At 35.3% G+C, this 72089-nt stretch overlaps 2 protein-coding genes and 1 pseudogene across 2 annotated transcripts; 2 read left to right on the plus strand and 1 right to left on the minus strand.

The window, feature by feature from the left end:
* The first annotated feature begins 17389 nt into the window (after window positions 1-17389).
* On the plus strand, window positions 17390-30069 carry LOC120171747 (annotated as a pseudogene).
* A 229-nt stretch (window positions 30070-30298) lies between these two features.
* LOC120171683 (tobamovirus multiplication protein 1-like) lies at window positions 30299-52875 on the minus strand. The gene is made up of 11 exons (XM_039179354.1): window positions 52549-52875; window positions 51833-51915; window positions 48512-48519; window positions 46097-46149; window positions 45310-45402; window positions 45141-45212; window positions 44957-45029; window positions 44679-44788; window positions 30790-30843; window positions 30620-30697; window positions 30299-30406 (listed from the first exon to the last, which is right to left on the minus strand). The coding sequence occupies exons 1-11, from the start codon at window positions 52708-52710 to the stop codon at window positions 30314-30316; spliced, it is 879 nt and encodes a 292-aa protein (XP_039035285.1). The 5' UTR covers window positions 52711-52875; the 3' UTR covers window positions 30299-30313.
* Window positions 52876-56469: 3594 nt separating this feature from the next.
* Window positions 56470-59513, plus strand: LOC120171730 (probable protein phosphatase 2C 9). The gene is made up of 6 exons (XM_039179382.1): window positions 56470-56706; window positions 56834-56964; window positions 58020-58259; window positions 58459-58708; window positions 58862-59043; window positions 59131-59513. Exons 2-6 carry the CDS (start codon window positions 56926-56928, stop codon window positions 59269-59271), a joined length of 852 nt encoding a protein of 283 aa, XP_039035313.1. The 5' UTR covers window positions 56470-56706; window positions 56834-56925; the 3' UTR covers window positions 59272-59513.
* Window positions 59514-72089: the final 12576 nt, after the last annotated feature.

Genomic DNA, 72089 nt, shown 5'->3' on the forward strand with positions numbered 1-72089 from the left:
CTCTCTTCCGATAGAGTTTTGAAAAAAAGGCGAAATCGATTAATAAAGATCAAAAGAAAAATAAAAAAAATAAAATATAAGAATTACCTTTAGAAAAGGGTTATCTTTTATTAGGTAATTTCTAATTACAATGATTGGATGACTTTCTTCTTCTCCAAAAAATAATGTCTCATTTACATAAGATGAGTTCCCTATTTATAGGCTCCCAAAAACCCTAATGGAGAAAACCCAAACTTCTTTTCATTAACAAAAAAATATAAATTACCTTAAATATATTATGGAAAATATAAATATGAAATTAATTACAAATATTCAATAAAATATTTAAAATTTGTAATAAATTAAAATTCTAGTATTGCGCCCGTATCCAATTTTCTACACGCTTTGTCTTCACTAAAATAAGCATATATTGAATTGTTCATGTCTGATTGAGGTGTTTCAAAATGCATTGGAAAGATAACTGAAAGAATGTTGTATCTCAAGAAGACATCATTCCCTAAAAACACTTGGATCTTTCTTGAAAATTTGTTTCAAGTCAACTGATGTCCTAGACTTCAAAATCAACTTCAATAAAATGTTTGGGCTTTAGAAAAAAACTGGGCTGATGAAAATTGGGTATTACAATTTACAAAAATGATCTAACACATATCTCCGATAATCAAGATTGGCACTTTAATCAACATCTGCAAAAGCTATTACCTTCAACATCGAGGAACTAATGTCATCACCAGACCATGATCCAATGTACCTACCGAATACCTGAGTATCATCTTTATAACAATCATTTGACATGCCCGAGGATAGTGCATATAATGGGATACTTTGTTCACACTAATGGTGATGTCTGGGCAAGTATGACAAGCATACAAAAAGGCCCCTACTATACTTCGATAGCCCTTAGGATCAACAAGCACATCACTAGCCTTCTTTGACAATTTAGCTAACATCATAGCTCTTGCAGCTGTACGAGCACCATCCATCTTGGTCTTCATAAATAATTCAAGTATAAACTTGCATTGACTTAAAACAAGAGCACCATCAGACCATTGAACCTCAATACCCAAGAAGTATCAAAGCTCTCCTAGATCCTTCAAAGGGAACTCTTACTCAACATCTTTACCACTTCTTCAATCCCATTGTTCGAACCTCGTATCACAATAATATAATCCACATAGACTATCATATACTTCATCTTTGCAATGCACAAACAATGGCATCTTAACCTTAGCCTCCTTAAACCCTAGATGTAACAAGCATTGCTTTAGCTTGTCATGTCAGTTACATGGAGCCTAGCAAAGTTCATACAAAGCCTTCTCTAATTTACAAACAAGTTGTTTGTCATCTTCAGAACAACGTTTAAAGCCTATCATTTATTGCATAAAGGCATCCTTATGAAGATCGTCATTAAGAAATGTGTTGTTTACATCTATCTGCCTCAACTGCCATTTCATCACAATTGCCAGAGAAATCACAACATTCAGGGTAGAAAAACTTGACTACTTGGCTAAAAATTTCTTTAAAATCATATCCTGGTACATGGGAATACGCTTTAGCAACCAAACACGCTTGAACTAAACCATCTGGATTTGTCTTTAGCTTGAAAATCCGTTTACAAACTACTACAGATGACCCTTAGGTATGGGAACCAAAGACTACGTGTCATTCCTTTTTAACACATCAAATTCTTCATGAACAATAACTTTCTAGTTTGGTGAACGAAAAACTTCATAGACACTAGATAGCTCTATAGTATCTTGGCTTACAAGATACACTTTGGGTTTGAACACCTTACACTTACTTCTTGTCATCATCTGATGTTTATTGACACCAAGCCCCTTCTACTTATCCACACGACTCCCTTCAATAACAGACAAATGATAACTACCTCACTTAGTCTCATTACCTTAGTCTCCTATGGAGGAATTTTTAATGCCTCAACAGTAAGTGGTGATAGATCATGTTGTTCACTATAGAACCCATCATTTCCCAAGGTTATTTTTCACGAACACTACCTAGACAACCAAGTTGTAAAATATTATCCACTAATGATGTCAACTGATCTTCATGAACAACATCTAACACAAGTACTGATTGTGTGTAAATATACAGTGTTGTGGTACACAAACATGTGCAAGTATACACAATCGATGCAAGTAATATAATAGTGAGTGAGTATCGTCTCCAGAGGGATTGTAGGGGCTTTTAAAATATTTTTACAGCTAGAAATAGGTGTCACTAACTAATCCTGAGTATCTAAGTCTAATGATATAAACAAGGAAAATATGCAGTGGCAAATGGTATAAACAGATGGAAAAAGTTTGTCGAGTCAAGAAAAGTATAAAGTGAAGTAAGTAGATAAATTTTGTTGTGACAAGAAAAAAATATGCAATTGTAAATAAACAAAAAGTGCTAAGACTAAAATTGTCACAACTCTGGAAATAGACGGACAACCTCACACAATCAGACTTCTAACACGGCACTTTGGGTTGGATTTTCTATTGCAAGAAATTTTTCTATAGCTAGGATGATCTAGTATGCTAAGCCTATGTGGCCCGACAGGATTTACTAAAGTGTTCCTAGAGTATCTCTAACACGGAACCTGATAAACTATTGCTACGATAATACTACTCAGAGTGAACTCCAACCCTTGGTTTGTCAAATTGTTTCTACGACAATACTCATTAGCGTAAACAGTAGCACTAGCCTATCTACTTAAGCATTTATCTTTCTTAGTCGCATGAATTCCTCTCCTTATTTCTAAGGTAGATTAGAACCTCACCATCCCAGATTAGTTCCCTTGCTCACGTATATCTAACCTAAATTTCTCTATATTAGGTATCAACTCCTAGACATATGGCTATATTTCAAAAGCTCTCACAAAGACTAGGAATATTTCGCCAAGGCACCAGACAATCTTTCAAAAGTTTTTACAGTGCTAAGGCAAAAAATTAAAACAATAAACTAAATAACATTTAACAAAAATATACTTAATCATTCATTAACCGTAAAATGAAATATCATCGAAGAATTTCCATCACCAAATAAAACAGTTTATAGTATGGCTAACATCATCCCAAAAATATTTGTTAAGTACACGCCTTAAAAAAATAAGAAATTAAGAACAAGGGGAAGAAAAACTCCTAGATCAGAGCTCTATCGTGATGTTAGATCGCCAACAAGATTGCTCTAGTCTGCTAGCCTCTCTTGAGGGCCTAAATCTACTCCAGCGAAGCCTGGCTATCGAGGGCACCAAGGACGGATGAGAGGGGAACAGTGGAAAAGAGGATGTTGTGACTATATTTATCCAAGTTTTTTGGGTAGGTGTTATAGATTGTCTCAAATGGTGGGCATCATATGATTAATGGCAGCTGGCAGTGGTCCCAAATCCTTAGCAGGGGCAAGGTTCACATGAGGTTCATTGGACAGCTGGCCACGTGACATCAGTAATTTTGTCTCCTACTGCATCAGACTTGCAAGATAAAAATTGCCACAACAAAAGATATTCCTCATGGTTATTGTCTTCAGTTCCTTTGTCCCAGGCACATAATTTGTCTCGAAAAACAAATTCCTCTTTGGTCATTTTTTATCACCTGCATCATCACATCCAACACATAACTCTTCTCATCAGCAACATTAGTTTAATCAAATAAACTTTACGAGGCAAAACTTATCCACCACATGCAAAAATGTCCTAAATACAACTATATGCAACTAAAATTCTATGTCAATATCTTTTAGGCAATCAATAACTTGAGTAAAAAGACCTAAAATATAGTCTTTTTAGGAAGTTATCACACCCCCCAAACTTAAGCTATTATTTGTCCTCAAACAATGGATAATGAGCAATAGAAAAATGAAATGTTATGGAAAAGTCTAAATTAGGACAGTCAAGTGGTTTAAAATTTCAGCCCTCAATAACAAGTTTGGCCTCAATATGATAAACTAATTGAGAAGTCAAGTACCATTCCCTAGGCCAGGATCCTTTGTCAGCGTGTGTGCGTGATTCTATCTAGTCTATGCTTAACAAATTTAGAAAGCTCCTAAGCAAGTTCTTTTGTTTTGCCAAGGCATAAAATTATTCATTAAGCATAGTGTCACTCCTATTTATTCAACACTTAATGTTAGAGATTTTTTTCTTTTCTCTTTTACACTGCTACGAGGGGAGTCAACTCATCACACCTATCATCCCACACTCTAGGTGAAAGGGATTATACCTTCCAGCCTCGAGCTAGTCAAGTAGAGTCATCTCTTGACTAATTTCATTCACTCATGTGCTAAGGCTACCATTTATTCAATGGTGTTTCCATGTAATGTCGTCACATAGAGGAGTGTCCCTCTACAGTTATGTCGAGGCATTTATTCACAAGTCACCACAATTCAAAACATTAAGGAGTTTAACTTAGCCTTTCAAACATTGATATAACAATTTAGTTCATTACCAGAATTTTATGCTAAGTGCGCAAAAGTTATTTCATAAAAATTTTCTAAGTTCCTTAAGCATAGAAAACATACAATCGTGTTCAAAGAGTCATAAAGAATAAAGTCATAGAGTTGGTTTTATCCTCCTAAACAGTTATGTACAATAATTTCTAGCCATGACAAAAAAATTATCATCATCGGGAATCATCAACTTATTCCCAGTAACTAACCTGATCCTAAATAATGCCATAACAAAATAGAATCTACTGAACATTATCAATGCAAATGGCTAAGTATGAATAATACCTCCCCCAAACTTGAGGATTGCACTGTCCTCAATGCATGAAAACTGAACTAAAGATGAAATGCAATGCAAGGTACCTTGACTAACATCCATTTTCATGGTGGTGGGGTTTCTTTGCTCAGATTCCTCAGGTGGAGAAGTCTAAACATGTTTGGTTATCCTTTTCAAGCGATGCTTGACCAAAAATGTTGCAATTTGTCATGCCATTTATGTAGATGGGTGGACATCATCAGCAATGCAATCATTTGTGCCAATACCAATTGAGACTTCTTTCTAAGTGGGTGTATCTACCATAGGGCTTTACCCTTGTCTACATGTTTGGAAGTCTATTCTTCTAAAAATATTAATATTAAAAGTAAATAAAGAAGTAAAGCAAAGAAAAACAAACACACAATAATAAAAAAATAATAATAATTTTTACCATGATAAAAAATTAAAGAGGGTTGAAGGGATGCAAACTCCAAAACATCCTGAATTGATATTGTAGTTTTGTCGTGTTCGATCGGAGTACCAGTATAGACCAAAATGCCCCACACATATAACAGTTCCACCTTCAAAATATTTTTCCCTAACATTTTGTGTCTTGCACATCTTAATTGTAGGACCAAAACAGTAGTCCTCTCTCTTTTAAAGTGCTCTCCGTAAGAAGTTGAATCGTAGTGGAATAGGATCTCTTCGTTATGCTTCTTTAACCTTTGAGGGAAATATGGTGGGGGCTGACTTCATCAGCTGCAGGTGGGGGTGAAACTTTTTTCTTGGCAAAAAATTTTCCTCTATCAGTAGTGAGACTGGTTGAACCTTCGTCATAGTCCTTCTCCATAGGTAATTCTTCTTGTACAACAAGTTTAACTTGACCTTCGGATTCTTCTAGTATAGTGCCACGGCAAAATAATTCTTGTTTCTTTCCCCCAAACTTGTTTTCTTGATTCAGATGGGTACCACTCCTCAGTGTAAGCGCACTGCATTGTTCATTTTCGTGAGGCTTAGTGACCTTGGCATCACTAGGGAGGCTTGTTTAAGGGCGAGCACGTAATGCTATGCCGATTTGGCCCACTTGGTTCTCCAATGCTCTCAAAGATGAGTTATGACTTTGCAATAAGGCTGCCTGACTTTGCAACAGTGTGCCTTGGCTTTTAATTATTGAAGAATGTTCGTGCAGCAAGGCTTTAGTTAAAGTCATGAAATCTTTTGTCGAGGCCATAAATTCTTGCAGAGAAGCTTCAAGGGAGTTAGCATTTGAAGAAGATGCTAAACCTTCATAAATATTTTGCCACGACACATTTTTTGAAATCCTGGTGGTTCAACTAAAATTTGTTACCGTTTGAGCTGCTGGCATTGTTGGCTCCTTAATTCCCCAAAGAAAAATTTGTATGTTAACGTCATCCAAGGTTATAGGTATTAGAGTAGGGGGTTGTTGTTGCTTCTATTAAAATTGCCCACGAAATTGATAGATTCCTGATTTTCTGGTATTCATTTTCATGATGGTTGATGTGGAAAAAAATGCATGCTGAGCTATTTACCTTAACTTCCTTCACCTCGTTGGAACACTACAAATTTTTCAACATATTTGTTATGGCAGAAAGTTGGGTAGACACTGAATCCTTGGCATCAAGTTCAAATGCCCAGAGATTTTCCTTCCGATTCCAAGCCTTGTAGATGGGTATTGATAATCGTTTTGGCTATCCTATCAAGGATATCAAAGGCTTCCTCGGGTGATTTGTCAAGCAGAATATCATTTGTCGAGGCATCCAACATCATGCGAGTGGGTGCGTTGACTCCATTACAGAACATCACAACTTGATTCCATTCGTGGAATCCATGATTAGTGCATCTGCGAAGTAAACTTTTGTATCAGTCCCAACACTCATACATAGACTCTTCATTGCATTGGCAAAAGGATCATATGTCATTCCTAAGATAGTTGTTCATATTGGGTGGATTATGCCATAGCAAAATTTTTTTGCACAAGTCTACCCATTACCTTATCGAGCTGGAAGGTACACCACTAAGCCATGCCCTAGCGTGATCTTTCAAAGAATATGGAAATAACCTCAACTTTAGCACATCTTCATGCACACCTTATTGTTGAAAGTAGTCACTGGCCTCAAAAAATGCTCGAACATGTTGCCTTGTAACCTCATGAGGAGCACCACCAAGCTATCCAATCAAGTCCCATATGTCGAACATAACTGGTTTGAGCTCGAAGTGTGCTACTTGAATCTTGGGAGCTACAATAACAGGTTTTAGGTCGTCCAAGGTGGGAGTTAAATGATCTCTAATAGTTTATGGTCTTGTAGCATTCTTTTCATTTTATTTGTCGCGACATTTAAATCGGCAAGTTCCTCCACTTCATTTTGAATTTCATATATAATTATTTGAGCTCTTTGAACACCTCTTTCTTGATAGAAGAGTTGCTCGATTTTAGGTTCAAAATGAGATAATGGTTCATTAGGTCTTTTTCAGGACAAGCAATAACACAACACCTGAAAAGGGTAAACAAAAATAGTAAAAAAAATGCATAAAAATAAAAAATAAATAAAATAATGCTATAACAAAACTTTTAAAAACACCAATTTCCAATCCCTAGCAAAGGTACCAAAAACTTGATCACATGTAAATATATAGTGATGTGGCACATAAACCTATGGAAGTATACAAAATCGATGCAAGTAATATAGTAGTGAGTGAGTATCATCTCCAAAGGGATTGGAAGGGCTTTTAAAAGATTATTACAGCTAGGAATAGGTGTCACTAACTAATCCTAAGTATCTAAGTCTAATGATATAAAGAAGGAAAATATGCAATGGCAAATGGTATGAATAGATGGAAAAAGTTTGCCGATACAAGAAAAATGTGAAGTGAAGTAGGCAGATAAATTTTGTTGTGGCAAGAAAAAATATGCAATAGTAAACAAACAAAAATTGCTAAGGCTAAAATTGTCAAACTCTAGAAATAGATTGGCAACCTCACACAATCAGACTTCTAACAAGATACTTGGGTTGGATTTTCTATGGAAAGAAATTATTTTATGGCTAGGATAATCTAGTATGCTAAACATATGTTGCCCGACAGGATTTACTAAAGTATTCCAAGAGTATCTCTAACACGGAACCTGATAAACTATTGCTACGACAATACTACTCAGAGTGAACTCCAGCCCTTGGTTTGTCAAATTGTTGCTATGACAATACCCCTCAGTGTAAATAGTAGTTCTAGCCTATCTACATAAGCATTTATCTTTCTTAATCATATGAAATCCTCTCCTTATTTCTAAGGCGGATTAGAACCTCACCATCTCAGAGTAGTTCCCTTATTCACATAGATATAACCTAACTCTCTCGATATTAGGTATCAACTCTTAGAAAAAAAACTATCTTTCAAAAGCTCTTACAAATACTAGGAATATTTCGCCAAGGCACCAAACAATCTTTCAAAAGCTCTTACAGTGATAAGGCAAAAAATTAAAACTATGAGCAAAACAACATTTAACAAAACCATACTTAATCATCCATTAATCGTAAAATAAAATATCATCCAAGCATTTCCAACACCAAATAAAACAGTTTATGGCATGACTAACATCATCCCAAAAATATTCGTTAAGTACAAGCCCTAAAAATAAGAAATAAAGAACAATTAGAAGAAAAACTCCCAGATTAGAGCTCTGTCGTGACATCAGACCACCACCAAGACTGCTCTAGCGTGTTAGCCTCTCTCGAGGGCCTAGCCACTGCTCCGGTGAAGCCTGGCTATGAGAGCACCAAAGATGGATGAGAGAGGGAATGGTAGAAAGAGGACACCACGATCGCCTTTATTCAAGCTTTTTGGGTAGGTGGTATAGAGTGTCTCAAATGGTGGGTATCATGTCATATTTATAGTGGGGAATTTTTAGGGCTTAGCGCCCTTGAAATTTACCTAACTACCCATGAATTCATACCCATTGTGTGAATAAAATGGCAGCTGGCAGTGGTCCCAAATCCTTAGCAGGGGCAAGGTTCACGTGAGGTGCATTGGACAGGTGGCCATACAATGTCAGCAATTTTGTATAATATTGCGTCAGGCTTGCAAGATAAAAATTGCCACGACAAAAGTTATTCCTCACGATCATCGTCTTCAGTTCCTTTGGCCCTGGCACAAATTGTCTCGGCAAATAAAGTCTTCCTCGGTCATTTCCTATCACCTGCATTATCACAACTAATACACAACCCTTCTCATCAGCAGCATCAATTTAATCAAATAAACTTTGTTGAGGAAAAACTTATCCACCACATGAAGAAATGTCCTAAATGCAACTATATACAGCTAAAATGCTATGTCAGTAGATTTTAGACAATCAATAACTTGAGTAAAAAGACCTAAAATATAGTATTTTTACCTAGTTATCAAGTACCAAGGTAGCATGTAAAGCACATACATCATTTAATCCACATACATCAATCACCACACGTAAAGCTAGTGACTGACACACACCTAGATGCGGCACAGGCCTCACAACAACACTCTTAACTCTTTCTGCAAAAGGGAATGACATCTTGTTAAATACTACATGTCTATGTATATATATATATGACCATTCTCAACAAGGCACCAATACCCCTTGTGTTGTGGGCTATACCCTAAGAATTTGCATGCATGTGACCTAAACTCAATCTTATAACTATTAAACATATGTTAAGTGTGGAAAATAGTTGTAGCCAAACACCCTCAATTCACCAAAATTTGATTTCTTGCTGAATATGTTCTTAAATAGAGATAACTTCCCTAGTAGTTTTTTTGATGATTGATTGATAACAAACACCCTAGCACCTTTTTTTGTGATTGATTGATAACAAACACAACTGTCACAACAACATAATACTAATACTTCAAGGGCATGGAGGCTTGGGCTAACATAACTAGAGAAAGTTCCATTATATGTCTATGCTTCCTCTTAACCACTCTGTTCTGCACTGAAGTGTGAGGGCATGTGAGACGGTGATCAATGCCATCCTTGACAAGCATCGGAGCTAAACTTCTAAACTCATCTCCTCAGTTGATTTGCATAGCCTTAATGGTTGCCCAAACTATGTACTCACCATCTGCTAAGAAAGTTTAAAGACAGATACTCTTGCGACTTATACTTCAAGAAATAGATCCAAGTATGCCTTGAATACGCATCTAAAAAGTTAAGTAATATCAAAATACATTCGATACAATGGGAGCAAGTCTCCACAAGTTTGTGAACAAAAATTGAAAATGGGTTTGAGAACTAGCAAACGACATTTCATGACTTTTTCCTATGAAACAAGCTTTTATGCTATAAACTATATAAACTAGAAGAAGTGGTATCCAAAGTATTGACTTGGGCATTACTATAAACACTTGGTGACTTAACATCTGAAAAAACATACAAGTCATCTTTGATTTGCCCTAGGATCAAGGTTTCTCCAGTAAGCTCATCACGAACATATCAGTCTTGAGCACGAAACTTAAAGAAAACATTATTATCCCTAGAAAACTTAGAGACAAAGAGAAGATTCTATGTTATTTTGGGAACATGTAACAAATCATTTAACATAAATGAACGCGTAGAGGATGTTATAACAGCGTTACCAACCATACTAACGTTCAAAGATACACCATTCCCAACAATAAACTTACATGGTCCATTATGACCATCACTACAACCAATATTGCAAGTGTCTGGTGTCATATGATACGTGGCATGTGAGTTAACAACCTGTTAACCACGACTGGAAGCAGAAGCCACATGAACCTGTGAGATTGACTAATGCCTTTTCGAATTGTTCATACAACATGCACAACTGGTACTGTCATAAGTAGCACAATTACCATTAGCTAATCTCTCCTTAGACAGAAAATGGTGATCATCATCAGTAATCCCAAGGAATTCTTGATCAAATATATGCCAACATTGATTGACCAGATGACCAGTCTTTCCACACAATTGACATTGAACACAAACCTACCACGACCTTGAGTACCAGATTTACCAGTACCATACTACTTCGGACAATAGTCTATAAAGTTTCGCATATTACTTGTGGACAATTTGCCATTGTGACCAATATGAGCACCCACCACCAGATTTTCTTATTGAGTAGTAAACTCAGCAAGTTGATTTTATGCATACACATGCATGTATACACTTTCTTTAAGGGTGAAGACTTACCATTGGATGCTATAATAACCATAAACAGGTGATATTCCCTTATCAATCCCTTCAAGATGCTTGTGATATGCTCAACTGTGGGAACATGACTGCCACATGAGTCCAATTCATCATACACTATTTTGAACCATATAATATATTTATACATTCTATCTTCTCCCTTTTCAACAACTGAGAGTTTGCAATGTAAATTCAACACCGCTATATCTAACTTATTTGCAAAGAATCTCAAAATAGTACTCCATACTGTAACTGACATTTTTGTACCCATGAACTGTGGCAAAAAAATATGGACTAATCGTGGCAAGAAGAAAAGAGGCCAATGCACTATCTTGTGTGGAAAAGTCTTTATAAGATTCATTACAACCAGATCACCACTATCATCAGCAACTTCACAAGGCGATGGTTGCATTTCTCCCTTCAACAGAAGCTCTAGGCAATGACTTCGCATCGTGAGAAGAACTTTCTTTTTACACAATAAAAAGTTTAGCTCATCAAGAACTACATTCACCTTTTTGTTAGTGAATATCTTCTTATTTCTTGACAGAGAACCTTAACGACCTTCTTCAACGATAGAACCACACTGATTGAACTGAGCACAAGCAATACTATGCTAAACAGTCAGACGAGAACAAAAAATAAAGAACCTTCAGGATCTTCTGCGACTGATGCCATATTGAAATATTAGGTTTTCAAGAGTAAAGAAAGAACATGTTTCTCTTTCTATTGATTTCATTCAGAATACTTGGATTTAAGAATAAATGATTCATTGGAAGAATATGATAAAACTTACGGTTTGAAGTGAAGATAACACTTACATGGAGACTACGACAAAGGGGGACAACTCTATGCTTTATGGTAAGCTTCTTTTGAGTTTGAGAGAAAATGTCAAAACCTAGATTTTGACTGAAAATTGATTGGGTTTTTTGAATTCATGTTTTTTATTTTTTTCTCAATTTTTATTTCACTTTTATGGTTTATAATTTTACTTTTTTTATTAACATTTTTAATGTTCTTCTATTTGTTGATTCAACATATGACAGTTAAGTTTTCTTATGGGTTTTCATTTTTAAACATTGATTCAACATTCATCTATGGGTTTTCATTTTTCTTTCATTTTGTTATGTATGTTTTCTGTTTAAGGTCACTCATGTATACTTTATGTATGTTCACTGATTTATGTTGTCTTCAATGAGTTATTGATTTTTTTTAAATATGAACCTTATATTATGATCATTCATGCATGCTTTATTAACAAAATGTATGGTCTCATGCATGTTGTTAAGTTATAATAAGTATATGTGATATGGTAGAGTGAATTTGTGATATATTGTGAAGATTAGTTACTTTTTTATTAACATATGTATATGTGTGATATGTTGACTTTATGAGTGTTTATATGCGTATATGTGTGATATGCTTGTATCTAAAAATATTTTGAAGATGACATGTAGAGGAGAAATAAGTGGTAACATGAGACTAAACCCACATGAAGATGGGTCCAACCAACGACATGTAACTCACCAACAACAAGCTCGACATGCACCTAACCAACCATCCCAACAGCCAACTCTAAGGCAATTACAAGTAGGGCACAAATTACCTACAATGTGGTCACTTAATCCATCTACAAGTAGTTCGTTGGATGATACCATCACCTAGAACATTTCCTGATGTTTGTCAATCAAGAATCTTGTGTTTCTAGCCCTCTAACTCAAAATTTTCACACTACATCAAAGGATTGAAGTATGTCCAAGTGATGATGGAATTTTTTGTGTAATTTACTTAGGAACTTGACTTATTTTATCATATACATGCTACTTATTGGATATCTTTTATTTTAATTATAATGATTTTGATGTAAAGCAATTCTTATGTCTTTATTTTGACTCTAATTAAGCTTAGGCGTAATGTGATATTGAACTAGAACATGTTTGACAAATTATTATTTTTGAATTATATTTTGACTTGCATCAGTTTATTAATATTGAATTAGACCATGTTTAACTTTTATTTTTCTATTGAAGTTGAGCAAAATTACATTCAAATCAATTTTTCTATAATTGAAGTAAAGTTAATATGAATTTATTTTGATTATTTTTGTAGTTCAATACAAAAGAAAAATTCTCGTGTGATAACTTATTAATGCAAAAGGAAAATTTCATTACATAATTCTACCATTATAACATAGAATAGAATTTTTCTGACCCTATTGGTGCCTTTCCAATGAAATATCGACACTTGGATTATATTATTTAATTTATTTAATATTTTCTACCGTTTAGTAAAGCCACCATTAATCTACTGTTGAAGTGGAACAAGAATCCTCTCTGACAAATCCTTATCAAAATCTTAAATTCTTTTATAAGCAAATCATAATTTTCTCTCAATCCTCTCATTTTTTTCTACAAATTTTAGGGTTATAGAATGATTCTTTTCTTTGGCTTAATAACAACTTGTTATCAAGCGTTCCTTAACCTTTCCCCTCCACAACTCCTTGCTTTAATGGCTTCCTCGACTTGCCGACAGTGCTCCAGCTTGAAGTTCTCACAATGATTCTCAGGTTTGTTTCTTCAACTTTCATCAATTTTTGATATTTTTTTATTGTTAAATTTTGTTGATTTTTAGATTTTAAATGTCATCTTAAGAAATAATGTACTTTTTTATGAATAAATTTTACTTTTTTAATGGAGGAAATGTATAATTATAACATTTAATTAATGTTGTTTCTACTACTGCATATGGGTATGGTGTTGATCTGTAACAATTTTTGAAGTTTATGAATTTATATCCTTATTCTTGATTAAACATACAAGATGCATCTTTACATTTTCCATGCAACTGTTTTTGGAATTTCGGTCAAGTCGATGCAATGTTGTAATGCTTTTATTGAAGCCCTCTAAATTTTGATTTTTTTAGAACAGTATTTTTATTGATTGCTTTTGTGATTTTCACTTTTTCAAGGATCTGTTTCTGTTAGCATGACACTTTTTTTTTATTCAGACTGTGCTTTGTGTGTTTTCATCTTACATAAGATCATAAGGTCGAAGCTGAATAAAAACGTAACTCTAATGTGTACGAAATTATAAGTCGTTCCCATTTCTTATCTGCCCTTGATACTTAACAACCCCGAACAATTGCATATCATGAGTAGCTTACTAATCATTGCTAAATTTTAGAGTAACTTTGATGGTTGATGATTTAATTAATTTAATTAATTAAATTGATGGTTGATGATTTTTCTTATGATTCTATTCTTGATCAAACATAGACAATTTATAAATGATTGTTTTTCTTAGCAGTCAACTATTTTGGTTTGAGATTTAAATTATCGTCTCAATATGTTGGATTATGAGGTGAGAGAGCTTTTTGCTTTAAAGCGTTAAGATGAACTGATCAAGAATGATGGAGCCATTGGATTGACAACTCTTTTCTCCATTGCATTCATAGGTAGAAGAAGAGGAAGCACCATGGATTTTAGAATTTAACAATGATTAATAAGTTACTTACTCATGATATGGAATTGTTAAGGTTTATTAAGTATCAAGGGCAGATGAAAAATGCGAACCCTTTATAATTTCATACACATTAGAGTTACTTTTTTTATTTAGCTTCGACCTTATGATCTGATGTAAGATGAGAACACACAAAGCACAACCTGAATTGAAATAGTGTCATACTAACAAAATCATATCATTGCAAAAGTGAAAACCACAAAAACAATCAATAAAAATACTTTTATGTAAAATATCAACATTTGGAGGGCATCAATAAAAGCATTACAACATTGCATCAACTTGGCCGAAATTCCGAAAATACTTGCAATGGACAATGTAAAAATGCAACTTGTATGTTTAATCAGGAATAAGGATATAAATTCATAAACTTCAAGAATTGTTACAGATCAACACCATACCCATACGCAGTAATAGAAACATCATTAATCAAATATTATAATTATACATTTCCTTCAATAATTGATAGAGATGTGACAGTGGATGATGAACGTTGCTCTTTGTTGAAGAATCAAACCTAGAAAATTCTAGACTCGATCAAAGAACGAGAGGGAAAGAAAGGGAGGTTTATGGGCGGTAGTAAAGAATGTAGGTATTTGGATTAGGGTTGCTGGAAATTGAGAAAAAGAAACAAAGATTAAGACAATGAAAAATATAGATAATAAAAAAGATAGATAAAATAAAGATAAGGATAGATAAAGATAAAATAGAGGTATGTAATGGAAATATTAAACTTAGCCAATGGAGGTGGCAACAATAATGGAGGAAAAAGGATAATGGATTTATGGAAGATGAAGATAGATGGATACATGTACTATCGAGCTCTCTAGACCCAGTGAAAAGACAAACTCGATAATACGATTCTAACCAGCCCTTCTAATCGGAATGAAAAGGCAAACTAGAGTATGAAGATCTCTCTCAAGAACTTGAAAATAACTCAAAGGAAAAGAAGCTTTAAAGACACAAGGCAATCAGCTCTTGCAAAAACGTACTCACGTTGTATTATTATTCAAAGAAAAGATGTTGATTACAATGGCGAGGGAACCTCCTTTATATAGGTGAGGAGGAATCCTTGTTGTAACATAACTATGTAATAAATTAAATATGTCCTAATAGCAATAAACTAAAGATAATTGTTTTTACTCTATCTTAATTCCTAATAAAATGATAAATATAATCCTAAAAGATAATGCATCATCCTATATTATATTACAAATAATCATTAAAAATATTGAAAATTCATAATATTTATAAAAAAAAATCACATATTAATACCATATAGGATTTTATGCATGTATTGTTTTCACTAAAATGGACATATCCTGAGTTTCCGATATCAAATTGAGGCAAACCGTTGGAAAGATAAGAGACAGTCAGTTGTAACTCCAGAAGACATGTCAACCAAATAACATGAGGACTCCATTCAAAAAGCAGTTGCAAGTCTGTTGCTCTAATGTTCTTCTTTTCTAATCCTTTGTCGTGCGAATCACTTAGAAGCATTAGTCCATCTTCCTTTAATGTGAGTCTTGTGATGCATGTATCATTAATAAAATAAAATTTATTCATAAAAAAGTATATTGTTTTTAATATGACATTCAAAATATAAAAATCAACAATATTTAACAATAAAAATATCAAAAATTGATGAAAGTTGGAGAAGCAAACTTGAGAGTCATTGTGGGAATTTCAGGTTGGAACACAGTCATCAAGTCGAGAAAGTCATTAAGGCAATAGAAAATGAGTCGTGGAGGGGGGTGGAGAGTGAGGAACGCTTGATAACAAGTTATTAAGCTCAAAGAAAGGAATCATTCTAGAACCCTAAAACTTTTAGGGAAAATGAGAGGATTGAGAGAAGATTAAGATTTAGTTATGAAAGACTTTAAGAGTTTGATAAAGATTTATAAGAGATGATTCATTTTTCATGTTAATAATAATTAATGGTGGATTTATTAAACAGAAAAAAATGTTAAATAAATTAAATAATATAAATCATGTGTCAATATTTCACTGGGGACATCAATAGGAGCTCCAAAAGGGGACGTAAGAATTCTGTTCTACAACATAACACCACCATTACAAAATAATACCCTAAGAATTCATCTGAAAATCCATACAAATTGTCATTACAAAAAACTTTCATCAACCATTCAAATAAAAGCATTCTTTAACAAAAATACTCAATCCATCCAAAGCATCATTCCACTCATAAAGACAGAAAATGGAAGTATTCTTTATTTGTTAATGCAAAACTTATAAAGACAAAATCAAAATAAAAAAGCCAAAAAGTTCTCTCATTTTTCTTTTTCTTTCTATTTTTCTCAATTTCTTTAGCAGTCTTAAGCACACAATTTTTGCCCGAAGAACCATTGGAAGAACCATCCAAACAGAAAACGATATTTTTTAGTCATTTTCCCATAATTTTGACAACCAAAGAACCCCTCCCTCAATTCTTATTCGTCCAAGCCGCGACCCCTTAACTGATTGTTTACAATTGCAAAGCGGTAACCATTGCAGTTTAACTATCCACCATGGCAATTCAAGTTAGCAAATAACAATGTAGTTGTGATTTTCATTATATCTGTTAACGGATTGTAACAAACAATATCATTAATAACTGATTTTTGACTTTAGAAAATCAATGATAAAAATAAAAATTTGCTCTGACAATTTACTTAGTTTATCTTTAAAGATATAGGTATAAACAACTAAAAAGCTGTAAAACTTTCAGATCCTCCGCCGAGAATTTGAAGCACTTACCAGTTGGTAAACATTCAACTTACTACAATTGCACGACCTGAACTTTCGAGTTTCGACTTTCACACAGAAAAAAGCAAATCCCGAAAATATTCCGTTTCACGTTTTCAATTTCAGAAGTCTTCTCAGCTCCATGAATATAAAAGGAAAAGAAAAACTAATTAACAATCAAAAAGAAGGAAAAATCATATCATATCAAATCAGCAGCTCATCTCTGAAATCAAACAGAAAATTAAAAACAAAATTCAAATCGATCGTTTCGTCTTATCATGGCGGATCGAGACTCGTTTACTTTGGTTCCCCGATTAGGTCAGTTTTCTGCCTGTCTTTTTCACTAACTTTTCCCTTTTTTTAAAAAAAAATTTGATGTATATTCTTTGTTTAGATCCGCGTACACGTTTAACGCGGTTTTAATCTGAATTTGCGTGCAGTTCTGTTATTGATCATTTTATCTATTTTATATTTATTTTTAGTGAGTTTCCGTTTAGAAAATATAGTTACGTGTAAGTTACATAACTTGATTCTGCAATTGAGGAATTGATAGCATTTAAGAGCTCAATTTATTCGGGAAAATCCTTGAAGATTTGATTGTCCAGTGGCGGAATGAAAGGGGATTTTAGCTTTCTTCTGCTTGCATAGAGGACTGGAAAGTATTTTTCCTAGCTATAAAGTTGTTCTGAAGTAGGATCACTTCATATGTATATACTAACTCTATCAAATAGGCTTAGTAAATACAAGAATGTGCTGGTGGTGGTAATCATTTCTGATACATATATATATATACACACCAATTGGAATTGCAATGGAAGCTCGATAATCTTCTATAAAAGCAGACAGTTAAGTTTTCATCTAGATTATGCAAAGCAGAAGGTTTCTGCAACATGGACAATTTGCAGCTTTATCTCCCTTTAAGGTACTGAGAATTCTGGAAACAGAAAATGAAAATTATGATTAATGTTTTCGTACTAGATGGAATTGGTGCATGATTCAAGTTAGATAACTACTTTCATTTATTATCAGACCTTAAGTTTTTTTGAGCGAAATATGAGTCAAGAATGCTATTTAATGATAGCATGAATAAAAGGTTCTCGCTAAAATAGGCTTCTTTCTCTTCCTCTCTCTCCCGGACATGTCTGAACCCTGAACTAACGAATTGATTTTGCTTTTTATCTTTGCTAGATTCAGGGTCTTATTACCCCATTCTCAAATGTTTGCTTCTGTATACACTCGGTTAATTATACTTTGTTTCCTGATTGCAGATATTGAACAGAAATTATTGGAAGCTCAGCATAGATGGTTGCGACCTGCTGAAATCTGTGAAATTCTTCGTAATTATCATAAGTTTCTTATTTCATCAGAGCCTCCAAACAGACCCTCAAGTATGAATGATAAAGAACGTTTCAGAGCTGGATAAAGTTTATGAAAATATTTATTTATTGCTAATGGACATGTTCATATCATCGTTACCAAGCAACTGATAGAATTACTCTGAATAATTGTTTTGGAAGTATATTAATTTTGTTTTGTTGTTATACTATACGTTTCTGAAAAGTTTCCTTAATTCAATCATTAAGCTGAACGAAAATGCTTTAAGTAAATTATGCAAACTGATGTTATGACTGTGAAAGATTATTTGATTAAATTATGGTTGATTTTAGGGTTAGAAAATCAAGTAGATTGACACGAGTTTTATACCTGCTAGGTGGTTCAGTTTTTCTTTTTGATCGAAAGGTTATAAGGTACTTTAGGAAGGATGGACATGATTGGAGGAAGAAAAAAGATGGAAAAACCGTGAAGGAAGCTCATGAGAAGCTGAAGGTAAGCAATGAATCTATAGAAAATGAAGTTTTCTTGTTTGTATTATAATTTTACAAATTCAGAAGTCTTTATTGCTCGTACTCCTGGATTGGAAAATTTTCCTAAGAGTAACGTCTTGAAAGCAATTTTTAGGTCGGAAGCATTTACGTATTGCACTGCTACTATGCCCACGGGAAGAGAATGACAGTTTTCAAAGGCGCAACTATTGGATGCTTGAACAGTATGGATTGATTTTTATAAATACTTTTTGCTTTTTCAATTAGTTATAGGCATCCCAGAGGTCACACATCCCTAAAGCAGTAAAGTTGTTTGACATTTTGCTCTATTTTTTGTATTTCTTAATTCTGGTTGATTAGTATTATATTTAACTCCGAAAATGTGTAATAATCCCGGAATATTAAGGCACTTTTATGCATCACTGATAAGTGCATAAAGTAGTATCTGTGATAACAATGTTCTAAAATTTGTTTATGGTTCTGCCTCATGGACCATGTAATACTTGTTAGCTTCTTAAGAAACCTCTATTGGTTAGTGATGGTGGGAGTTTGTGCCGTGTAATAGTTATGTCGTGATCCATTTTCTTTAGAATTTCTGCTACAACGAGTACATCATCTTCTCTTACATAGACTTATAGAGCAAGTTGAGCACTTTTAGGACTGAAAATTTTATATCCAGTACTTTTTCTGCAAATAATGTTATATAACTATGAGTTCAGTAAGCCTCCTGGATCTATGAGTTCATAGGGATTTTGGTGAAGTATTTTGGAATTATATTCTCGGTTTCTTGTCTACAGCCTTTGTTAATTTCTTTTTGAATGATTTTTTCAATATTGTTGGGATTTGATGCATATAGTGTTTGTGCACTACTTGGAAGTCAAGGTACTGCCCTCTTCTATTAAAATCCTAAGTTTTTCCTTTTAATTTTGAGAAAGGCTAGATGATTGATTATTTGCAAGATTTATTGTACTGTGACATACAGTTTCTAACAGCCACCGTTCTTACACAACTTTAGATAAAAAAAAAAACAAATGAACAGATAAGGACTCAGGTTGACTAGTTTCTTTGTTCCCCTAAATTCATGTCTGGTTCTTCATTAATAAGAACTACTGCTGAACTGATTTAAGGGGAGGCGGGGGTGGAGGAATATTTTGTGAGGGGAGGGGAGTGGGGGTTGAACTTTAGCTATTTTGTTGTTTCTTGTTGTAGTGTTATCTGGTCTAAAATTCAAACTTACTATTGCCTTTATAAGTATCAACATTAATTGAGTGAATATTCAGAAATGAGTGGTTTAATTCTAATTTTTAAACTATTTTTTCCTGTCGAAGTTATTAATTCCTTGGAAGTTTGACTTTGACTAGACCACTGTTTAGTTTTTTTGAGTAGTTAATTATTCCACGTGTGAATTTTTTCTTACTTCAGACCCATATTGTTTTCTTTTCCTTCAGGGTAGGACGGTTGGAGGCATAAGAGAGACCAGTGATGTATCAAATTCTCAAACAAGCAGTCCTTCAACTTCTAGCTATTCTGTTAGTCATACTAAAACACCTTCAGGACAAGCAGATTGAGCAAGTCCTACCAGCATTTTAACATCCTTATGTGAAGATGCTGATTCTGGTATTTTTTTTTTGTCTCTGTTCAAATTCATATCTTTATGCCATTATTCTGCACTTGTGATCAAGTTACTAGTTTTCCTCCTCATTATGCATACAACTGAATGCAATTTCTATGAGATTCAATGCAGAAGATATTCACCAAGCAAGTTCTAGATTCTGTACATCCCCCAAAGTGGAAATTCTACTGCGATGGACAAGACAGATTCTGGGTTCTTGAGCCATTCTTCTCCCACATCCTTATCCAGGTAAGCATTGTCTTACGATTTTGCATTTGAGCCAGTTGGAAACTTGAAACTCTTTCAATATGATCATGAAGGTTGGTCATCAATTCCTGGAGTGGACGAAGTTTCACATCTTCATAGAGATAGACTTGAGAATAATGGTTATGGTACTTGCTTGACTGAATCTCAAAGAACTCTATATTCTCAATCTGATTCTATGAGCATCAGTTTGCAACAAGAAAACATGATGGATGGAAAGTTTTCAGCTGTTGAGAGTGCAAGTGAGGAGCTTGGAAATCCCCTAGAGTTGCCCAAATGACCTATGGATCCGTTGTCAAATTTTGAATTGTCATATGGTACTAGGTCATTTGAGCAATATACTCATGATTTTCATTTACCGAATGATTTTAAGGAATTTACCAGTCATGATGTTCTAAATGAGATGCCTGCGCGTAAAAACCTTCAAATGGAACTTATAAATGCTGATTCTAATTCTGTCACTAAAACATATCCTGAGAATGATATATATTTGGATGGCAATGTCAACTATGCTTACTCTATGAAAAAAATCATTACTTGATGGAGAAGAAAGCTTAAAGAAAGTTAACAGTTTTTCACGGTGGGTTTCTAAAGAACTTGGAGAAGTAAATGATTTGCAGATGCAGTCCTCGTCTGGTTTTTCCTGGAGCACTGTTGAGTGTGGAAATGTATCTGATGATTCCTCTTTGAGCCCCTCTCTCTCCCAAGAACAACTTTTCAGCATAGTTGATTTTTCACCGAAGTGGGCTTACATAGACCTAGAAACCGAGGTATTGAAGTTTTTGTGAATCTGAACTGAAGTTTCTCAACTAGAAAGTTGAATTTAATTAGTACTTGTTTATTCACTTCGCCTTTTCTATCTCTAGCCTTCTCATTGAAAAGTAGATTGCTGCCATGTTTTATTGTGCACTTTTCATTTTTATCATTTTGATGTAGATATGCTATGTTACTCGGATTTGGGTGTAAGTGTCGGACACGGGTATGGTTATATTTTTCTACGTTTTTCCATATATTTGGAGGATTCTTAGAGGTCATATCCCCGTATCGAAGTGTCAGACACAAGTACTTCATGAAAAATAAAGAGTCCGAGCAACATAGAATATGTGTTGCTGCAAGTATTTTCAAGGTTGAGCAACATAATTTTAAATTTCTTTTGACAGAAAGTTAGAAAAAGTAGGCTTTCCCTTCTCATTTTCTGTGTCATGAAACAGGTGTTGATTATTGGAACATTTTTGAAGAGTCAAGAGGAAGTATCAAAATATAGCTGGTCATGTATGTTTGGGGAAGTGAAGGTTCCAGCTGAGGTTATTGCCGATGGCATTCTTTCTTCTCATGCTCCACCTCATAATATTGGGCCAGTGCCATTTTATATCACATGTTCCAACAGGTTAGCTTGTAGTGAAGTCCGAGAATTTGACTACCGAGCTGGGTTCACTAAAGACAAATGTTTTTGATATCTATGATGTTGCTTCAAGAGAAATGCTGTTGCGATTTGAGATGCTACTTTCTCTGAAATCTTTCAGCCCTCCTAATCATCAGTTTGAAGGTGTTGTGGAGAAACGAGAGTTAATTACTAAACTCATATCAATGAACAAGGAGGAATGCCACCAGATTGTAGACCCCTCATCCGGTCAGGATTTGTCTAAACATAAAGAAAAGGAGTATCTCCTTCAGAAATTGATGAAAAAGTTGTTCTCATGGCTTCTTCACAAAATAATTGAAGATGGTAAAGGGCCTAATATATTAGACGAGAAGGGACAAGGTGTGCTACATTTGGCATCTGCTCTTGGTTATGAATGGGCAATAAAACCTACTGTTACTGCTGGAGTGAGCGTAAATTTTCGTGATGTGAATGGATGGACTGCTCTTCACTGGGATGCTTTTTGCGGCAGGCAAGAACCACCAAATTGTTGGATCATAAACTTGATCCATTATGGGAGCCTAAACCCAAACCCAAACTAAATTGATGTCATTACTTACATCATTTAATTAAAGATGTCATTGCTTACATCATTTAATTAATGATGTCATTGCTTACATCAATTTAGTTAGGTGAGAGTTAGATATTTGTTGAATTTGTAATGGTTTAAATTAATTTATTTGTGTGGTGTAGGATTGTTCTTGAGTAGTATAAATACCCCTTCCCATTTTAGTTTTAAGCATCAAGAAAAATTAAGAGCTTCTAAGTGAGTGAAGAAGCAAAGTCTTATAAGAGTGAGTTGTAGTTCTTGTTTTTGAGTGAGAGTACTCTTGTAATATTTGTTTGAGTTTCAATAAAAGTTATTTGTGTGAGTGTTTTATTTCCAACAGAGTGGCATCAGAGAGAGTTGGAAAGATCGAAGGTCTCGACGAGAGGAATACGACGCCGCCAGAATTTTCTCAATCTGAGTTCTGACGCACCGCCACACACCGCCGGAACACTGCTGCCAGAAAATCGAGTTGACTCACCGAGTTGAGCCGAGTCAGCCGAGTTGGAGCCCTTGACCGAGTTGTCCAAGTCCCTCCAAAGTTTTTTTTCATCGTTCCGGATTCATCCGTGCAATCGGATTTTACAAAATCTCATTATATTGAGAGATATGGCAAATGGTATGGCACCATTCCAAGTTCCGACACTCAACAACAACAACTACGACAATTGGAGTATCAAAATGAAGGCACTTCTTGGATCACAAGATGTGTGGGATATCATAGAGAAAGGCTATAACGAGCCTGCGGATGATGATGCTTTTGCTACTCTTACACCAGATCAAAAGACAACTTTGAAGGATTCAAGAAAGAGAGACAAGAAGGCTCTCTACCTCATCTATCAAGCATTAGATGATGATGGTTTTGAAAAGATTTCAAGTGCAAGCTCTAGCAAGGAAGCGTGGGAGAAGCTGCAAACCTCTTACAAAGGATCCGAGCAAGTGAAGAAGGTTCGTCTCCAAACATTAAGAGGTGAATTCGAATCCTTAAACATGAAAGCATCTGAGTCTATTTCAGATTATTTCTCAAGAGTAGTAGCTGTTTCTAATCAATTAAAAAGAAATGGTGAAAAGTTAGACGATGTGAGGATAATAGAGAAGATACTCCGTTCGTTGGATCCCAAATTTGAGCACATCGTCGTGACGATTGAAGAAACTAAAGACTTGGAAGAAATTAAGATCGAACAGCTCCAAGGATCATTGCAAGCATACGAAGAGAAGCATAAAAGAAGCATGAGTTTACTGAGCAACTCCTCAAGCTGCAACTCAAGGATATGCATGAGAGCCAACGCAATGATAGAAACCAACGTGGCCAAGGCAGAGGTAGAGGCCATGGACGAGGTGGAAGTCGAGGTCGTGGACGAGGCTGGAATTACAACAATAACAATTCCAACAACAACTATGAGAAAGGAGAAAGCTCAACACGAGGCCGTGGAAGAATTAATCCAAACTCAAAGTATGACAAATCTCAAATTCGATGTTATAATTGTCAAAAATTTGGGCATTATGCTTCAGAATGTAGAGCTCCCAACAACAAAATTGAGGAGAAGGCCAATTACGTGGAGGAAAAGACAGATGGCAAAGAAACTCTTCTTCTAGCACGAAAGGAAACTGATGGTGGCCAAGCAAATTCCTGGTATCTTGACAGTGGTGCAAGCAATCACATGTGTGGAAGGAAAGACATGTTTGTGGAGCTAGACGAGTCAGTAAGTGGAAATGTTTCGTTTGGAGATGATTCCACAATAGCAGTGAAAGGGAGAGGTAACATTCTTATCCGTTTGAAAGATGGGAGACATCAATTTATTTCAAATGTCTACTATGTGCCCAATATGAAAAGTAACATTTTAAGTTTAGGGCAACTGGTAGAGAAAGGTTATGATATTCATATGAATAATTATAATCTTTCTATAAAAGATGATAAGAATAACTTCATTGCTAAAGTGTCGATGTCAAAGAATAGAATGTTCTTGATCAACATACAAAATGATGTTGCAAAGTGCCTGAAAGCTTGCTACAAAGATGCATCATGGCTTTGGCATCTTCGATTTGGGCATCTCAATTTTGGAGGTCTAGAGCTATTATCTAAGAAGGAGATGGTGAAAGGACTACCTCACATCAACCATCCTGACCAACTCTGTGAAGGGTGTCTAGTCGGGAAACAATTCAGGAAAAGCTTTCCAAAGGAGTCAGAGACAAGAGCTAAGAAGCCACTTGAGCTCATCCATACCGATGTGTGTGGACCGATCAAGCCAAGCTCTCTCGGTAACAATAACTATTTTCTTCTCTTCATTGATGATTTTTCAAGAAAAACCTGGGTATATTTCTTGAAACAGAAGTCAGAAGTTTTTGAAGTCTTCAAGAAGTTCAAAGCAGCAGTGGAGAGAGAAAGCGGTAGAAAGATCAAAGCCATGAGATCCGATCGAGGTGGAGAATTTACTTCCAGGGAGTTTCAAGAGTTCTGTGAAGCAAATGGAATTCGTCGACCAATGACAGTTCCTAGATCCCCCCAGCAAAATGGTGTGGCAGAAAGAAAGAATAGAACAATCCTCGACATGGCACGAAGCATGCTCAAAAGCAAGAAACTACCCAAAGAATTTTGGGCGGAAGCAGTATCGTGTGCAGTCTACTTGTCAAATCGATCTCCAACAAGAAGTGTATGGGGAAAGACACCGCAAGAGGCATGGAGTGGAAGAAAGCCTGGCATTTCCCACTTGAGAACCTTTGGAAGTATAGCCCATGTTCACGTACCAGACGAGAGAAGAACGAAGCTTGATGATAAAAGCGAGAGTTTTATCTTCATCGGCTATGATGCTAATTCGAAGGTCTACAAGTTGTACAATCCAGACAATAAGAAGTTTGTGATTAGTCGAGATGTGGTCTTCAACGAAGAAGGAGAATGGGATTTTAACTCTCATACAGATGACTTCAATTTCTTTCCTCAGTTTGAAGAAGATGAGCAGACAATGAGGGAGCAACTAGATGAATCTCAACAAGAGCTTGCAACTCCACCCACTTCACCAACATCAACCACTCAAGGAGACTCATCACCTTCATCATCGTCAAGTGGGAGTCAAAGTGAAAGAGTTGTGCAACGCACAAGAAGCCTTAGAGATCTCTATGAGGTAACTGAACGACAAGATAATCTTACATTATTTTGTCTGTTTGCCGATTGTGAACCAGTGAGCTTTCAAGAAGCGGTACAAGAAAAGAAATGGAGAGATGCGATGGACGAAGAAATCAAGGCCATCGAGAAGAATGACACATGGGAACTTACCTCACTTCCCAAGGGACATAAGGCGATAGGTGTCAAATGGGTGTACAAAACAAAGCAAAATGCCAAAGGAGAGATTGAAAGGCACAAGGCGAGGCTAGTTGCTAAAGGCTATAGTCAAAAGGCTGGAATTGACTATGATGAGGTATTTGCTCTTGTTGCTCGATTGGAGACTATCAGACTAATCATTTCTTTGGCAGCTCAAAACAAGTGGAAGATACAACAGATGGATGTAAAGTCCGCCTTCCTAAATGGAGTTCTTGAAGAGGAACTTTACATTCAGCAACCATCAGGCTATGAAGTCAAAGGGCATGAAGACAAGGTGTTGAAGTTGAAGAAGGCTCTTTACGGGCTAAAACAAGCACCAAGGGCATGGAATAGCCGAATCGACAAGTACTTCCAAGAGAATGGTTTCAACAAATGTCCCTACGAGCATGCTCTATATATCAAGATCAAAGATGAAGATATTTTGATCGTGTGCCTCAACGTGGACGATTTGATCTTCACTGGAAGCAACCCAAGCATGTTTAATGAATTCAAGGATGTGATGATGAAAGAATTCGAGATGACAGACATGGGGCTCATGGCGTACTACCTTGGCATTGAAGTTAAGCAACAAAATGATGGAATTTTCATTTCACAGGAAAGCTATGCAAAGGAGATACTGAAGAAGTTCAAGATGGAGAACTGTAAGCCAATAAGCACACCGGCAGAATACGGGATCAAGATGACCAAACATGAAGAAGGCGAAAGTGTAGATCCAACATTCTTCAAAAGTTTGGTAGGAAGTCTACGCTATCTAACTTGCACGAGACCCGATATTCTTCACGCAGTTGGATTGGTTAGTCGCTACATGGAATCCCCAACAACCACCCATTTTAAAGCTGCAAAGAGAATTCTTCGCTATCTGAAAGGTACAATTGACTTTGGCTTGTTCTATTCAGTTTCTAATGATTACAAGCTTGTTGGATATAGCGACAGTGATTGGGGTGGAGACATAGATAATCGAAGGAGCACTACTGGATTCGTATTTTTCATGGGAGATATTGCATTCACATGGATGTCAAAGAAACAACCGATTGTCACATTGTCCACTTGTGAAGCGGAATATGTTGTTGCTACCTCATGTGTTTGTCATGCAATTTGGCTTAGAAATCTATTGAAGGAGATTGGTTTGATACAAGAAGAGCCTACCAAGGTTTGTGTCGACAACAAGTCAGCCATTGCCTTAGCGAAGAATCCAGTATTCCATGATCGAAGCAAGCACATTGATATTCGCTACCACTATATAAGGGAGTGTGTTGCAAGAAAAGATGTGAAAGTTGAATATGTGAAGTCACAAGGTCAAGTTGCTGATATTTTTACCAAGCCACTGACCAGCGAAGACTTCTTAAGATTAAGGAACCTACTAGGGGTCACGAGATCAAGTTTAAGGGAGGGTGTTGGATCATAAACTTGATCCATTATGAGAGCCTAAACCCAAACCCAAACTAAATTGATGTCATTACTTACATCATTTAATTAAAGATGTCATTGCTTACATCATTTAATTAATGATGTCATTGCTTACATCAATTTAGTTAGGTGAGAGTTAGATATTTGTTGAATTTGTAATGGTTTAAATTAATTTATTTGTGTGGTGTAGGATTGTTCTTGAGTAGTATAAATACCCCTTCCCATTTTAGTTTTAAGCATCAAGAAAAATTAAGAGCTTCTAAGTGAGTGAAGAAGCAAAGTCTTATAAGAGTGAGTTGTAGTTCTTGTTTTTGAGTGAGAGTACTCTTGTAATATTTGTTTGAGTTTCAATAAAAGTTGTTTGTGTGAGTGTTTTATTTCCAACACAAACTTACTCTTGTTTGTGTTATATGCTGGCCTAGAGCCTATAATTTATATGCCTGACAATTCCGACTGAATTAGATGTAATCTGATTACGTACTCTTTGGTTATGAAATCATTTGATAACATCTCAGGTTTTGTTGCATTTGTTGAAAGGCTTGTGATAAATTAAATGCCATATTAGAAGCTTAACTTATAATGTTTTTTGTGTACGATTATTTTTATTTTGCAAATCTCAGAGAACAAACTGTTGCGATACTAGTCTCCCTTGGAGCAGCTCCTGGAGCTCTTTCGGATCCATCTCCAGAATTTCCTTTGGGAAGAACTCCTGCTGACTTGGCCTCCGGTAATGAACAAAAAGGAATCTCTGGTTTCCTTGCAGAATATTCCTTGACCAGTTACCTTTCTTTTCTCACAATGAATGATCAAAGGGAAGCTATACAAACAGTTTCAGATCGAATACCAACTTCTCTGAATTATGGCAATGTGCAAGACGTCATTGACGGACTCAATTACTGCTGTATGTAATGCCACACAAGCTGCTGATCGTATACACCAAATGTTCAGGATGCAATCTTTCCAGTGGAAACAGTTGCGCGAGTCTGGTGATTGTGTGCCTGATGAACACGCCATTTCACTTCTAACAACTAAGACTCGCAGGCCATTGCAAAGTGATGTGATGATTAATACTGCTGCAACACAAATCCAGAAAAAGTTCTGAGGTTGGAAGAAAAGAAAAGAATTCTTGTTGATCCGGCAAAGAATTGTCAAAATTCAGGTTCATTGCTACTTGTCTTGTTGGTATCTTAGTTATATTTTCCTTTTTTTTTTCCTTTTCTCTCTCAGGAAAGGGATTAGATCATCCAATGTCTGGAATCCTTCAGTGACGACTTTTTAATATAGTGATGGTTTCATAGACGATTTTCCCACGCCGACACAGACGTAAGAATTTATGTTAAGGGTGTAAATTTAAGAAATTATATTAAAAAAAAATTAGGGACGCGAAGCTATAAAATTTCAAGAATGTGAAATTAGATAATCAATAGAGAATACAAAGAAAAAATTTAAAATATAAGAAATTTTAAAATATTTAGGGTGCAACCACACCCCTTGGTCCATCTCTGTTCCCACGCGACTTCTGTGGGCTCGTGTGCCATAACCTGCTTCATTTGTTGACATTTACTGATAAAAAAAACTGGGGGGACTTCATCATCATAAACGTGAAATTTAACACTTCAGTTTTCGGATCTGTTGATCTTTATTTACCACCTTATCCTTACGAAAATTTGAATTTGAAGGCCCATGTTAGAGGACACCAAGTAAGGAAACAGTATAGAACGATCATCTGGTCAGTGGGAATTCTGGAGAAAGTTATTTTACGGTGAAGGCGTAAAGGGAGTGGTTTGCGAGGATTTCGACGGGATGCAATTACCAAGGAACCTGAGCCACAGTGCACGCCCCCAGGATGATTATGATTTTCTTAAGGAGGGAAGAAAACAAACTGAAGAAAGGCTGCAGAGGGCACTTACTAGGGTAAAGTCCATGGCTCAGAATCCTGAAGGACAAGGTCAATATCGTACGCTGCTGACATTGGTTCAAGGGATTCAAGAAAACAAGGTGTATATCTTTTCAGCTTGACATAGATTTCTATTTCAGTAAAGTTGGCAATTCAGCAGGTGTACATGATGTTCAATAAACGTAACAATAAGCCGATCCGAAGATAGTTCTTTGCACCTTGAACTTGCCCTGCCATTGTTATTTGCTGTTGCTTCAACTAGTGGATTCTGGACAAGCTTTTTGATTATTCAGAAACTTACCTGTTTTGATTGTGAATATGTATATAAATGACTGGAATAGTTTGGTGATACTCTTCTACAGGCTTGCAACATGGTTCTGAACAGTACAGAAGTGGCTAATGGTGATGAAGACCTCAACGTCGATGCTCTTTTGGATGACGACGCTTTCATGCCTTTTGCATTTGAATAGCCACCCGGGATATTCAACCAACTTTTCCGTTGCAGCATTTTGGAAGGTGTCTAACTTCATTCTGTCTGTAAATATAATATCCAACTCTTTTAGGCTCTAATGTATAACTCAATACTCTGCTTGTTTCTAATTAATATAAAAGTGCAGCCCATATTTATTTTTTGGACTACCAATCCATTGAGAAGATAGAGGCAATTTAGGGTTTACAATATGTTTAGGTCCTGTGATAGTAAAATTAGACTATGGATCATAAGCGCTCAAATCGCTCATGAGCAGTTCGATTTCTGTCAACAGACATTTACCGAACTACATAAATGATCATGAACAAGATTCGACCGGGTTGCTCTCGTTTTTCTGGAGCAGTTAATCCTTGGAGTTGCAGGTACAACACATGCATTCAGTTCACCTTATTTGGTGGTATTGTACAGAGATGCGTTTCGGAGGCAATTTTCGAAGAATGAACAGCACCAAAGCTGAAGGAAGAAGTTCTACCAACTGTTACTCCCACAACAAATAAAAAAATGAAAAGTGGGTAAGTTCTCTTCGACAAATTGATGTTGATCAAATGCCCTAGTTATCAAGAAAGGAAGATCATTACGTATCAAAACATATTGAGTCTTTAAGCAAGTAAACCGGTCTAATGTGACCGGAAATCCATCTAATTGTAGCATGAAGAAATGAGTAGAACACTACAGAAATCAGATGTACCATGTAATAGATCAGATTCAGGATGGGATGATCTAAAACATCAAGATCAGCTTTCACGTCATAGGCCGAGAGTGTCAACTGCAAAATAAAACCAAAAGAACCAATTTTTGTTGTGTGCGTATATATATAAGATGAATGTAGTATTTGCTTATAAATCGAATAAAGCTCACCACGGTGCATCTTATCAAGAAACAAGTACAGCAGATTCCCGTTACACAGCCGACCTGACACAAATAAGACATTGTTATGATGCTAACTTTCTTTACATGCAACTAAAAGAAGAAAAAAACACCATTGTAAGAGGAAAACCGGGGCACAAACATTAGAAAGGATCTCAAAATTTAACTTCTTTTAATTCATAAGGCACATTTAATAAAGAGAAAATAACCTCAGTGACCAAAAATCCCATATAATATACGATTTTAACCAACTTTTTCCGGATTTGCCAAAATGACCAACAAAATCGCAATGCGATCGCTAATTCGCAACGCGATCTCCATTATCGCAAATTCGCGTTGCATTTCGTGTTGCGATAGTTGGAAATCGCGTTGCGATGGTATACAATGTCGTTGCGATTTCCCCAATTCGCAATGCGAATAAGTAAATCGCAATGCGAATTGGGAAAATCGCAATGCGATACTGACTATCGCAATGCGATACTTACTATCGCAATGCGATAATACAAAATCGCAACGAGATACTGACTTTCGCAACGCGATTCTGACTTTCGCAACGCGATTTACATAGCGCCATTCGTATTAACGCGTATTTTTTTTTCAAATTCCAAACACGAATTTTTTCTTAATAAATCGGAAACTGAACCGTCCACAGTAATCGCAACTCATAACCTCAAACCCAAAAACACAACACTCAGTCCCATCTCCATCTCTCACTCTCTACGGCGAAATCCGTCCTCATCTCCGAAGATTTCCGTCCCCATCGCCGGCGAAATCCCTCACAACCATTCACAGTCAAAAATCCCTCACAATCATTCAGAAATGGAAAATCAACCTCCGAGGGTTAGTTTTTTTTTATTTTTATTTTGAAATTTTTGCATTATTTTAGGTTTTTCATATTGAGATTGATGATAAGTTTACTGGTAATTTCAATAATAGATTAACCATTTCACTTAGATTTCTTATTAAATTCATTCGATTGCTGCCAATACTGCTAAACTGTTTAGCCTGTGAAGTTAGTATTTGTCTTTGCTTTGTCATTTGGTTGAAGTAATGCAGAAGAAGAATAGTTTCGAGAATGAAAATCGCAACGCGGAAATAACTATCGCAACGCGAAATAAAAATCGCAACGCGAAACCAAAATCGCATTGCGATTTTCATTTCGCGTTGCGATTTTCATTTCGCGTTGCGATTTTTATTTCGCGGTTGCGATTTTCATTTCGCGTTGCGATTGTCTGGTCGCGATAGTCATTTCGCGTTGCGATTCTCTCGTTGCGATAGTCATTTCCGCGTTGCGATTCTCATTATCTCGTTGCGATTTTCATTTCAACCAAAAGACAAAAACAGTGTTGCAAATTTTAGTTTCAAGAATAAACTACTATTTATGTTTATTGTTTTGTTTTTGGTATATCTTGACAGTGTAATTTTTGGTATATCTAACTTGGTATGTTTATTGTTTTTTTGTAGAAATTTTTTTCGGCTTCATTGACATTAAGGAATAAAGTTAGCCTAGCCACTACAATTGCTTCGAAGCTTTCACCTGCACAAAGAAAATTGTTTGAAGAAACCTGCTTCGGGCCATGGCTGAGAGTACAGCATCCGGGTGGAGATGCTAGTTTGACCCATTTGTGGCTTCAGACCATGACTAGCGATCTACCCGACAGTATACAACGTGGTGAGGAAGAGATATGGTTTCATTTTCCACCGGCGTATACTTGTTTTGGGCGGAAGGAGTTCTGCTTAATCACTGGTCTACGATTCGGACACGATGATGTAGGCCGGTACACTCGTCATATCACCCGCCCATCATGGTTATCCAGGGTTTTTCCTGATGAGTCAATAGAGAAGCCGAACTTACACGTCGACGACATGAAGAAATTGTTTAATAAGAAAGATGGTTTTACCCGGATGAATGACGTCGATGTTTTCCGAGTATGCCTTCTACTACTTTTGTATGCCGGCTTTTTAGGCAGAGAGGCCAGACAACCTATTCCTCAGGAGCTAATATTATTGGTAGAGGACCTAAATGCATGGAATCTGTTTCCGTGGGGTTCGTATATATGGAAAGCTACCTGGACTAAGTTGTCGTCTGCCTTTGATGACCGCAAAAGTTTGCGGGGCGATGGGTCGAAATACAATTTGTCAGGCTTTGTTTGGGCCTTTAAGGTAAGAATTTCTATATAATGTTTTCAAAATTATAATTAATTATTTAACAATTACTAATGTTTGTTATTATATTGTTTGTAGATTTGGATATTCGAGGCTTTCCCCAGCATGCGGACATATGCATTAAAATCCTCAGATGATATTCCTAGGGCTATTTCCTGGAAGAGGAAACGTATGTTGGATTGGGAAGACTTAATACCATATGCGACAATAAATAATGTAAGTTAACACAAATACTATCATATATAAACAAGTTATTAATAGTAGACGTTTAACTTTGTTTTAGTTTTTATATTTTTAGGAGGCCAACACTCCATTAATGAGACTGACACCCACGGAGGCTGAGCTTGCCACTGATTGGTGGCAAGCTAGTCAGCGTTTTTTTGATGGCACGAATGATGAGCAGCCTCCACTTCCTCCACTTCGAGAGCCATCACCTCACCCAGAGCCATCACCTGATCGACCCGACTATACACCTCTACAACGAGAGCAATCACCTATCCCGTCACATCATCGAGTCTCTTCTCCACCATCACCTCATGATAGGCGACCGACAAAGATGCCACGACTTCTATCTCCATGTTCTCCACCTCCACGGGATGAGTCAAGGGAGTTACGTGATGAGGTCAATGCCTTGTGTGAGGAGATCGGTACTCTACGCGATAACGATGGTGCATGGCATGTGGAGGTGTCTACTTTACGTGGTGAGGTTGCCGCTCTACGTGAGATGGTAGTATCGTTGCAGAATGAGGTTTATACTCTACGCAACGAGGTAAGTTTAAGATTTTCCATATTTAACTTGATGATAAATTTACTCGTAATTTCACTTAAATTAACCATTTCACTTAGATTGCTTAGTAAATTTATTCGGTTGCTGCCAAAACTGCTAAACTTTTTACTTTAACACTGTGAAGTTAGTATTTGTCTTTGTTTTGTCTTTTGGTTGAAAGTTTGAAATATATTTATCTTTGTTTTCACTGTTTAAATATCATGTCTGCTTATTTACTGATATTTGTATTTTTATTTAGCGGACCGATAAGGTGGATGCTTTACGTCGGGTTTTTCTTGCACGACAGAGTTCACGCATCAGACGGCGTGCACGTGCTATTAAGTCTCCGTATACCCCAATAGTGCGAAGACACCGCAAGAAGAAGCCCGACTCGCCTATCATCCCTCAAGAGTCCACTCCTATCGTTGAAAAGGCCCCTATCATTCCTCGAGAGTCCCCTCCCACCGTTCAAGAGGCCACTGTCATTGTTGAAGAGGTCCCTCCCACCATTCAAGAGCCCGATTCACATGGCGTCATATGTAGGATTCTTGAGAAACCCTCTGACGTGCCGGACATGATGGATTCAAGTTGGCTCTCGTATGAGTTATCGGCCAGTACCATACCGGTATCTGAAGAGGAGAGGAAACAACTACCGGACACAATTCTGGATAACACCCTTTGGGCTAAGACCGCAGTTGATTTTTATCTACATGAGCGAAGCCAGGGGTGTTTCACTGACATATGCAAGCTCAATGATGATATCTATTTGTTGCTTGATCGGTCTTGGTGGGGCGTATTATTAGGGGTCGAAGACAATGGCTATTTCGATGGAGGGGTAAGTCTTATATTTTTCTTATATTTTCATTTGATTATTATTTTTGTAAATTTATGTAAGTTACTAATATATGTCTTTTTTTGTAAAACAGCATATCGATGCGTGGGTGTCACGTCTTCTAATAATTAGGAAACTTAAGGAAAATAAAAGAAATACACGGTATACAATTATGCCGACGTCTTTTAACGCCGTTCACTTGAAGAATCAACGAGATGAATCATTTGCGTTGGGCAATGGACAAGCTAAACTTTATCCTGCATGGTGGGAGGTCGATAAGGTTAGTGTTTATTTTAGATTGAGTTTAAAGGTATTCATAAATAAGTGTGCAAATGAATGAATTATTACTTATGATTGCAGGTGTTTATCCCTGTTTTGGAACGTAACCATTGGCTTCTCGTCGAGCTTCAGATCCCATCCCTTAAGGCAATAGTATATGACAGCATGATAAATTACATATCATTGGCTGATTTAAGAGATATTATTAAGGGATGGAGCTCTTATTTGGCTAAATACTTGGATGCGATAAATTATTGGACTCGTTCTGGAAACAAGAAGCCAAAGAAGCTCAATATTACAGTTAGCAGAGACGAGACCGCACCACAACAAACGAAAGGACCCAGAGGGGATTGTGGTCCTCTCGTATGCTTGGCGTTGGACCGTTTGATCACAGGAAGTATAAAGTATCTACCTCCCACCGATATAGATAGAGCTGCAGTAGGCTTGTGGTTTCGACATTATATGGCTAGATCGATATATACGAGACGCTGTCTACCTGCATCCGCGTTATAAAAATGTCCATAAACAATTGGTATGTTTATAGGCTTGTGGTTTGAAAATGTTTGGTTAAGTACCTAGAATTCAATAATTTGTTGTTTGTAGGTTTTAGATGTGTAGAAAGTGTTGTTTGAGCAAATGTTTGGTTTATGCAGGTTAATCTCAGAAGTGAGCTGCGTGAAAATGATGTATGGCTGCAAAGGTTGATTCAATAGTAGAAGTGTTATTTTCTCTAATAATTATTGCTTATTTTTTGATTGTTTAATTGATTTGTAAAAGGTGATTTGTAAAAGTTGATTTGTTTAATTGATGTTAACATAATTCTTATTTGTGCTTGTTTAATTGATTGAAATGTAATGGTTGATTTTGTTGATTTCAATCTGCATTATGTTGAAGGCAAAAAGTACTATCGCAATGCGAAATTAGCGTTGCGATTTTCATTTCGCATTGCGATTCTCTCGTTGCGATTTTCATTTCGCATTGCGATAGTAATTTCCGCGTTGCGATGGACATTAAGATGATTGCCTATTAAGTGATAACAACTGGAACAGATCATAGCAATTTTCAAACTCAAGTTACTAATACATGCCTAACTGAAAATGTTAAAAGTTCACACATAAAATCTACATAATACAACGTTTGCATTTAAAAATCACCTAAGTTAACAGTCCCAAAAGGTGAAGCCAGTTGTGATTGGGATTTTAAAGATGATTGCAATTTTGATTGCCTTTTTCTTGACACCATATGAGCTTTGGATTTTGATGATGATCCATATTTTGGTAGAGGAAAAGATGATTGTGATGGCACTGGTGATCCACATGTCAACCTTGTATGACCACTTTCCTTGCACCGACTACATGTCGATATCTTCTTCTTTTCACCCTTAGACGGTATACGATCGTGACTTTTTGGTCGGCCAGGTAGCCTTCTGTCCATGGCTGGTGGCAAAACTGTTTGTAAGTCATCTGGTATGTCCCACTCAGAAGGATGTGAAATAGGGTAGACAATCTCGGCATAAGTCTGTCGATATACTTCTGTAGTGTAGCAATCAATAGCGTATGTGCTTGAATCATCTTGATTTAGATGAAGAGCAACTTTTATAACATGGCCACATGGATAACCAGATGTTTGCCATTTCATACAACTACACGTCCTTGCATTTAGATCGACAAGCCCATTTAAGTTATTATCCAGTACTTCAAACAAAGTGTTTGAACATGGTTCAACTCTCCATGACGTTGACTTCACAACACGTTTCGTTATCTTTTTTTCAGTCCATGGTGTAACACGATGTTCCAATGTTCCTGTAAATTTAAATAAATAATACTTAGTAAAATATATGATAAGTTACGAATTCAAAGAAATAATACCTGCATGGTTTCTTTTCTTGTAGTACCACTGTTGAATAGAGGCTCGAAAAAACTCCATTAACATAGTAATGGGTAATTTCCGGGAATGACGACTTAGAGCGTTAATTGATTCTGCACTATTAGACGTCATGAAACCATATCTTGCTCCAAGTTGATGTACTCTTGACCATCTTTCAAACCCGACATCTTCTAGTGTTTGAGCACACTGAGGCAAAACACGTCTTAAACAGTTTATATGCTTATTGAAATCCACTTCCCGATAAGCCTTTACAGCCTTCCAGTATGTCCATTTGTGCTTTTTTATACCAGCAGACCTTGATTTTAGATTTCTATACAAATGAACACCACAAAGTCCATGAAAAGCATCTGGGAAACACCTTCTAACAGCGTTGTCAATTGATTTTGCCCTATCGGATATGATTGTCAGATTGATAATAGGACCTATGCAATCCCTAAGATGCCCCATAAACCATGTCCATGAATCAGAGGTTTCAGATTTGCCAACCCCGTAAGCTATTGGCAATATCCCATTGTTAGCATCCATGGCTACTGCTAATAAGTTTACTCCAAGGTATCGACCTTTCAAATGTGCTCCGTCAACTATAATAACTGGGCGCATGCAAGTAATAAACGAACGAATCTACAAAATAATATACACAAGAAATATAATCATTTAAATGTGAAATGCATGTAACTAACAGAAATGAGTCAACAGAATTATATTGATTTACTAACCACAGCACCAATGGCGATAAACAGCAACTCAAAGCGTCCATCTCTATCTGTTTTGATATGAGTTACCGACCCAGGATTTTTCAGCTTTAAATTGTGACAATAAGCCGGCAGTTGGGCAAACGATGCTTCTGGCGACCCCCTCAACAATTCCAAGGCATAACATTTGGCTCTCCAAGCTTGAGAATATGATATACTAATCTTGAACCGAGCATTCATGTCAGTCATAATTTCATGTCCCCGATATACCCTGCCATTCAAAAACATTAACTCAGCCAGAAAACCACCCAACACCTTTTTGTTTGCCTGTCTATGGTGAGGAAAAACTTGGGTTCTTGAACATGTATGTTTATCAATAAAAGTCCTAACTTGAAACATTGCGCAATCTTTTATCCTCTTTGCAATCATACACCACGTACAGTTTTTGTCAATTGTACACCTTGTTTCGAAACGATCTTTGCTTGATTTGTTAACTTTTAGTTGATAGCCATCTTCCACACATTTCGTATACAAAGCTATCTTCAAGTCTTCCTTTGTATCAAAACAATCATCTTTCTTGATACGAATAACTTTTGTGTAACAATCAACTGCTTTCTTTGCCAACTCTTCTTCCGGTAACTGAAGTAATTCTGGCATATTCCAGTTATACTCCCGTGGCATTTTCTTTTCTTCGGGGACTTTTTCTTCTTCTTTTTCTTCTTCAGGATTATATGAATTACATAATGGATGTTCAACATGTTCATTCACAGTCGTAACTTCCTCCTCATTATCATCAACAACATCTTCCTCGGCAACAGGTGTTTCATCATCAAAATTCGGGTATTGACCAATATCAAAATCATTACACGCAGGGTCTGTTTCTTCTTCTGAAACATCATCAAAATCCGTGTATTGACCAATATCAAAGTCCGGGTATTGACCAAGATCAAATTTCGAATACTGACTAGTACTCACAATTTTTTCTCTTGGCTCATCACCGTCTAATTGGTCAATACGAAAACCGGAATTTGGTGCTGAAAGTTGATTTGGATTTGGATTAGAGAAAGGCTGTGGGTTTTGAGACCCACTTAGTTGATTACTACCCGCTACTGACCCAACAATACTACTTCTAGGTTCAACAACATACAATGTAACATCATCACTTGAAACATTAATGTAAGCAATGAATCGTTCAACATCTTCATTGTCGGTTAACAAATAAACTTTACCATTTCTCTGATAAGATAGCCTAAATCCACTTAGGGGCTCTAAATTCAATTTCTTTGAAACACGTAACATTAGGGTTTCATAAGTTAACTTCTTTAATGACAGTTTTAGTTGAAGATTCATGGGTAAAGGAATATATTGTAAAACACCATGAACATTCTCCCATGACCCTCCAAAACACAAATCTATCCAAACATGATCAACATTAGATGATTTCATGGTTGTAACTAAACAAACGAGATGCGAAACTAAGACTTGTTACCGGATGGGGAAGGATGTCGTTGGATATATGAACGGATTTCGCCGGAGAGAGTGATAGATGGAGATGGAATGAGTTGCGATTTAGGGATTTAGGTTATGAGTTGTTGCTGCTGCGTAGATATATACACAAAATTTGGCTTGCGAAACTAAAACCTGTTGCGAACTTTGAAACTCGCATTGCGATTCTGTATTATCTCGTTGCGAAAGTCAGAATCGCGTTGCGAAAGGCAATCATTTGACCATCGCAATGCGAAATGCAAATCGGAACGATAGAATCGCAATGCGAAATGAAAAAGGCAACGAGGATTAACATGCATAAACTTTTAACAATTATTGAATTCTAGGTACTTAACCAAACATTTTCAAACCAAAAGGAGTATATATGTTAACAAAACTTGCATTATGTGTATTTTATGTGTGCACTTTTAACATTTTCAGTTAGGCATGTATTAGTAACTTGAGTTTGAACATTACTATGATCTGTTCAGTTGTTATCACTTATTAGACATTCATTTGACTATCGCAACGCGAAAATGGCTATCGCAACGCAAAAATGGCTATCGCAACGCGAAAATGGCTATCGCAACGAGGAAATCGCAATGCGAAATGAAAATCGCATTGCGATTTTCTCGTTGCGATTTTCATTTCGCATTGCGATTTTCATTTCGCATTGCGATTTTCTCGTTGCGATAGCCATTTTCGCGTTGCGATAGTCTGTTTTGCCTTCAACATAAAGCAGATTGAAAATCAACAAATCAACTATTACATTTCAACACAAATTATGTACACATCAATTAAACAAATCAACATTTACAAATCATCTTTTACAAATCAATTAAACAATCAAAAAATAATAATAATTGTTATTTCTTCATCAATTATTATTGAATCAATGAATCAACAACTTTGTGACCCCGTACATCCATTTCACGCAGCTCACTTAAGGATTAACCTGCAGAAACCAAACATTTTCTCAAACAAGACTTCCTACACATCTAAAACCTACAAATAGCAAATTATTGAATTCTAGGTACTTAACCAAACATTTTCAAACCAAAAGGAGTATATATGTTAACAAAACTTGCATTTGACATACCAATTAACAATGGACACTTTCATAACGCGGATGCAGGTAGTCAGCATCTCGAATATATTGCTCTAGCCATATAATGCCGAAACCACAAGCCTACTGCAGCTCTATCTCTATCGGTGGGAGGTAAAAACTCTGTGATTCCCGTCGTCAAACGCGCCAAGCAAAGGCATACGAGAGGACCACAATCCCCTCTGGCTCCCGGCGATTGCTGTGGCGCGGTCTCGTCTCTGAAAACTGTGACATTGAACTTCTTTGGCTTCTTGTGTCCAGAATGACTCTAATACTTAATCCCATCCAAGAATTTAGCCAAATGAGAGCTCCATCCCTTGAAAATATCTCTCAAATCAGACAGTGATATGTAATTGATCATGCTGTCATACACTATTATCTTCAGGGATGGGAGCTGAAGTTGGACGAGAAGCCAATGACGACGTTCCAAAACAGGGATAAACACCTGCGATCATAAGTAATAATTCATTTATTTGCACACTTATTTATGAACACCTTTAAAAAATTTAAAAAATAAACACTAACCTTATCGACCTCCCACCATGCATGATAAAGTTTAGCTTGTCCATTGCCCAACAAAAATGATTCATCCCGTTGATTCTTCAAGTGAACTGCGTGAAAAGCCATTGGCATTATTGTATATAGCGAATTTTTTTTATTTTTCCTAAGCTTCCTTATTATTAGTAGACGTGACACCCACGCATCGATATGCTGTTTTACAAAAAAATACATATATTAGTGAATTACATTAATTTTTAAACAAATTAATCAAAATCATATATAAGACAAATATAAGACTTACCTCCCCATCCAAATAGCCACTGTCTTCAACCCCTAATAGCACACCCCACCAAGACCGATCAAGCAACAAAAACATTTCATCGTTGAGTTTGTTGATGTCAGTGTAACACCCTTGGCTCCGCTCATGTAGATAAAAATCAACTGCGGTCTTAGCCCAAAGGGTATTATCCACAATTGTTTCCGGTAGTTGTCTCCTCTCCACTTCAGATACCGGAAGGGTACTAGCTGGTAACTCATACGAGAGCCAACTCTCATCCATCATGTCCGGAACCGGTGGGGGTTTCTCAATACTTCGATATATTACCCCATGTGAATCGGGCTCTGGAATGGTGGGAGGGACCTCTTCAACGATGACAGTGGCCTCTTGAACGGTGGGGGGGGGAATCTTGAGGGAGAATAGGGGCCTCTTGAACGATTGGAGGGGACTCTTGAGGGATGACCGGTGAGTCGGGCATCTTCTTGCGGAGTCTTCGCACTATTGGGGTGAACAGAGACGTAATAGCACGTCCACGTCGTCTGATGCGTGAACTCCGTTGTGCAAGGAAAACCCGACGTAAAGCATCCACCTTATCGGGCCGCTAAAAAAAATTAATACATAAATCAGTAAATAAACAGGCATGATATTAAACAAAGACAAATATGTTTCAAACTAGCATTGTATTCACCCAAATCATTATTCTATCATAGTTTACAAAATGCTCAGATAACATTCCAGAAGTAAGCACTTATATAAACATTTAAAAGGACAACATATATAAACATTCCAGAAGAAGAATAGTTTACTTTCGCAACACGAAACTTAAAATCGCAACGCGAAATGACTATCGCAACGCGGAAATGGCTATCGCAATGCGAAATGAAAATCGCAACGACAAAATCGCAACGCGAAATGAAATCGCAATGACAAAATCGCAACGCGAAACACAAATCGCATTGCGATTTTCATTTCGCGTTGCGATTTTGTCGTTGCGATTTCATTTCGCGTTGCGATTTTGTCGTTGCGATTTTCATTTCGCATTACGATAGCCATTTCCACGTTGCGATAGTCATTTTCGTGTTGCGAAAGTAAACTATTCTTCTTCTGCAAATTGAAACTTGAATGGATTGCATTACTTCAACCAAAAGACAAAAACAAAACCAAAAACAAATACTAACAAAAACAGTTTAGCAGTATTGGCAGCAACCGAATGAATTACGAGTATGAAAAATCTTAAACTTACCTCGTTGCGTAGAGTATTCACCTCATTCTGCAACGATGCTACCATCTCACGTAGAGCGGCTACCTTACCGCGTAATGTAGACACCTCAACACGCCATGCACCATCGTCTTTGCGTAAAGTACCGACCTCCTCACGCAAGGCATTGACCTCATCACGTAACTCCCCTAACTCATCCCGTTGAGGTGGAGGTGGAGAACAGGGAGATAAACGTCGTGGCATCTTTGCCGGTCGCCTATCTTGCGGTGATGGTGGAGAAGAGGCTCGATGATGTGACAGAATAGGTGATGGCTGTCGTTGTGGAGGTGTATAGCCGGGTCGATCAGATGATGGCTCTGGGTGAGGTGATAGCTCTGGGCGAGGTGATGGCTCCCGAAGTGGAGGCTGCTCATCAACCGTTCCATCAAAAAAACGCTTACTAGCTTGCCACCAATCAGTGGCAAGCTCAGCTTCCGTGGGTGTCAGCCTCTGTAGAGGAGTGTTGGCCTCCTAACAATATAAAAGCTCAAACAAAGTTAAACGTGTACTAGTAATAACTTGTTTATAAACATATGGTAGTATTTATGTTAACTTACATTATTTATTGTCGTATACCGTAGTAAATCTTCCCATTGCAAGGTCCGTTTCCTCTTCCAGGAAATAGCCCTGGGAATATCATTTGAAGTTTTTATTGCATATGTCTTCATGGCGGGAAAGGCCTCAAATATCCAAATCTACAAACAATATAATAACAAACATTAGTAATTGTTAAATAATTACTTATAATTTTGGAAACATCATATAAAAATTCTTACCTTAAAGGCCCAAATAAAGCCTGTCAAAGTGTATTTGGAACCATCGCCATGCAAACTTTTTCGATCATCCAAGGCAGACGATAACTTATTCCATGTAGCTTTCCATAAATACGAGCCCCACGGAAACAGGTTCCACGCATTTAGGTCTTCTACTAATTTGATTAGATCATTTGGAATAGGTTGTCTGGCCTCTCTGCCTAAAAAGCCGGCATGCAAAAGAATTAGAAGGCATACTCAGACAACGTCGACGTCATCCATCCGAGTAAAACCATCTTTATTATTCAAAAATCTTGTCAGGTCTTCTACGTGTAGACTCGGCCTCTCCAGCTCAGGAAAAACCCGGGATAGCCATGATGGGCGGGTAATGTGTCTAGTGTACCGACCTACATCATCGTGTCCGAAGCGTAGACCGGTGATTAAGCAAAACTCCTCCCGCCCAAAACACGTATACGCCGGTGGAAAATCAAACCATATCTCTTCATCACGACGTTGTATATTCTCTGGTAGATCGCTAGTCATGGTTTGAAGAAACAGGTGTGTCAACATTGCATCTCCACCGGGATGTTGTACTTTCAGCCATGGCCCGAAGCATGTATCCTCAAACATTTTTCTTTGTGCAGGTGAAAGCTTCGACGCAATTGTTTTGGCCAGGCTGACTTTATTTCTCAAGGTCAATTGAGCCGAATAAAAGTTCTACAAAAACAATAAACATACTAAATTAGATATACCAAAAACTACACTGTGAAGATATACCAAAAACAATAATAAACATAAATAGTAGTAGTTTATTCTTCAAACTTAAATATGCAACACTGTGAATTTCGTATTTGTCTTTGTTTTTTGGTTGAAGTAATGCAATTCATTCAAGTTTCAATTTGCAGAAGAAGAATAGTTTCTGAAAATGAAAATCGCAACACGAAAATGACTATCGCAACGAGAGAATCGCAACGCGAAACTAAAATCGCGTTGCGATTTGCATTTCGCGTTGCGATTCTTGGTTGATTTAATAAGCAATCTAAGTGAAATGGTTAATCTATTATTGAAATTACCAGTAAACTTATCATCAATTTCAATATGAAAAACCTAATAATAATGCAAAAATTTCAAAAAGAAAATAATTAAAAAAACTAACCCTCGTTGGTTGATTTGGTTGATTTTCCATTTTTGATTGTGAGGGTGGCTCTGAGAGATGGAGATAGATGGATTTCGCCGGAGATGGGGACAGATTTCGTCGGAGATGGGTGAGAGAGTGAGAGATGGAGATGGGACTGAGTTGTGATTTTAGGTTTTAGGTTATGAGTTGCGATTACGGGATATACTGTGGACAGTTCAGTGTTCCAATATATTAATATTCATGTTTGGAATTTAAAAATAATATACTTGGCCAGGATACTAATGGCGCTTTGAAAATCGCATTGCGATTATGTATTATCGCGTTGCGAAAGTCAGTATCGCGTTGCGAAAGTAAGTATCTCGTTGCGATTTTTTATTATCGCATTGCGATAGTCAGTATCGCATTGCGATTTTCCCAATTCGCGTTGCGATTTACTTATTCGCATTGCGATTTTCCCAATTCGCGTTGCGATTTACTTATTCGCATTGTGAATTGGGAAAATCGCAACGATACTGTAGACCATCGCAACGCGATTTCCAACTATCGCATTGCGAAAATGCAACGCGAATTTGCGATAATGGATATCGCGTTGCGAATTAGCGATCGCATTGCGATTTTGTTGGTCATTTTGGAAAATCCGGAAAAAGTTGGTTAAAATCGTATATTATATGAGATTTTTGGTCACTGAGGTTATTTTCTCTTTAATAAATGCCAAATTCTTTAATGATGCAAATTACCATACCTCAAACAGCTTTTTCTGGCGGCCTCTCGATTCGATTGCGAACCTTCTCAACATGATGAACAAACTCCCACCATATATCATGAACCCCAATGCAGCAAAGAACGATATAACTGGCAAGAAGAAAAGACCAGACATGTTCATTAATTAAATAAAATGACTGTTCAGACCATGTTAGACCATTGAAAATTGCAATATTACTTCAGTTTGTTTCTTGTCCGTTTAATGCAAATTAACAGGGCCGCTAAACTGATACAAAATCTGGGCGAGGGGGACCTTACCTGAAACAAAGAGTTTACTAATTTCCACTGTAAGATAGCTCTTTCTTAATCTTATTGAAATCCATAGATATGCCTGGTAGCAGAGGAAACAAGTAAGCAACTTAGACAAATGTTATTAAGTTCAAAAAAATCATTTACTTAGGTGTAGTTAATGGCTGATGAGTGATTACATTGTTCCTTTTACCTGAACAAAGTATATAAGTCCGTTGATGCTATAGTATGCAGGCCGAAGTTTATCAATTGGAAGACTTCTTGCCTAAACAATAAAAAGGAAGAGAACGACCAAGCATCAACTAATACAGAGATGGAGATTACTTATGTCGAAGGACTTCTAGAAAGGGATGGTTGTCTACCTGGTGATATATCTCAGCCCAGAAAAGGACAAGCAATGTATATGTCGAGAAAAACAAAAGACCAAGAAGATCCAGAAGCACCATTTCAAGTGCCTGTATCGTGAATGTAATCTTAGGGTGATGAAGCCGAGTAAGAAAATATGTACAGTGGCCTAGAGTCATTGATATAACAACTTTTTCCTCAGATGATCAGAAATAATAGAAGGTCTACTTCCGAAGCGATAACACATTCCGAAAAGATGGAGCAAATCATGATGTTATGGTTGCCTTTGTGGGCAAGACAAGATGTCAAAGGCATCGAAAATGGAAAGAACACAATTAAGTTTATTTTAGTAATATTCCTAGTGTCTTTATTACTAAGAATAGTCATCTTAAATAGAGGTTGCTTAGGGTTTTATTCTTGTAGAATAACACATAACATATTTGCAACAGATTGCAAACTATTACACTTGGAGGCTTGGAGCTATCTCTTGTCTTGCCCTTGATACTTCAATACTCAACTACTAAACTCATTTCCTCTTATTGATGATTGGACTTAAAGAATATAAACTTTCACACACACGTTCCAAATTTTACTTCCAAATTTTACTGCAAAATGGTCATTGTTATATGGGTATAACATGACAAGTTACCCGTTTGGTTTCTCATATTGCCGCCAGAAACCAAACACGAGTCCCAAAACAAAAAGGAACTATTTAGATGAACCAAATACTCTTTCAACAAAAATAACACATAAAGCCTGGAACTCAGGTACAATGACTCTAAAGTTCTAAATGATGATCCATACCTTGGATTTAATGAGAAACACACTCTTGTAGAAACCGAACACAACAGCCCTCACTGTTAAAATGCAACACAAATTTAATAGCCAAAGTTATAAAACAGCTGCTGGCAAAGCTGTGGCAGGAAATACTTAACCCTTACATCCATTCACAATAAAGTTTTGTTATAGAAGGGATTTAGTAGAGAAGAATATCAAAGAAGAAATAGGTTTTAGAAGAAGAATTGAGAGAGATTACAGAAAGAAGTTTTCCTCATTCATTTCATAAGGGAGTTTTTACAATCAGGACTAATATTATTTAGTTACATGAGCCATAGAATTCCTACTAGCTGTCCAAGCTTCATAACAACTAACTAACAAAATGATTCTTCTCTCTCTTTTCAGGTTCTGGGCCTTCAGTCTTGGGCTGCTCCAGCATACTCTCACCGTGCCTGGCCTGCTCGTCTGCTTTGGTAAGTTTCCCCGTGCTTACCACGTGATTCAATTCCCAATCTCTATCTTCAATCCCTAACCCTCGATCCTCATTTCCCAATTGTTCCTCACTACTTCCTCGTCTCTCTTCTTCGATGCTTCCTTGTCCTTCTTCTTCTCCAACCATAACAATACCCACCCCTCGAGACAAGCCTTGTCCCCAAGGATCAAACGCAGGAAACTGGCTTTTGAGAGTCGAATAATCCTCCCAAGTGTCATTCTCCTCAGCAAGATTCTTCCAGCGAACCAAAAGTTGAGTCACAGGTTTGCCTTGTCTATTTACGATTCTTCGAGCCATAATTTTTAAAGGTTGGATTTGTAACATTCCGTCTTCATCCACCGTAGGAGGTTCGGTGGCAGCCGTCGTTGATTCGCCGATGAACTTTTTCAGAAAACTGACATGGAAAACTGGATGCAATTTAGAGGACTCCGGTAAGTCTAAACGATAGGCCACTGTCCCAATCTTTTCTAGAATTCGATAAGGCCCGAAATATTTTGCTGCTAACTTCAAGTTTTTTCGCAGGGCAATGGATGCCTGCCTGTAGGGTTGCAATTTAAGGTAAACTCTATCCCCAACCTCAAAAACCCTTTCAGTTCTATTCTTATCCTGCTGTTGCTTCATTCTATTACTTGCCATTTGTAGTTGAGTCTTAAGCAATTGTTTAGTAACCTCTCTATTGTTCATAATTTTTGCAACTGTTTGTACTGTAGACTCTGTAGGCCAAACCATAATAGGTGGTTTCTAACCATATAAAGCCTGAAAGGGTGTTAACTTTAGGGCAGTATGATAAGTGGTATTATACCACCATTCAGCATGTGGTAGCCACTTAGCCCACTGCTTAGGTTGATAGAAACAAATCCCTCTCAAATACTGCTCCAAACACTGGTTAACTCTCTCTGTTTGCCCATCTGTTTTTGTATGGTAAGCAGTGCTGAACAGTGTCTTAGTTCCCAACTGTTTCATGAATTCCTTCCAAAAAATACTTGTGAAAGTCTTATCCCTATCAGAAATGGCCATTTTAGGCTGGCCATGTAATTTGTACACATTATCTAAATAGAGCTTAGCCACCTCTGCTGCAGAATAGGGGTGAGCTAAAGGTAGAAAATGACTGTACTTGGTAAATTTATCCATAATTACCAAAATACAACTTTTCATAAGTGAAGTAGGCAACCCTTCAATGAAATCCATAGTAATAATTTCCCAAGCCTGATTAGGAATAGGCAGTGGCTGTAGTAACCCAGGCTTTGCTACATGTTCCACTTTTGTTTGCTGGCAAGTCTTACAACATCTAACATAAGCAGCAACCATTGCTTTAAGATTTGGCCAATAAAAATTTGACCTAATCCTATAATAAGTGGCATGAGCACCTGAATGTCCCCCCTGAGGAGAATCATGTAAAGATTATATAATCTGCACTCTAAGGCTGCCAGTAGCTCCCATATAAACTCTTCCATCATATCTCAGAATAGCTCCAGAATACTTCCATTTATTGTCAGTAACAGGACTAATAGATAAAATTGAAATCCAGTTCTGAGCTAAAGTGTCACCCTTATAGCTTTCCTCAATCTCCTGAACCCAACTAGGTATCAAAACTGTCACTCCCATAGCTAAACAGTGAGCTTCATCCTCCCATATTCTAGATAAGGCATCAGCAACCACATTTGATTTGCCCTTTCTATACTTAATAGTATAGTCTAATCCTAATAACTTTGTCAACCCTTTTTTCTGAATAGTAGTAGTCAACTTCTGTTCCAACAGAAACTTTAATGGCTCATGGTCAGTCTTAATAACAAAAGGTGCACTCTCCAAATAATGCCTCCATTTAGAAACAACCAAGAGAATATCAAGATATTCTCTTTCATAAATAGATAAAGCTGAATGTTTAGGGCTTAGAGCTTTACTCAAAAAAGCAATAGGTCTTCCCTCTTGTGAAAGAACAACCCCTATACCTCCAGAACTAGCATCTGTTTCCAGATAAAATGTCTTAGAAAAATATGGCAATGCTAAAACTGGAGCAGAACACATAGCTTTCTTAAGGCATTCAAAGGCAGTATAAGCAGTAGAGTTCCAATGAAATCCATTCTTCTTTAACATTTCTGTTAATGGTCTGCTAATAATGCCATAATTCTTGATAAATCTCCTGTAATACCCTGTTAGACCTATAAACCCTCTTAGAGATTTAAGGGTTTTAGGCTGAGGCCAAGTCTGCATAACTTCTACTTTGCTAGGATCAATAGACACCCCTGCAGCAGAAATAATATGACCAAGGTACTCCACCTTAGTCTGTCCAAAAAAACACTTGGACAATTTTGCAAATAACTGATTCACCTTCAAAACTTCCAAAACAATCTGTAAATGTTTAACATGTTGCTGCATACTACTGCTATACACCAGAATATCATCAAAGAAAACTAACACAAATTTTCTAAGAAAAGAACTGAATAATTCATTCATGAGAGCTTGAAATGTAGCAGGTGCATTAGTAAGACCAAAAGGCATTACCTTAAACTCATAATGCCCTTGATGAGTTCTAAAGGCTATCTTATAGATATCATCTGCCTTAATTCTAATCTGCCAATAGCCTGACCTCAAATCAATCTTTGAAAAATAAACTGCCCCATGTAATTCATCCAATAAGTCTTCCACTATAGGAATATGAAATTTATCTTTGATGGTCAAAATGTTTAGTTGTCTATAGTCCACACAAAACCTCCAAGTACCATCATTCTTTTTAATAAGCAAGCAGGGAGAAGCAAAAGGACTCCTGCTAGGTTGAATAATAGAAGAATAAATCATAGTAGCTATATGCTTTTCAACTTCAGCCTTCTGATTGTGAGGAAATTGATAAGGTCGTAGGTTAACTGATGTGGCATTAAGTATTAGTGGAATTGCATGATCATGTGTCCTCTGAGGGGGTAATCCATCAGGTTCAGCAAAAACTTTATTGTATTTATCCAAGATAGGTTGCAGTTCAATAGGAACAGTAGGAGAGCTTCCTGCCATAGTCAATAATACAATATGGCCCATAATATCAGAATCCCTTGCACTCATTTTAAATAATGTAGCTCCTGAGATTTGATGTAATTCAGTTGTGGGTTGCTCACCTTGAATACAAATCTGTTCCCCTCCCTGACCAAAACTTAAGGTCATATTATTGAAATCCATCAAAATTGGACTGAATAATTTCATCCAATCAAATCCCAAGACCATATCACTTTCTCCCAATTTAAGCAACCTAAAATCATGTAAGAAATTATGTCCCTGCATTTCCCATTGTACTTTGTTACACCTAGCAGAACTGAACAACTGTTGGCCATTAGCTACAGTAATGGCCAAAAGATAAGCAGTCTTCACCTGTATGCCAGCATCAGTCCATTTAGGAGTCAAAAAACTATGTGTACTGCCACTGTCAATTAGGATACACAATGGTTTTCCCTGAATATTGCCCTGAATTCTTAATGTATTATGCCCAATGCAGCCAGCAATGGCATTCATAGAAATTTCCAGATTCTCCTCTTTTTGTTGTTGAAACTGCTCTGTATCATTAGGATAAACTTCTACTGGAGAAGTATCAACTTCTTCAGTAATCATATTTATCTGCTTAATTTTACATTGATGACCTGGAATATATTTTTCACCACATTTGAAACAGAGACTGTTTTGCCTTCTATATTCCATAAGATTCTGTTTTTGATTTGGTATAGAAGTAAGCTTTGTAGTTACTGGCAGTACAGTTGTCTTAGATGTAGTTATGGGGTTTGGGTAGGGTGGAATCTTAAAAGAAGGCCTGAATCTTTTATTTTCAAATTCTACTGATAGTTCATAAATCTTGGCTTGTTTACATGCTTCAAACAAGTTCTTAGGGTCTAGAGCCTTAACCCTATGCTTAATATCATCTCTGAGTCCACTAATAAAAAGTGACACAAAAAATTCTTCAGTCAAAGTAGGATTCTGTAGGAGCATATAATGCTATAGCTCTTCAAACTTTTCTTGATACTCCTCTACAGACCCCTTCTGTGTCAATTTAGTAAACTCTTCTACAATATCAGAAAATGATCTATCACTAAATATGTGATAGATATCAGCTTGAAATTCATGCCATGTTACATGGTGTTTCTGCATTATATAACCATCTAACCAAATTTTTGCTTTGCCTGTTAAATACATAGTGGCTACCTCCACTCTCTGTTCCATAGGCACACTACAAATAGAAAAATATTTCAAACATTTCTGAATCCACCCTCTAGGATTCACCCCTTCAAAGAAAGGAAGATCTATTTTGGGTCTATGCCACATAGTTCCTGAACTGCTGAATGAACCTCCTGGTCCTCTATTTTCAGTTTCTAGTCCCAACATAATAGGTTTAGTTTGACTATTTTCACCCATTTGATCGTCAGGCCTAGAACTATTCTTAAGGGCTAAACAAGCATTAGGCTTATCCTTCAAAATCCAGGTTCATCAGTTTTATAAGAGAATCTTGATTTGTCCTTAACTACAGTCACTAAAACATGATTTTTCTCCCCATCTTTAGAGCTATTAGGAGTGTATACTTGATCCCCTGCAGACTGCTCTTGTTCACTATTTCTACCCGTTAAATTCTTCAGTATATATTCCACATAGTTGTGATTCGTGGCCATCCTTGCCTCCAATGCAGTAATCCTGTTTTCCTGAGTCTCCCACAATTTAGGTGGATTAGTCTCATTTTGACCTTGTTTCACCAAAGCAGCAAGGTCTTTAATCTGTTTCTAAATCCCGACCAAATTAGCTTCTGCCATCAATTAGTTCTTCTTTGGCATGCCCTCAAAAATCTTGCCATAATCGTAGCTCCTGCTACTAATTTGTTATAGAAGGGATTTAGTAGAGAAGAATATCAAAAAAGAAATAGGTTTTAGAAGAAGAATTGAGAGAGATTACAGAAAGAAGTTTTCCTCATTCATTTCATAAGGGAGTTTTTACAATCAGGACTAATATTATTTAGTTACATGAGCCATAGAATTCCTGCCAGCTGTCCAAGCTTTATAACAACTAACTAACAAAATGATTCTTCTCTCTCTTTTCAGGTTCTGGGCCTTCAGTCTTGGGCTGCTCCAGCATACTCTCACCGTGCCTGGCTTGCTCCTCTGCTTTGGTAAGTTTCCCCTGCAAACCACGTGATTCAATTCCCAATCTCTATCTTCAATCGCTAACCCTCGATCCTCATTTCCCAATTGTTCCTCACTGCTTCCTCGTCTCTCTTCTTCTATGCTTCCTCGTCCTTCTTCTTCTCCAACCATAACAAGTTCATTGAGTGGAAAACTTTTTGTGTTGTCAACCCATACTCTGGTACTCTCAATTGAATACGACACAGTTGTACCTAAATATTAAAGCATCAATGTCATTAGAGAGCATTAGTCTTGCATTGTTCAATCATTAATTAGGACAGAAAACATGATAGTTGAGTGAAAATAGCAGTGTCGAGATTTACTTGAATCTCACTATCATATTATAGACCCAAGCATGACAGAAATCGATGAACTACAGTCCCTTTCCCCTATGTTACTCACACTCTTCATTTTCACTAAAATATCCTGCACTTTATGACACTACAAGTATATGAAAATTAATTTGAGCATAAATGTATCGAATGCATATCCATATCAAACATTCTTGAAGAGCACCAAACACTTTTTCAGGGTATTACAATGAGCATTCTTGAAGCAACATAATAATGATATCTAAATCCAATCCCAGAATCAGTGAAACAACAATAAAAGTAAATATAATTTCAATAATAACTTGTGAATACAAATCACAATTTTCTATCAAACAATCAAGGAACCAAAGAAAGAAAATCTTGATTTCACTGTGAAAGGAAATTGCAAGCAAAGATTCAAGCTTACATACACATGCATGCATGATAAAACAAATAAACACCATTACTTCTCTCTAATTCCAGTTTTTCATCACAAACCAAGCAATAAAAAAAAGTAGGTAAGTAAGAAATTACCAGGGCAAGAATGGAAACAAGAGCATAGGAAGCTGATAAGAAATAGAAAATGAATCTATGCCATTCATCAGATTCATCAATCTCATCCCACCAATCAAACATCATTCCTCCACCTTTCAACAATATTTCCTCAGTTAAAACAAAACCCTTTACTCTCACCATTTTGAAACATGCAAGCAATGAAATCAAATGATTCAAGCCAAAAAAGAAATGAAAAGATCAAAACAAGAGAAAATAACCCATGGGAAAAGTTTATACAGAATAAAGAGAGATCAACGAGAAAATGCGGGGACACGTGGAGAGAAACAATGGAAAAGAAGACACGAAGGGAAAATAATGGAGCATAGCAACGTGTGGGGGAAAAGAGAATTTGTTTAAGTGGTGAAACATTGTTGGTGGCATATTCGTTGATTTCGCAACGGACAATGCTTTGGCTTTGGCTACAACTCATAGAACTGTGACTAAATCGATGCTAAGAGGCTGAGAGCTACCCAGTTCTCGCTCTTTTTCGGGTTTAGGCTAAATGAACTGAACGTCAGCGAACCGTTTATGAACCGTGCGGCGAGATGTTCGTTTATTTATTAAATGAACGAACATGAACAAGATTTTGTGTTCGTTTAATTAAATGAACGAATACGAATAAATGCTCGTTCGTTCATTTACTTTCGTGAACGTTCGATTATATGTTCGTTTATGTTCGTTCATTTATGTTCATTCATTTATGTTTGAACAAAAGACAAGTTGAATGTGTTACGAAGATTATTGAAGTTGTTTGGATTTCAAGAGGATTGTTTTGTTGAACAAATTAATTTTAAGACTTTATTATGTTCATATAGTTTATTTATTATTTATGTATGTTTTTTTCGTAATAGAACAAATTAACTCTAAAGTTGCAGGTTATATTAATGAATTTTAAGTTGTTATTCTTGTTGTTTACTTTTTTTTCATTCATTTGTTGTGTTCGAATAAGTTTGTTTTTTGTGTTTGTGTTGTTCGTTTATGTTCATTTTTCGTTCGTTTTTGTTCGTTTATGTTCGTTTATCATTTACATGAACGAACATGAACAAGCTATATTCCTTAATGAACGAACATGAACAAAAAAAATTTTGTTCGTTTATTTATTAAATGAACGAACATGAACATACCTCAGTTCGTGTACGTTCGGCTCGTTTACAGGCCTATTCGGGTTGGCTTGCCTTTTTATGCCCTCCCTTTGCCGGTAACTTTCTTCCATGTTATAAACATCGGATTTTAAGATTCATAAAAAAAATATAATAATAATAATTGTCAAAGACGATGATTAATGTCGAAAGGTTGAAAGTTATTTGGAACAAATATTATCTTGTACTTACCTTAGAATAATCAAATTAATCTCTCATATTAATATACTATATCATCAAATTAATCACATTTAATGTCTTAATCACTAAATACTATCACAATTGATAATATAAGTGATCAAACTATTATAAATAGATAATGTAAGTGACTAAATTATTAATTTTTTAAATTTAGTGACCAAAAATGTGTATATTTATGAAATGTAAGAGGCTATTTTTAAAAGTTTACCCAAAAAGATATTACAAGACAATTCGTATGATGTACCCAAGCTATTAGATATATTCTAAATTACACCATAAAACGTGAAATATTATATATCATTCTCTAATGTATGTCTCATTCTAATTTAGTCTTTGAAATTTAAAACATTCTATACTAAATCTCATATTGTTAGTATCATTATTTTTTAACGTGTTGTTAATTTTACTAGTTAAAGAAATTAATATATTTTTAAAGGTTGTGTGAATTGAATTAGTGACCTTTTAAAAGAATTCAAAATACCTTCAAAAATAAATTGTTTTTTTAGAAGGTTATGATTAAGCTAAATGTGATTACAAATGTGATTGTAAAGTAGTATCTGTTTTAGATACTCTCAATCATTTAACAACGAACACTCAATCACCTTATTGCAGTTGCTAATGTTCGTACTCATAACCTCTAGGAACAACAATAATTCCTTTAATCAGTAAAATAACTTGGTGTGTGCAAAAGTTATGAGTTCAATTCTTAAGATATTAAAAATAGGATAAAGTATGTAAATAGTCCCTAAATTTTTAGGGTGCTTACATTTTGGTCACCCAACTTTTGAAACTCGCAATACAATCATCGAACTTTTAATTCGTTTAAATATTAATGTAGATCAATGTCCCTTAAAAGATTCCAAACCTACCAAATATTGCAAAATTAGAGGAGTTGTAATTGAGGGATCAATATTCCCGACTATCTCAATTGTAAAAGTCGATGGGTCCTTAAAACAACTGAGGAAGAAGAAGAAGAAGAAGAAGAAGAAGAAGAAGAAGAAGAAGAAGAAGGGGTTGACGATAGTTAAGTTCCACGTCAGCAAAAACAAATGGGAGATAACGACATAGATCTTATTGAAAACGAACTAAAAGTTCGATAGCTGTTTTATAAGTTTCAAAAGTTGAGTGACCAAATATTCATAGTATTAAAAAATCAATAGAGTTAATAACAAATCAATAAAAGAATAAAAAATGAAATGATAATTTAGAAATTGATATAAAATATTTTAAAATTAAGGGTAAACTATACCAGTAACCACCTAACTATAACCCCTTTTCATTTAGATCACTATTTTTGAATTTTTGTTAATAAGGTCACCCAACTATTTAAATGTATTCAATCAAACTACTAGTCGTTAATATTTAAAGGATGAAGTGACATGACAGTTAAAAAGTTTGGTATAATTATATATTTAGTCCTTAATATTTATACAGTCAATCAATTTGGTTCTTAAACTTTACACATGTAGGAATAGATAATAACGAGCATGTGTTTTATTTATTTTTAATATGTTAACTTTGGTTTTGCTTTATCTGGAAAGTTTCGTTCCTATTTGTGATAATTAAGAATATGGATTTTGTTTATTATTTCTCTTTGAGTAAAAAGTGGCTGCCTAAAATCTTAGCATATAACAAAGTTATCTTTTTGATGGTTAAGGATAAAACAAACAAAGATGAAAGTAAAATTATGTGTTCTTAATATATTTCATTAGCTTGCAAGCTTATCCTTCTCTGAAATATCGAATTATCAAAAGGGCAACATGTCCCTTCACTTGCAAGCTAATGAATGATTAATAAGCTTGCATGTGAACCTAGGTGTAGACCAAAGATTTAGGGGAAACTAATCTATGGATTATAACCTGAGCTTTGGTACCATGTTAACTTAGATAAACAATTATCCACAAACTTTAAGTTGATAAGAAAGGTCCAATGATTTAAGCCTTCCTATGTAAGTTAAAATTTGGGTCCAAATTTCTTTAGTTGCATATTATTTCTTTATTTCATTTTGTACCTAATTAGGCCATGATACATGTTACGAACTAATTGGGTACAAAATAAAATAAATTAAAATGACTAAAATATCATCCAATATGGTAGTGACATGTATCATTGCCTACTTGGATATTAAATTTATTAAATTGATTTAAAATTATGACCAAATTGATTGAATGTACAAATATTAAAGACTAAACGTGTGATTATACCAAGTTTTTTAACTACCACATCACCTCCTCCGTTAAATGTTAACGACTAATAGCTTGATTGAATGCATTTAAATAGTTGAGTAACTGATTGAAAAAAATTCAAAAATGATGATCAAATGAAAAGGAGTTATAGTTAGGTGATCACTTGTAAAAATTTAGCCTAAAATTAAGGATCAATTTAGAATAGAAGTTATTATTCGGGAACTGATATAGAATGTTTTAACATTTACAAATAAATTTGGAATGAGTGTCACAATCTGGGAGCCTCCTATGCAATTAACTCAAATATTAACTTTCTTGGTACTCTGGTAAACAAAGAAAAATAAAAGCCAAACGCATAGAGAAAAGTCAATAAGGGCAAGCTCTTGCCTTCTTCTCCCTATTTATTTTCTTTCTGCTTTGCCCCTCCGAAGTCTTTCATTTCCTTTTGTTCCTTTCTGTCTCAGTCACTGTACTATTCAAAGCTGTTGTCATTATTTTTTCTATTTTGAGAACAGAGGAAATAGTCAACAATTGAGGGAGTTCAAGTCTTGTATAAGCTGTGTGGTCCGTTCGTTCTTTTTCTTCTTGGGAATTTGGGTGTTTTGGTGGATGTTTTGGTGGATCGGTAAGGGAAATTCAAAGAATCCCAGCTCATGACTTTTTATTTTTTTTCCTGTTTGTAGGAATCTGGGGTTTAGCCTGTTTTGATGATCAAGAGTTTTCTTTCTTTGATTATGCTGGTTGAGGAATTCTGGGGAAAGTTTTCTTTTCTTTTTACATGTTGGGTTATAGCTGAAGAAGGTGAGAAATCTGGAGAGGGGTTGAATTTTATGGATAATCTATGTTGCTTCAACTCTGTATATTCCCAGGTCAGCTCATTTTCAGTTCAGTCCTTTCAATTTAAGTTGAATTGTCGTAGGTTTATATATGATTGGATATCTTTGGTTGGTGATTTTTATTAGATTTTTGTAAGGGTGTGATCTAATTTGGTTGTAGCTTTGACTTTATGCCAGATTCTGTGTTCCTTTTACTATGAGTGCATAGGCTATTGTAGCTAAGATGGTGGAACATGAAAGGAAATAAGTTTTTTGAGGATTTCAACTTTCAAATGAAAATTTCTTTCTTACAGAAAATCTATGGTTTATGGTAGTATTTGGCTTAGATTATTGTAGTGCATTGGAATAATGAAATCTAGCTAGGGGCATTTTCTTATTCGGATTTTTCGAATATAACAGGAAAGGTTTTTTTTTCTCCTTGTGAGAATACTGTAAAATAAGCTTGAAACAGCTCTGATGCATTTTTCTTGTAGCATTTTCATTTGTCCTGATGCTATAATATGCAAAATACGGAAGATATACCGCACTGGTTATTGTATTTGCTGTTCATTTAGGGTTGTTATTACCTGCCCTACTCATCATTTGTATTCCTTTTATCACTAGCTTTGTGTATTCAGCAAATACTGTTACATCTTCCTGGTTTCCCTGGTTTATGTTTCTCAGGAATCAGTTGAAAGCTTTAGTACCTGATTTGCTTTTGAATTTGATGTCGGTCTCATGAAAACAGGTTCTTGTGGAAATTTTCACTGATATGGTTTGCTGGTATTAGAAAGACGATAACTTGGTTGCAGTTTTTTCTTCTCCTTTGCTTTCTTTCAATTTGTTTTTGGCTGCAACTAGATTTGAAGCATCTGATATATTTTATAATGGGTAAAAGAAATTTTTTCTAGTGGATACCGGTGGCTTTCATTTCCTTTTACCTTATTACATAAAGTGTTATCGTTTTTGCCTTTCTTTACCATGGACCTGCTTCATTATTTCTTTATTGCATTTCCTCATGTCAAATCACGTTTCCGATTCTTTTCAAGTTTCTTTTCTAACTCCATAAAGTATGAAAATTCGTAAAAGATTTTTATTTTATCGTTTAGGTTGTTGGAGGGCGTTCTTCATGTAGCTCCGGAAAGGGTAGAAGCCATCAGGGTCCTGTCAAGTATGGTTTCACCCTAGCAAAAGGAAAAGCAAATCATCCCATGGAGGATTATCATGTTGCAAAGTTTTCCCATCTCCGGGGACATGAACTCGGGCTTTTTGCTATATATGACGGCCATTTGGGAGATAGTGTACCATCCTTTCTGCAAAAGCATTTGTTTTCCAATATCTTGAAGGATGTGAGTTCTCGATTAATCTGAATAATTTGTAGGGGCTTCGGATACCACAGTAAAAGAGGATTATTCGTGTCAGTTAAATGTTGCACTTGAAAAGAGCGTCTTTTTTTTATTATGTCCCCAACTTGCCTTATGCAATACCAACTTTCGAGCTATGTTTATTGGTTGTAACTATGTCCTTGTGTTATATGATAACTTGTAGGAGGAGTTTTGGACTGATCCCGGCAGGTCCATCTCTAAAGCTTATGAGAAGACAGACCAAGCAATTCTCTCACACGATCCCGACTTGGGTCGTGGGGGTTCCACTGCTGTCACTGCAATTTTGATAGATGGGAAGAAATTATGGGTTGCCAATATTGGAGATTCACGTGCTGTTCTCTCAAAGAAAGGGCAGGCAATACAGATGAGTATTGATCATGAGCCACAGAGCGTGGAAGCATTGATTCAAACAAGGTTATTCACAACTCTCCCGTGCTTATGTCTGATTTTCTCTTTTAGGAAAGTTAATATTACGAGCGAAAGTAAATAAGTTCACCTCGGAATGCAAATTGATCAGCACTAAAATTTTATATGATAATGACTTCCTGGTATGGTTATCGATTGTTGATTTATCTTGTTGCATTCTTTCCCAGGAGATGTTGCAAGAGTCAACGGACAACTTGCTGTTTCTCGTGCATTTGGAGACAAGAATCTTAAATCACACCTCCGATCCGATCCCGACATGGAAACTGTTGATATTGACTCAGAAACCGAATTTCTCATCCTTGCAAGTGATGGGCTATGGAAGGTGATCTCTCTCTCTGTGTTTGGAACCGACAATTTCTAATTTGTGGTTTATTTTGTTCTGTCATTTCGTGTATGAAATTTAATCCAGGTCATGTCCAATCAAGAAGCCGTAGATATTGCGAAAAAGACCAAGGATCCATTGCGAGCAGCTAAACAGCTAATGGCTGAGGCATTGAACCGAGACAGTAAAGATGATATCTCCTGTATTGTAGTCCGTTTCAAGGGTTAACCGCAAAATCGAACATGCAACAGAAGAACAGTTCCTTGACTGCATATGATCCGGATCAATGAGTGAACACCAACTAGCACTCTCATTAGTAAGTGCATAATCCTGAAAGTTGTAGATTTCAACCCCATTTGGTAGAAAAGAAAGTAAAGAAGCTAATAATTCACGGTTGATATTTATTCACATCAATGTATGGTATGTTATTTTTGCTCGAATTATTATATTAAAACTGGTATTTCAGCCAAGCTCCTATAGCTCAGTGGTAGAGCGTCATTCTTGAAAACCAAAGGTTCGTAGTTCGATCCTGCATGGAGGCATTGCATTTTTTTTATTTGTGAGGAAAAGTCGATCCTAATTTAATTTTAGAAAATATTTTCTTTTTTTGCTTTTAGAAAATAATTTTTATTTTAAAAAATTAGAAAATATATTTGATTAATTTAAATAAAAAATTAAATTCAGAAATAAAAATAATGAAAATATATTATTTGGTATATAATTTTTAAAAATAGAGATAAACAAATAATAAAACTAATAAGAATTTTTATAAACAAAAATTATTTTAGTTTATATTAAGAATATAATTTTAATGATATTGTCGCAACGGTTCTTTAGATGATATTGAATTTGTGTTATGACTTGAATTCAATGATAGAGTTTCCATTGATATCTTAGGTTGGGTAGATTGGATACCTTAAACTTATTGTTTTATCAGATTCGTGTCTTACCAGAAATTTATCGGATTTGGGAGTTGATTACAAACGAAGAAGGATGAGCACCATCGAATTGTCCTTTCGGTACAAACACAATTACCGATTATCTTAATAGCAAAATTTGAAGTTTAAATAAAATTTTATGAAACCGATCCAAATTACTTATCTTTGATTAAATTTCGAGATTAAAGGAAATCTAAAAAATAACTCAATAAAAAATAATATTTTAATATAAAAATTAATAATAATACAGCAAAATAAACAAAATGGGTTAACATACTAATATAAATAAAAGTAAAATGGAAAATTAGAGTTATAATTTAAATAGAACAATGGGGGTGTGCAAAATTACCCAACCCGTTGATCCGGATAAAAAAACCGGGTAATTTTTTGGTAATTTTCTTAAAAAATTACCCGGCCGGGTACCCGACCCGACACTTTTCGAGTCGGGCCCGGGTCACAAAAATTAATTTTTCCGAATGATTACCCGAGTACCCGGTTAGCTTGTTGTTTTTCAGGCTTTTCTGCATTGTTGTTTCATGAAATATTCATGCCCGCAGGCTTTGAAAGTTATGCATACTACATTTGTGCTTATTGGGCTAACAATGATGACGTCCAAAAAACTCTTAATATTATAAATATAAAGGTAAGGTGTTAAAATATTATTTAATTTGTATTTTCAAAACTTCGAATTTGAAATTTGGATTTACGATTTACAATTATTATATATTTAATTATTAATAATATTATATATTAAATTAAAGTAAACAATTATTTTTTAGAATATTTTAAAGTAACACCGGGTATCCAATTATATAATAATATAATATTATTTTTTATATAAAAAAGAGTCCTAAAATTAAAGTAAACAACTATTATATATTAAATTAAAGTAAATAACTATTATTTTAGAACATTTCAATATATGAGATTTTTTGTATATAAAATAATATTATATATTAAATTAAATAATTATTTTTTAGAATATTTAAAAAAACCAGGTATTCGGGTAACAGTAAAATCCAGGTACCCGGAACATCCAGGTCGGGACACAGGCCGAGAAATCACTGATCCGGATGTTATCGAAAATCCAGGTACCCGTATTTACACACCCCTCGGAACAATATACATTTCATTTATCAGGACTAATTGCACCAATTTACAAATTAATGGCCATATTACTGGGGAAAAAATATCATAAGATGAAGGGATCAAATTAAAATTATGGGAAACATGAAGGTTAGCGGACATGATATATCCCAAAAGTTAAAATAGCCAGCTCTATTTAAACCCTAATTTTTTTTATTTCGTCTAATATTCTCTTCTCCCATTCGAAAATTTCTCCAAAAACCCTCTCCACCTTCTCAAAATTTATAGAAACCGACCACTACAAATTCCTTAGACCATCGCGCCTCGTTACTTCGGTCACCGCTCCGGCCACCACATACGGTGGACGGAATCTTAAAAACTATCCAAATATTTCTCTCATCACCTCGATCCCGAATCCTAACACCAAATAGCCAAGCAATAAACCTATCGGCCTAGATCTATTAAAATAGGTCTCGACCTTTTTTCGTTTTTGGTGACTGTTGGGTTCTTCGACTACTGCTAACTTCCCAAAATGAAGGTCTTCTCCTCATCGGAAGCACACACAACCCAAATTAAGTGCCTATCTCCTCTCTTCTTCAATTTATAGTTTTATTTTATGGTTTGAATGCTTCAAAAGATCATGCCTTCTTCGTTTCTGTAGGAGGCTTTATAGCCACATGGGATGACTTGTTTCCTTCAATCATGGTTTTGAAAATCTCCCTTGAAACAATGGATGAGTCTTCTTTTGATTATCTTTCTCTTAAACCAAATATTAAGTTTTGAAGAAGGCATATTTTAGACTTAATTTCTATTTTTTTTGGTGATGACTTGATTTTGATTTGCATGTTTCCTTTTGTTCTAATCTTGTTGCATTTCTCGATTTTGGTAACCATTTTCTTTGATTTTGGTTCTATTAACATTTGGAAATTTCTTTGCCAAAATTATTTGAAAGATTCTAGAGAAGGGCTTTGGCACGACGCGTGGTCTTCATACACTGTTCATTGGCCAATTGATGACCTTTGAGTTTTTTTTATGCTCTGTGGACTTGTTTCTATCAATTAGATCAAGGGTCAGATCCAACAGTACAGGACAAGCTGTGCATGTGACATATCTCCTAGGGTTTAAAAACCCTATTTTACTTTGATCCTGACTATTGATTAATCCATCGATCTAATGACTTTAAAGAGAGTGGTGCTGACACTTAAGCATAAACCCCTAATGCTTCTAGTTCTAAACTGTTGAACTTATTTTTATATAACAATTTAAGGGTAAAATGTTTTTGGACTTAATTGAATTTATTCAAAGTTTTCAAAAATAATTCAATCCATAAAACTTGAATTTGAAACTTGACTTGAAAGCTTTAACTGGAAAATGACTCCTTGTTGAGTTAAGCCATATTGCACTTGATTTTGAATTTGTTTTTAACCCAATATCCTTTGGAAGATAGCTCCTTGTAATATCCCAAATTTGGTTAGTGACCAAAAAGTAAATTTTTAAAGTTTGGTGACCAAAGTATAAAGTTAAAAAGTTTAGGGCTCAAAAAGGTATTTTTCAAGAAGTTAGGTAATCTGACCTGTAAATAAATAGTTCACCCTTAAGTGTGGGGTTTTTAGGGAAATAGATTTTGGATCCGAAATTTATATTAAAAGCTATAAAGTGTTAATGTTTGGTTAAAAAATCAATAAATCAAATCGAATAAAAATTTCCAGAAAAATTTAAGGTTATTAAATCAAGCTTAAAAATGTTATTTCTACATGTTAAAATGAAAATAATATAGATAATTTGATTCGAGAAATTATTGTCATGTTTATTTTGGACCGTTGGATGAAAAATGACAAGATTGAAATTTTAGAAAGATTATAGGGCTAAAGTTGGAAAGGGTGAATTAATTGGTTCATATTTGATTTTATAAAGATGATAAAGGTTATGTGGCTTGATATTAAGGTCAAGTTTCATAAGAGAAAATTGGACATTTATTATTAAATGAATATTATATTCATTTAAGTTTAAATATAAGGTAAGTTAACATGAAATTAAGGAGATGTTTAATGAAACCAAGCTATTTTTCAGCTCAATTCCGTGATCCCCATACTTATGGAATATAAATTTTATTTTTTAATTTTGAGCAATTTTCTTTGGATTTTGGATCAAGCCGTGAACTAGAAAATTGTTCTATTTGAAAAACGCTATCATTTGGTACTAATATTGCATGCTAATTTGGTTTGTGTTCAAATATCCCAAATTCTAGGGTTTATGTTCATATTAGAGTTTCATGATTTGATGAAAGATTTAGATGTTTTGAGGTTGTCAAATCATTTACAAGCTTGATTGTCAATTACAATCACCTATACATATCTATACATGCTTATATTGATTTCTACCTAACCATAGATTTGGGGAAAGATTGAGATTTTATGAAATTAAGTTAGGGGTTTGATTGTAGAGATTTTATAATGTTGAATAGAGGTTAGTTTCATGCTTGAATCAAGTGAACATTGAATCCTAACACATATATGGTTCGACCTTGAGGAAATAAGTTGGGAAAAATTGTAGAAAAATTCTCATGGCTTAGAAATGATATTTGGAAGGTTCTACAAGTCTTAGAATTTTTTTGGTCATTTTGTAATTTTTCAAAAGTTGAGGGACTTATTTAGTAATTTTGAAAATTTATGAGATGAATGTATAATTACTCAATAATTGATTTACATCATTGGAAATTACTATATGAGGGTTGAAATTGAAGTTAGAAAGTGAAATTTAGCCATTTTGGAAATTTGGCAAACTTTAAGTACTAAATGATAAATATTGAGAAGTTAGTAGCTTATGTAGTAATTATGGGATTGTTGAGATATTGAGCTGGAAATTTAATGCTGGGAATTTATTGGGCTTAGTTGGGCCTTGAATTGAAGGAAATAATGGCAATGATCCATTATGAGTAAAAAGGAAAATTTAAGATGAATTCGAAATATAATAATACTTTTGGGTATTATTATCATGTATAAAATGTTAATAAGAGTACTAACATGTCTTTTTATATTTGTATGTGCTTGTATGGATGCTTGTGTAGATCGTGATCAAAACTGTGATACAAGCAAAGCGAAAGGCAAGGAAAATGTCCAAGAGTAATCGGATATTGACAATAAGGCATAATAATGAGGCATACCAGGGGAGTGCATTTATTATATACTTATATGATATGAGGACAACTTGCGATGAGTCAACCTCGAGTTTTTTTTATTAAACATGTTTTGAACGCATTTTGAAATATTTTCATAAAGTTTATGAAAATGATTTTAAGAATGATTTTAGGGTATGAACTACCTTAACACGAATGGATGTGTTTCACACAAATTATTATTTATTGATGGTTTGGAAAAAATGTTTAACCTACAATTTGGATTTTAAAGCCTATGGTATGTACATGGAGATCATAGTGCAATAATAATACCATAAATAAGTTGGTATTGTAGTAGTACTTTATGTACTGTAGCATTATATATGTAATTGGCATACTTGGTGTGTAACACCTAAAACCCGTATAATTATACTAATACAGATTATAGATGTCACCTGAATTTCTTAAAATATTTTCCAATTCAAAACTTATTTAAAAATTTATTTTCTCAAAATGGTAACTGATAATATGAAAATATCATATCAAATTAAACTATCACATACTATGTAAAACATATATTAATATGGATTTATGTTATCCATATTGAAATAGAGTAAAACATTTTAGTTTAGTCATTACAAACCAGTTCCAAAATAGTTCAATATAGCAACTAGGACATTTATAAGTACATGCCACTAACTAAGTCAAAATCACATCATAGGATATCTTATTGATATGGAAATATACTCTTCGATGCTTGATATCGCTCTGAACTCTTTACTCTACTATTGGCTTTTTACCAACGCGTGAAAATCATCTCACGCTAAGTATATACTTAGTGAGGCAATTTAAAGCAATAAATAGTGAAATACAACTCATGTATGAAATTTAATGTCAAAATTAAAATGCCATAAGATCATGTTACCTGCATGTCCAATAACTTACCATAATCAACTTGATATAACAAATATACAGTTTCTTACTAATATACTTACCATTTATCCCATAAGCTCATAAGCTTATTTGCATGCTTACCATTTATTAACCAATAAACCATAGCCCAAAGTATAACTGTATGAGGACCCCTGTATAGGAGTCAAATATTGCACAAAAGTGCTGAGGTCGAGCATTGCTCGCCTAATAATGCACCGTAGTGCTGAGGTCGGGCTTAACCCACCTTGTACATCGTAGTGTTTTCTACCGTGTCTTCGCTAGACACTTTGAGGCCTGCACTATTTTCCTTCTGTAGACACTCTATTGCTACCTAATACGCAGCTGCTAGATTCTATGACATGCCATTAATACCATCGAGCCTCAATAATATACTTGGGCATATAGTATACTTTTATTTGATCCATCCATGGCAAAGTATATCAATACCATTTAACATTGGGTAGTTCATACCCAAAATATCATTCATAATAAATATCATATATGCTCATGATAACCTCATATGTAATGATCAGTGATTAATGCATTATAATTTCACAATGTGACATATCAATGTCATATCGAAGTTATAAAAAAATGACATAATATCATGCTGATATAAACAAGGTCGACTTATCGCAAGTCTTTCTGATGATGTATAAAACATCTACGTACATGATGTATAAAACATCTATGTACAATATCATGCATGTATTGCACTCACATTGACACTTTATATATCCAAAAGATGTGCCTTACTACGATCCTCAATAAACCCCTTTTATACTTGACTTGTTTCGATCACAAATCAATCACGATCTGTACAAATCACAAATTCATAACAATACATATGTTAGTATTGTACTAACATAAACACATCACCAAAAAAAATCCATAATATACTTGGAAACTCATTTTCTACCAAAATACTTAACACTTAATAATTCTTTTTAACATTGGCACATACTTTTCAAATTTACACAAAATGGTCCTTCACCATTTTATCACTTAGATTCTTAATACCAAAATTCCAGCATTGAAATTATCACCATTCAAATGCTTTTACAAAGGCATAATTACATTTAAGCAACCCAACTATGCGAATGATGTACATAAATCACCAATCTTTTCAAACTTCCAAAATGATCATATTTCACATCTAAACACTCATTTCAATTCCAAAACAATAATTTCCAGCATAGTAAATCAACTATTAAACAATTATACAATCATTCGTAACTTTTCCAAAATTTCCGAATTAGTCCCCAACTTTTCAAAAATTATAGAATGGTCCCCAAAATTTTCTAAGGCTTGTAGAATACTTCCTACATCATTTCTAACCCTTATATAATTTTCCCATAATTTTTCTCACTTAAATACATCATGGCCGAATGCTTTATCCTTTATCATAACACAAAGTTCTATAATTTATTTATTTGACCGAAATTTATAGAATCATTTATAGGAAGTTTGAACATGTTTTAATCATAAGTCAAACTTGAAAATGGATCTACAACCTCAAAAACATTAATATTCATCATCAATTTCATGAACCCTATCATGAACATGAACCCTAAGATTTGAGATCTTTGAAATCAAGCAAGTTGAGCAAGCATAATTGGTACCAAAAGAGATAGCGTTTCTAGACTAGATCACTTTCCTATTTCACGGCATATCTTGAAATCCAAAGGAAATGTCTTAAAAATGGAAAACAAATATTTTTCCCTTACCTTTGGAACCTCACGGCAATGGAGAAGATGATGAACACTTTGGCATGAAATTTTAGATATTTTTCATGCTAACTTTACATTTAATTTACCTTTAATGAATATTAAATTCATTAAATTAGGAAATTACGAATTTACCCTTAATGAATCTTCATAATCACCATTAAACCAAGACACCTAACCTTATCATCTTTCAAAATAAGACACCTCAACCTTATCATCTCCCATAAGTCAAAGATGAACAAATAAGATCTTAGTTTCCGATTTGCCATTGCCTTTTTCCAAAAATCACAATCTCGCCACTTTAATCAAACGGTCCAAATTAAACATGGAATTAAACCATTAAATCACAAGATTTATATTATTTTCCAACATTTAAAAATGTGAAAATAATATTTTTAGGTCTACTGTATCATCCTTCATATTTTCCCAAATTTTTTATTCAATCCAATTTACCGAATTTTTCCTCAACTTCCTTGCTTTATAACTTTTATTACAAAACTCATATTAACATTCTGATTCCCACAGAAACGTTATTATTGAGATAAACTATTTATTTACGAGGCCAATTTTTAACTTTCTAAAATTACCACTTAGGTCCTTAAACTTTTCCCAATCTTCTTCTTTGACCAATAAACTTTCAAAATTTTTATTTTAGTCACTATCTAAATTTTGGGGTATTACATGGTGTGTGATGGATATCTATCAATTTTGTTTAATTCATTATTGCATTTTCATACCAGTACTTTGTGTACTATGTCACTTTGTGTGCAAAGATGGTAGTCGTACGGGATTACTACTCCGAAAATGGTTAGTATAGTATTGTTGTGTATCACAGTACCTATACATTACTGTGACACTTAGGTACTTATTGTATACCTTGCATTCTCATTTGTCATACATTGGGTTGTGAATGGATATTTTGGAATATATTGATTGATAAGTATAATAGGCATACAAAATACTGTTTCGCAAGTTATTTGATGGAAAATTGGCCTATCAAGTCAGTTTTATTCGTTAATATATTTTATACGATTAAACTCATATTTTGATCTTTTATGAAATACTTATGTTTTAATATGCCTTATTTATTATATTATGCCTCACTAAGTGAATACTTAGCGTGTGATGATTTTCACGTATAGGTAATAGCGTACGATCGGAGTGAGGAGTGCAACTGATATCATCTATCAAGGATTGCATCATCAGTAACAATATGACATCTCTAGATGTTTATTTTGATATTACTAGTCGGCATGTACTTAGATATTAGATAATGCTCTGATAGGACATATAGTATTTGGTTTGTAGTACTATATTATATTCGAACTTAAACTACTATGTAATGGTTTTCAAAATGCTATTTATATATTAGTAATTAATGAACGAACATTTAAATATTATAATATTAAATCATTTTATAAAAAAACATTTTTCTGGTTTTCAAGTACAGTAATGTTTTAAAAGTCATGTAACATCTATGACTCGTGCACGGAGACGTATTCGGGGAATGGGTGTTACACTCCTCACTGTTGAGTTATCATTCGTCGTGAAGTCAAAACTGAGCTTGAAAGTTTAATTGGAAACTAGTTCCTTGTTTCTGAGTTAAACTAGAGTACAATCAATTTGGTTATACTTTTGGGTTTAATATCATCTGCTGTGAACTTGAAATTGGTTTCAAATATATCTTGACTAGAAGATAGCTCCTCACTATTAAGTTAAGAAAAATGGTAGTCGATTTTGAATGGATTTTTGAATCAAGTATATTTCTCCGTAAAGTTGAAATTTCTAATGCTGTAAAAAAAATCATATATTAATGTGTAATATTATGAATGCGAAGTTCTTAGGTATGCCTAAGATGTATTACTTCATTTCCTAGAAGGTGTCTCATTCTTCATTTATCGATCTCATCATTCTTTGCAGATGTTTACGAGTAATACAAAATGGAGTCCATCACAGGTCGTAACATTAAATAAGGGAGTACTCGAGTGGTAGGAAGACATGCATTCACGTTAGTACCCAAGCATGTGTTGAGAAATTGATCAGACAAGTTGGCCATATAATCTTCCAAGCTTACATGGATCTAATGCCAACCTCATGTCAACTTTAGAATACCTGTACTTTTTATAACCTTTTGTATAGTAATACGTAGTGATACTTTGTCAAGACAAATAAACCATTCATACTTCATTTTAATGCAAAATAAAATGTGGGCATGAAAGAAAAAAGATTTATTTTATTCATATGTAAGCGAAATAAATCTTTTAGCAATTACATGACAATCATTTTAGGAAGAGCATATAATGAAAGAAACAAAATAGGCACTATATATCGAAAACATGAACCCTTTTGAACTACATACCGCATGGTCGATCGAGCATAATTATTGTCGATGGGATCTCAATGGTTATGACAACACATGAAAGATGTGTAATTCCTCACATACTACTATATTTCCTAAGAATTTAGATGCCTTTGTTGAATCTCAACTGCATTCAACTCTTTATTAGTGCCTTTTTGATGTTATTCCTGATTCAAATCTTCCAATGCATGACTTCTAAATCGTAACTCAAGTCGCCTTTCTAGGATTTCAGCTCGAGATCTCCTTTGGTTTCAAGTTTCTCTTTACGAGTTTTCATCTTGAACCCTCTTTTTTGTTTTTATTTTCTCCTCACCTTTTATTTCTCTATTATTTTCTATCTAAAACGTCCTTTTTGAGTTTTCGCTTTAGATATTTTCACATGTTTCTTCTTGGATTGTCCTTTTGAGTTTTCACTCTAACTCACTCATTTTGTTTCTCTTCAAGCAAAGTATTTCTTGATGGAATTTGAGTTTACATGATTGGGTAACTCAAGTTCATCCATCTCGGTTAAGATTAATGCTCATCCAGAAAAATCTTTCTCTATAACATACGATCTTTCTCAGTTTGGCATCCACTTTCCTTGGAAATCTTTATGAATGGGGTTTAATATTGAGTAGCGATATTTTAGCCGTTCTTACTACGATTTCCCTCAATTCGTCCTCAAATTGGAGGGACAATACGTCCAACATTCAGACATTCTTGTAGTACATGATTCCGCTATTTTGTAATTTGATTAATTCATCATACTATTTGCCGGTACATCCTCTATAACGATCCTTCATTCTTGGTTACTCGATATGTGCACGACTGAAGATACTTGGACGTATTAAGCCTACTAGTACCCCACTCTTACACATGTTTCTAGTCCATATTAGCCATTTATGTCCATCACGAACTAAGTTTTATCATTACAAATCGTCATTGTCTCTTACATGCTTTAATGAAGTTGAATTTAACTATACAAAATGAGTAGTATCGATACCCCACTTGCAATATTGATACCACTATGAGTAACGATATCAAAATGGGTTCTATTTGCTAAAAAGTGGCCCAATATTGATACCAAGTACCTTCAATATCGATAATGTAGGGGCAATATCGACACACTCCTCCCTTAGTATTGATACACCCTGCTAGAATTGCCCAGATTTTGTCTTAGTTAATCCATTATTGGTACTCGAACCAAAAACACACTGTTTAAGCTTGGGAAACACCAAAAAATATCCAAAATGTCTTAGTTTGGGTCATAATCATGTTATAAAGCTTTAGGAAGTTACTTAGGGTCATAATGTGACGTAAAACACATATTTTAGATCTAAAATGTCATCTAAGCATGAAATCAAGCATAAACCTAAAATTCTCAAATACTTCAATCTTAACAAATCATCATGCTTATGAAAGTCTTGACTCCACAAAGGATTATAAATACACTAACTTGATGCTAGAATCTCGAAATGAAGCTCATTTAGCTAGCTACCACTCTTCTCCAAGACTTGGATGATAAAACCTCCACTTTCTCTAGCAAAATAGAAATCCAAAGCTTGAATATTTAAAACAAGGTTGTTGAAGGTATTGTGGGCAATTTTGAAGAACGAAAGATGCTCAAAAACTTACCTTATAGCTATGGCACTTGGAGAGGAAGAAGGAGGAAATGAGAATTGAGAGAATGAAGGGTAGAAGATGGAGAAATAAATATAAAAGCTCTTACTTTTTAAAATGGGATATTTATGCTTTTGGTCCCTTTTCATCTTTCTATTATGAAAAAAATCCCCTTTTTATGGTTTATTGGCTCCAATTCTCATCCAATTAACCCCTCACTCGACCCTATAACTTCAATCACGAAATCCTCAAGACCCACATACCTCTCGGGTAAACCCGAAACTACTAGCCCGAAATTTCAGTTGTTATAACTCCCCCTTCTTGAAAGAAATTTCATCCTTAAAATTTAATTGGATCGATTAACGAAATATCCTTATTTCACACACTTTGAAGCCTCGAAGCACCTAAACTCTTATAATTTGAGTTGAATCCTAAGAAAAGAAATCCCCACAACATAACATGTAACTTGAGAACTCACAAAATCGATCTATGATTTCTAAGGGTGCTACTTACGTCGAACCTTAAATAACCTTTGAGAGGTCCACAGTTAGAGAATCTCATTCTTTCTATCTAACACTGAATGCTCAAAAAGTTTCACAAGGAAAAAACAACTCCATGATTTAACTGCTATTGCTAAACCCTTCCCTAGCTAACTTTACTCAATAGAGTTAACATACTTCTCATTTCTGTAAATCTATATTACCTGCTGAACTTAGATAACTTGTCATACAATATGTTAAATTCTTATAGTCGTTGACCATACACAGTTCCGATGTCGATTACTTAATATTTGATAAAAATTTTCAACTTCCTAAACATCGATCTACGCGTTTTTGTTGTACAAATCTAATTCAACATTCAACCTAGCTATTTCTTATGCTCCTTGTAGCTTATAAGTGCGTTACTCACCGAATCATGCATCTAAGATAATCGCAATTAAAAATTGGTTACATCCTGAATAAAACTAGAATATCTAGCTCTCATATGGATCACACATCACAGAGAGGAGATCCTTTGCAACCACAGTCTGACTTAAGGATTTTGTGACTCTACCTTTTGTACCCATGATCGCTTACCACAACTGTGCTATTCACTAACGGGTAATGTTAGTCAATTGACACTTAAAGTACTTAGTCTCCTTCAGCCTCAAGCACTAAATCCACAGTATTACACAACTCTGCATACTAGTATGCGTTGTATACAATTTGCGCTCATATACTAACACGAAGAAATTAAGGATAAGGCTTGACTCACCGTGAAGTTGAAGGGTTCAGCACACCTTGAGACTC

This window comes from Hibiscus syriacus, unplaced genomic scaffold (genome assembly GCF_006381635.1).
Source record: "Hibiscus syriacus cultivar Baekdansim isolate YM2019G1 unplaced genomic scaffold, ASM638163v2 tig00111835_pilon, whole genome shotgun sequence".
Classification (NCBI taxonomy): Eukaryota; Viridiplantae; Streptophyta; class Magnoliopsida; order Malvales; family Malvaceae; genus Hibiscus; species Hibiscus syriacus.

Coding starts and splice junctions, on each gene's coding strand:
- LOC120171683 (XM_039179354.1), bottom strand. CDS start 52,710: ATGGTGAGAGTAAAGGGTTTTGTTTTAACTGAGGAAATATTGTTGAAA. Junction 45,403..46,096: donor TGTTTCTCATTAAATCCAAG/GTATGGATCATC, acceptor TTCACGATACAG/GCACTTGAAATGGTGCTTCT. Junction 45,213..45,309: donor GGGCTGAGATATATCACCAG/GTAGACAACCAT, acceptor TTTATTGTTTAG/GCAAGAAGTCTTCCAATTGA.
- LOC120171730 (XM_039179382.1), top strand. CDS start 56,926: ATGGATAATCTATGTTGCTTCAACTCTGTATATTCCCAG. Junction 56,965..58,019: donor TCAACTCTGTATATTCCCAG/GTCAGCTCATTT, acceptor TTTATCGTTTAG/GTTGTTGGAGGGCGTTCTTC. Junction 58,260..58,458: donor TTTCCAATATCTTGAAGGAT/GTGAGTTCTCGA, acceptor GATAACTTGTAG/GAGGAGTTTTGGACTGATCC.